Source organism: Miscanthus floridulus, chromosome 16 (assembly GCF_019320115.1).
Source record: "Miscanthus floridulus cultivar M001 chromosome 16, ASM1932011v1, whole genome shotgun sequence".
Taxonomy (NCBI): Eukaryota; Viridiplantae; Streptophyta; class Magnoliopsida; order Poales; family Poaceae; genus Miscanthus; species Miscanthus floridulus.
Genome location: NC_089595.1, coordinates 51759206 through 51820223, shown reverse-complemented (window position 1 = coordinate 51820223; position 61018 = coordinate 51759206). Strand labels below are relative to the sequence as shown.

General features: G+C 43.2%; 3 protein-coding genes across 5 annotated transcripts; all 3 read right to left on the bottom strand.

Moving 5' to 3' along the window:
• Window positions 1–23123: 23123 nt before the first annotated feature.
• Window positions 23124–31867, bottom strand: LOC136513236 (uncharacterized). 2 transcript variants are annotated; one of them, XM_066507232.1, is made up of 7 exons: window positions 31736–31867; window positions 27161–27248; window positions 26139–27048; window positions 25471–26050; window positions 24385–25387; window positions 24037–24126; window positions 23124–23408 (listed from the first exon to the last, which is right to left on the bottom strand). In XM_066507232.1, the coding sequence occupies exons 2-7, from the start codon at window positions 27172–27174 to the stop codon at window positions 23351–23353; spliced, it is 2655 nt and encodes an 884-aa protein (XP_066363329.1). In that variant the 5' UTR covers window positions 27175–27248; window positions 31736–31867; the 3' UTR covers window positions 23124–23350. The 2 variants fall into 2 exon arrangements, with proteins under 2 accessions (XP_066363329.1, XP_066363330.1); XM_066507233.1 differs by lacking the exons at window positions 23124–23408; window positions 24037–24126 and adding an exon at window positions 24134–24303.
• Window positions 31627–32236, bottom strand: LOC136510677 (uncharacterized). Its single transcript, XM_066505050.1, has 3 exons — window positions 32164–32236; window positions 31736–32071; window positions 31627–31652 (listed from the first exon to the last, which is right to left on the bottom strand). Exons 1-3 carry the CDS (start codon window positions 32234–32236, stop codon window positions 31627–31629), a joined length of 435 nt encoding a protein of 144 aa, XP_066361147.1.
• A 4393-nt stretch (window positions 32237–36629) lies between these two features.
• LOC136511743 (nicotinamide adenine dinucleotide transporter 1, chloroplastic-like) lies at window positions 36630–41013 on the bottom strand. 2 transcript variants are annotated; one of them, XM_066505782.1, is made up of 9 exons: window positions 40487–41013; window positions 40290–40385; window positions 38690–38796; window positions 38458–38506; window positions 38269–38378; window positions 37671–37765; window positions 37492–37580; window positions 37300–37394; window positions 36630–37174 (listed from the first exon to the last, which is right to left on the bottom strand). In XM_066505782.1, exons 1-9 carry the CDS (start codon window positions 40617–40619, stop codon window positions 36926–36928), a joined length of 1023 nt encoding a protein of 340 aa, XP_066361879.1. In that variant the 5' UTR covers window positions 40620–41013; the 3' UTR covers window positions 36630–36925. The 2 variants fall into 2 exon arrangements, with proteins under 2 accessions (XP_066361879.1, XP_066361878.1); XM_066505781.1 differs by having other exon boundaries at window positions 38269–38387; window positions 40487–41010.
• Between the last annotated feature and the right edge of the window lie 20005 nt (window positions 41014–61018).

The window sequence follows — 61018 nt, the reverse complement described above, 5'->3', positions numbered from 1 at the left end:
AAAGTGCTTTTTAGAAAAGTGATCATCGATGATGGGAGCGCTCTGAATCTCCCATTCACCAAAGCCCTAAAGGAGTTGGGCCTCGAGATAACAGATCTCACACCCTCACACTCCTCCTTCTAGGGTGTGGTACCTAGCAGGGCATCCAAACCGCTTGGAGAGATCACCCTACTAGTATAGATCGGCACGACAAGCAACTACCGCGTCAAGCACATCAACTTCTACGTCGTCGACTTCAACACCGCCTATCACGCCATACTTGGTTGGCTAGCTCTAGCCAAGTTCATGGCTGTACCGCACTATGCTTATCTGGTGCTAAAGATGCCTTCACCTATAGGAGTCCTGGTCATGCGGGTCAACCTCTCCATCGCCTATGCCTATGAGACAGAGAGCCTCGCCCTCGCCGAAGCCACCGACCTCTCCATCTAGATGGCCAGTGCGGTCACCAATGCCAAGATGGTGCTTGCCAACGACCTAGAGATCCCATTGCTAGAGCCTCCTCGCACCTCCGCCAAGTCTAAGGAAACCAAGGAGGTTGGCTCGGCCTCGATGACCCCTCCAAGACCATTAAGATTAGGGCTCACCTCGACCCCAAATAGGAAAGCACGCTTGACTCCTTCCTACATGCCAACACCGACATGTTTGCTTGGAAACCTGTAGACATGTTGGGGGTACCACGGGAGAAGATCGAGCACTCCTTGAATGTCTCGTTGACTGCCAAACCGATCAAGTAGAAACTCCATCGATTCATGCTAGACAAGAAGGAGGCTATTAGGGTAGAAATAAAACAACTCCTAGCTGCTAGATTCATAAAATAAGTGTATCATCTTGAGTGGTTAGCAAACCCTGTTCTCATTCAAAAAAAGAATAAAGAATGGAGAATGTGTGTTGATTACACTGATCTTAACAAACACTGCCCTAAAGATTGCCTTGGATAGATGAGGTTGTAGACTCCACCACTGGTTGTGAATTGCTCTCCTTCCTCGACTGTTCCTCCGACTATCACCAGATCTCCCTCAAGGAAGAAGAGCAGATCAAGATGTTGTTCATCACGCCCTTCGGTGCGTACTGCTACACTGCCATGTCCTTCGAACTCAAGAATGCTGGGGTGACCTATCAAAGGGCCATCTAGATGTACCTCGATTAACAAATCAGCCGCAACGTCAAAGCTTACATCGATGATGTGGTCGTCAAGTCTAAGACCGCCGACAATCTTATCGTGGACCTCGAGGAAATGTTCGTGAACCTAAAAAGATACCGATGGAAGCTAAACCTTTCAAAGTGCATCTTTGGAGTTCCATCCGATATACTCCTGAGCTACATCGTCGGTGCATGTGGCATCAAACCCAACCTCGATAAGGTCTCCGCCATCACCAAAATGAAATAGCCAACATTAGTCAAGGATATACAGAAGCTTATAGGCTGCATGGCTGCTCTCAGCCGCTATATATCACGCCTCGATGAAAAGGGACTACCGTTCTTCAAACTCCTCAAGGCCTCCGAGCGCTTTTCCTGGTTGGAGGAGGCAGACACAGCTTTCAAGCAGCTCAAGTTGTTCCAAACAAGGCCTTCGATCGTGATGGTGCCATGGCCAGACAAAACTCTCCTGATCTACATCGCTGCCACTTCTCGCATCGTTAGCACAACTATCATCATCGAACGCAAGGAGGCCAGGCACACCTATAAGGTGCAACATTTGGTCTACTTCATCAGTGAGGTCCTTAATGAGCCCAAAACTCATTATCCTCAGGTCCAAAAGCTGCTATAGGCCATTCTAATTATGTCACACAAGCTCCGCCACTACTTTGAGTATTACATGATCGCTGTGGTCACCGAGTTCCCTCTGGGGGACAATCTCCACAACAAAGAGGCCAACGGCCGCATCATCAAGTGGGTTGTCGAGCTCAACACTTACTTCATCGAATTCAGAAGTAGGCCTACCATCAAGTCTCTGGCGCTCACTGATTTCGTTGCTAAGTGGACCGAGATCCAAGAGTCCATCTCCACTACTTGCCTCGAGCACTGGGTGATGTACTTCGATAGCTCTCTCAACATCAACGGTGCTGGTGCAGGCATTCTGTTCTTCACACCGACCAAGGATAAACTTTGATATGTTCTCTGAATACATTTTCCAGCCTCCAATAACACCGTCGAATACGAACCATGTCTCTATGGACTCTGTATAGCCATTGAGCTCAGTGTCAAACGCCTCATGGTATATGGGGACTCCGCGCTGGTCATCAACTAGCTCAACAAAGACTGGTCCTGCTCTAGTGACAAGATGGATGCATATTGCGCCGAAATTAGGAATCTTGAAGGGAAATTCTACGATATCGAGTACCACTATAAGGAAAATGGACCCTAGGCCCATTTACTTTGGATTTTGGTGTTTGATGACCAACACAACCAAATTGGACTAATGAATTTGTAGTGATTGTTTTGTAGTTCAATAGGATGCAAGATGTGACTTGGACAAAGGCGATGTGATGATCCAATGATCAACACCTCAAGGAAGACCTTAGGAGCACAAGAGAAGACCCAAGATATCAAGCAAAGTCCAAGCACGAAGATAGGAACCAAGCCGCATGCAAGATCATGAAGAAACGAGCTCATAGAGGTAACCAGACGCTGGACCGGACGCTAGAGAAAAGCGACCGAACGCTCCGATCAGGAGGCTCGGCAACAGCAGCAGTGACCGGACGCTGGCAGCAAACTGACCGAATGTAGGACAGTAGCATCCAATCGAGTACAGAGAGGTTCCAGAGCGGTGGATTTGTGACCGAATGCGTCCAGTGGCAAGTGACTAGACGCTGGCAGCGTTCGATCAGTTGTTCATGGCTCCAATGGTCGGAACGACCGGACGCGTCCGATCAAGATGACTCCAGCGTCCGGTCAGTAGCAGAAAAGTGGGATTTTGTCCCCAATGGCTACTTTCTCAGTGGGGCTTATAAATACAACCCCCAACTGGCCAAATGACATGTGTGGACCTGAGGAAACATACCAAGGGTATTGATACACCATTTTAGTGATCTCCACTAGCATAGTGCTTAGTGTTTTATTAGGTGATTAGCGTAGGTGCTTTGCGAAGTGCTTAGGTTGACTAGACCACCGCTTATGCGCTTGCTCTAGGTTTAGGCCTAGTGTTTAGTGAGGTTTGCATACCTCTTATCACTCAGTGCTTGTGCGCACCATTGTTGTATATCAGAGGGGCTTGTAGTCTTGCGAGATCACACCAACCGTGTTTGTGGTGGGGCCGCCACCATGTACCAGAGGGAACAAGGCCCATAGCATTTTGGCCAGAAGCTTGATAGTGAAGACGGCGGAGAGCATCCAGGAGAGGCTTGCTAGAAGGCACGTCAGAGACCCACTTGCGCGTGGGGAAGGCCTGAGGCTATCCACGGAGTTACCCTACCAGGAGCTTGGCCCTTGCGAGGGGCTCCAATGAGGACTAGGGGGAAGCTTGTGCGCTTCTTGATACCTCGGTAAAAATACCAAAGTCATCGATGAGAGTTTGCATATATCTACCTTGTTCTTTAGCTTCCGCATTTACATTGATTGCATTACTCCTTTTGTGGTAGAGAAAGCAACACATTAGCAAAACCGTAGTTGCACATTTAGATATTTTGTCTTTTGCATAGGTTTTGCCAAGATTAAAAAAGAGGCCATAGTTTAGAGTTAGAATTTTAAGTTGCCTAATTCACCCCCCCCCCCCCTCTTAGGCATCACGGTCCCCCTTCAATTGGTATCAGAGCCGGTTGGCTCAATTTGGACATTTGGCTTAACCGTCGGTGAATCAACGCTATTTAGAGTGGTTGGGATGGATACCTCTAGGCCTCCGCACTTTGACGGCCCTAACTTCCCCTATTATAGAGCTAGAATGGCTTGCTACCTTGAGGCGGTAGATTTGGGAGTTTGGAGAGTCACTCGTGACGGAATGAAACCCATTAAGAATCTCAAAAAACCCACAAAGAGTGATGAAAAAGAAATACACTTCAATGCTAGAGCTAAAAATTGCTTGTTTGAATCTTTTAGTATGGATGTGTTTAACCAAGTGTTCACTTTAAATACGGCACATGAAATTTGGTTAAAACTTCAAGAGCTCCATGACGGCACATCTAATGTTCGTGAGCAAAAACATTGTCTAGCTAAACAAAATTATGATTCCTTTACAATGAATGATGATGAGCTTGTTCGTGATATGTATTCTCATTTGAATCTAATTATCAATGAGCTCCATTCAATAGGACTAACAAAGCTAGATGATGTGGACATTGTAAGGAAGATCATCTCCGTGCTACCACAAAAGAAATATGCAAGCATCATCACCATCCTTCACAATATGGAGAACTTGAGCACCATGACCCTGGCCATAGTCATTGGCAAGATAGTGGCATTTGAAATATCATGCAAGATGGGTCAAGAAGAAGCCTCTTCATCAAGCAAAGGCAAAGCTCTTGCATGTGGTGAGAAAAAGAAGATGAAGGGCAAGCAAGTTGAGACAAGCTCAAGCTCAAGCTCCTCAAGTGAAGATGATGAAGAAGATGTGATGATGATGATGATGATGACTCAAGTGATGATGATCAATCTTCCTCCTCCACCTCTGACCTTGATGAAGAATCAACCAAACTTATCAACAAGGTGGAGAAGATGATCCAAAGGCTCAATGTCAAGGGTGTGTCCATCCAAATTCAAGATATCATCTTCACCAATCAAAGAAATGAACAAAGAAAAAGATGATGTTGTGGATGCGGTGAGTTGGGGCATTTTGTGGAAGTTTGTCCAAACAAGCCCACACCCAAGACAAAGAAGAAGGCATGCAAGAAACAAGCCCTCACATCAATAAGGACATGGGATGATTCTTCAAGTGAAGAAAAAGACCATCACAAGAGGCAAGGGCGCAAGCACTCATCATCAAGCTCTTCTTGTGTGTGCCTTATGGCATGAGGTAACGAAAGCTCATCCTCTAGTGAGAGTGATAGTGATGATGAAATGCCTTCTTATGAAGAAATTATGCAACAAAACCTTAATTATGCTAAAGTTTGCACTAGTCAATAAAAGAAGCTCAGGAAAATAAAAGAAAAGCTAGATAGTTCATAAGAAGCATACAAAAATTTGCTTGAACAATATGAGAATTTTGCTAATCTTAATGTTCAACTATCTACTAAAATTGAGCAACTTGAGGCTAGTGCAACAACAAATGAATGCACAATCAATGTTGAGCAACTTGTAAAGAAAAATGAAAAATTAAAAGAAAAGTTAGCTAGCTCACAAGATACTTATAAAAGTTTGCTTGCTAAAATGAAAACCAAGTGCAAACATTGTGATGAGCTAACTAATAAAGTTGCTAATCTTGAAGCCGTTAGTACAACTCCCACCAAGGCATCTAAAAAGAAAAGCTCTATCTTTAACATGTCTAAAAAGGATGCCTTTACTTCTTGTAATAATTTATGTTTAGACTCATCTTTGTGCAAACAAGTTTGTGTTGAGAAAGTTGTTGTAGATGCATGCACACAAGAGGTTGCAAAGGAGAACAAGCAACTCAAGCAAGAAGTAGCTCACCTCACCAAGGACTTGACTCAAGTGAAAGGCAAGACAAAGCAAGTCCAACTTCATCAAGATAACACCATCAAGGGAGTGAAGAAGCTTGATGAAGGACAAACCATGGTTTGCTACATGTGCCATAAGGAAGGCCATAAGTCCTATGAGTGCAAGGTGAAGAATGGGGGAGGAGAAAAGAAGAAAGAGAAGAATCAAACAATCAAGCTCTCCAACACCTACACCAACAAGGTGGACAAGAAGGCCTCCACACCTTATCTCTTGAAGAAGAAGAAAAATGACAAGGTGGTGGCCATCAAGGTGAACAAGCAAGCCAACAATGGGGCCAAACGCTTTTGGGTGCCAAAGGAAATCATTTCCAACATGAAGAGCACCAAGAAGGTTTGGATCCCAAAAGAGAAGTGAGAAGTCCTATGGAATTAGGGAATTTGGAGACTTGGCAAAGTGTGGATGCATTTCATGGGGTGCATCATGATGGACAAAGACATTGCTAAGTGGGTTAGTGAATACTATGGACCCAAATTCCCCTTCCCATGTTAGGTAACTAGATTCAATTTATTTCAATTGGTATTAGATTTGAATTTTCCTATAATTGGTATCTTTTAGCATCTAGTTGCTCTTCATGCCTAGGTTTGCATTTGCATTCTTATATATTTTGTCATGCATACACTAGGTATTTCATATGGTAGGCTTGCTCGGTTTCATTCTTATTCCTTGGAGCAATCCTACATGGTTTAAAACTGTTTAGAAGCATGGCACATAGCTTGTCCTTCAATTGTTCATCTAATATGTGCCAAAGTCTAAATTGTAGATAATTTCTCCCGAATATCGCCATCGAAAATGACTCTCACATTCTTGTGATGTCATCCTTCAAGTGATATTTTTTATTCTAAAATCAATGTGCATGACTTCTACAAGTATCTCACACTTGTGTGCACAAATTTAGGGGGAGGTTACTCTACAAGTTGTATGCTTTGAGACTAACACCTTTTCAAGCTTATCATGTGTGCAGTAGTCTCATTGCAAGGAAAATAGAGTCCCTGGAGTTAAGCATCATACTTCAAATATCCACCACCTATTGCAAGTGGTAGAAATCAAATTGGTTTCCACATGTGGTATTTCTAAACCGATATCATCATGTTGATTTCATTTTTGATATTTATATGCTTTCTCTATGCTTTATATAGATTAAATTCCCTTGAGCAATATTTTGCCAATTATGCATACGTTTTGCCTTCTATCATATGTATACATATATTTAGGGGGAGCTTAGTCTATATAATGTGAGAGTCAAATTTTGTGATCTACCTCACCCTACACTCAAAGGATCACAAAGTTTGACCCTCCCTTGTGCTACTAATGTCTTCCTTTTTGGTGTTTTGATTCCAAAGGGGGAGAATTTAGAGGACCAAAAGCAAGCATTAATTTGTAGTAACGGTCCGAGAAAGGGAGGATAGTGGACTATGGATTAGCCTATGTAATGGGGAGAATTTGTAGTAAGCAAGGCTTAAATCCATAATACCACATGGGGACATTTGCAAGGGCAAGATAAGGTTTATGTAGTCTTACAAGTAGTATCTTTTGGCATCATATAATCTTGCCTCTATAATCTTGCCTCTTGCATTGCAGCCTAGCAAGTAGGTAGTTTTTAAAATTTCAAAATTCTATTATTTGCTTGCATTGGTCGTGTTGTCATCAATCACCAAAAAGGGGGAGATTGTAAGGAAAATGGACCCTAGCCCCATTTACTTTGGATTTTGGTGTTTGATGACCAACACAACCAAATTGGACTAATGAATTTGCAAGTGATTGTTTTGTAGTTCAATAGGATGCAAGACGTGACTTGGACAAAGGCGACATGATGATCCGATGATCAACACCTCAAGGAAGACCTTAGGAGCACAAGAGAAGACCCAAGATATCAAGCAAAGTCCAAGCACGAAGATAGGAACCAAGCCGCACGCAAGATCATGAAGAAATGAGCTCACAGAGGTGATCGGACGCTGGACCGGACACTAGAGAAAAGCGACCGGACACTCTGATCAAGAGGCTCGGCAACAATAGCAGCGACCGAACGTTGGTAGCAAACTGACCAGATGCAGGATAGTAGCGTCCGATCGAGTACAGAGAGGTTCCAGAGCGCCGGATTTGCAACTAGATGCGTTTGGTGGCAAGTGACCAGATGCTGGTAGCGTCCGATTAGTTGTTCGCGGCTCCAACGGTCAGAATGACCAGACGCGTCCGATCAAGACGACTCTAGCGTCCGGTCAGTAGCAGAAAAGTGGGATTTCATCCCCAACGGCTACTTTCTTAGTGGGGCTTATAAATACAACCCCCAACCGGCCAAATGACATGTGTGAAGCTGAGAAAACATACCAAGGGTGTTGATACACCATTTTAGTGATCTCCACTTGCATAGTGCTTAGTGTTTTATTAGGTGATTAGTGTAGGTGCTTTGCAAAGTGCTTAGGTTGATTAGACCACCGCTTATGTGCTTGCTCTAGGTTTAGGCCTAGTGTTTAGTGAGGTTTGCATACCTCTTACCACTCGGTGCTTGCGTGCACCATTGTTGTACATCGGAGGGGCTTGTAGTCTTGCGAGATCACACCAACTGTGTTTGTGGTGTGGCCGCCACCGTGTACCGGAGGGAACAAGGCCCGTGCCATTTCAGCCAGAAGCTTGATAGTGAAGACGACGGAGAGCATTCGGGAGAGCTTGCTGAAATGCACGTCGGAGACCCACTTGCACGTGGGGAAGGCCCGAGGCTATCCACGGAGTTACCCAACTAGGAGCTTGGCCCTTGTGAGGGATTCCTTGTGAGGGACTCCAACGAGGACTAGGGGGAAGCTTGCATGCTTCTCGATACCTCGGTAAAAATACCAGAGTCGTCGACGAGAGTTTGCATATCTCTACCTTGCTCTTTAACTTCCACATTTACATTGATTGCATTACTCCTTTTGCGGTAGAGATAGCAACACATTAGCAAAACCGTAGTTGCACATTTAGATATTTTGTCTTTTGCATAGGTTTTGCCAAGATTAAAAAAAGAGGCCATAGTTTAGAGTTAGAATTTTAAGTTGCCTAATTCACCCCCCCCCCTTAGGCGTCATGGTCCCCCTTTAACCACCATGTGGTACGAGATCAAAATCAACTCGCTGACCACCTATCCAAGTTAGGCTCCTCTCGCGCCACGATTCCACTAGGGGTCTTCATTCAAGATCTTTTGGCGCCATCCATTAAGGAAGAGAAGGAGGTTCAAGAAGTTCCCCCTACTGAGCAGCTGGTACTTACAGTACCTTCACCAGCCACCAATTGAAGGGAACAGTTCATCAAGTACCTCACCAGCACTAAAGTACCCACTGACAAGACTAAAACCGAACGCCTAATTCATCGAAGCAAGCATTACGTGCTAGTGGACGACAACTTGATGAGAAAAAGTGCCAAGGAAGGGATACTGCAGAAATGCATCACCCAAGAAGAGGGATTGAAACTACTTCTCAAAATCCACTCTAGTTCCTATGGCAATCACACGGCCTCAAGAAACCTGGTTGGCAAAGCTTTCCAAACTAGTTTTTACTAAACCATGGCCATCTCCGATGCAGAAGACCTCATCCGACGTTGTGAAGGATGCCAATTTTTTGCCAAGCAAAATACACATGCCGACACAAGAATAGCAGACCATCCTAGCTTCCTGGCACTTCGCATGCTTGGGACTAGACACGATTGGGCCTTTCAAGCCAGCGCCAGGTGGATTCCGGTACGTATACTTCGCCATCGACAAGTTCTCCAAGTGGATCGAGTATAAATCGCTCGTCTCGGCTACTTCAAAGAAAGAGTCGAGCTCTTCGAAGATATCGTCCACAGATTCAGTCTCCTAAACAGCATTATCATTGACCTCAGAACTATGTTTACTAGCCATCATTTTTTGGACTTTTGCGAAGACCAATGCATCTCTGTCAAATACGTCTTCGTTGCCCATCCTAGAGCCAATGACCAAGGCGAACAGCATGATCCTTGATGCCCTCAAAAAGAGGCTATATCAGAAAGAAGAAAAGCATCTGGGCAGATGGCTCAAAGAGCAACTAGCTATGGTCTAGGGACTGCATACTCAAGCTAGTCGCAGCACCGGTGTGTCTCCATATTTCTTAGTCTATGGCTCAGAAGCCATACTACCAGCGGATGTTGCCTTTCGAGCACCTAGGGTGGAAAATTTTGATGAAGAGAAAGCCGTAGCTATTCGGACAGAGGACATCGACAGGGCCGAGGAGGAACGCCTGATCACCTGCGTCTGCATAGCCAAATATCTAGAAGGCTTGTGGAGATACTACAACTGCAACATCAAAGGTCGTTCATTTGCTGTCGACGACCTTGTTCTCCACAGAAAACAAAAAAATGAAGGGATGCACAAGATCTCCTCCCCCTAGGAAGGGCCTTATGTCGTCAAAGAGGTTACTCAACCAGGGTCTTATCGCCTACGTGACATGGACAGAATCGATATCCCCAATTCATGGCACATCGAGCACCTTATACGTTTCTATCCTTGAAACGCTCTAGATATGTATTCTCCACTCCATGATGAATAAAGTTTTGGTCGCCATAATTTGTCTCCATTATTTCTCCATTACGATCTAATCTCCACTTACGGTCGCTGAGCTCTAAGCTACTCCTTAACGAACTCTAACATGTGATCGCCATAACTGCTCTACCATGTTTCTCCATATCTCCAACATGTGATCGCCATAACTACTCCACCATGTTTCTCCATATCTCCAACATGTGATCGCCATAACTGCTCCATCATGTTTCTCCATATCTCCAACATGAGATCGCCATAAACACTCCGTCGTGTTTCTCCATATCTCCTAAATGTTTCGTCGACCACCAAGCAGCACATGTTCTGTTTTGTGTTCTATGGAGAAGACCCAGTCTCTTATCTCTCCCTACACGTGCTATGGGCTCTACGCTCTGCATTATGGGTGGTCAGCTACGGTTCCTTGGTCATGCCTGTTCCTTCTACATGTGCATAGGCTCCATGCTCGACGTTATGGCCTATGGGCTAGCCAAGGCTAAGAGCTCAGTGAAGAACTAATTGCTCGGATGCCACTTATACTACGTTTATTTCTAAGTTATTTTGCCAACCGCCGAGCAGCACACATTCTGCCCTATTCTCTATGGAGAAGACCCAGTCTCCGATCTCTCCCTACACATGCTACGGGCTCCACGCTCTATGTTATGGGTGGTCGGCTATGGTTCCTTGGTCACACCTGTTCCTCCTACACTGCACAGGCTCCGCGCTCGATGTTATGGACTATGGGCTAGCTAAGGCCAAAGATTTTAGTAACAAACTAACTGCTCGGACGCTACTTATACTATGTATAATTGCATTAGGGTTAATACTACAACGATTTCTTCACCGCAGCACTACAAACTGCATAAACATGCACATGTCAATATTTATACATACATATAAATGTTTGTCAACGCCCTTGCACATTTTTAACTACTCTATTTAGTTATTATAGCATACTCTCCGAGCAGATCACTGAGCTTTGCCATTGATGTCTGTCTCGCTGAACATGTTGATGTCACCGGCTAGCTTCTTCACCGTGTCCTCCACCTCATCCTCTAGCTGTTGGTGCTCCGCCTCGCCCATCCCATCGATGAATCTGGTGCCTATCGCCTAAAGGTCAACGGCTAGATAATGGGACTGAACCACTATAAGGGCATGAATAACGGAGGTAACAATGGCATCACAATTGAAGCCCTTGAAGTTCTCACACGCCACCTTGCACCTCTAGATGATGGTGTCCGAACACGGCGGCCTGCCGTTGGGCTAAGGAGCCACCTCCAGGTCGACAAAGTCGAGCACCAGTTTAACCCCAGCGACTACGGCGTTGAACTTGTCCCTTTGTGTCCTAGCCTCCTACACCAGCACATCAAACTATGCCTTGACCCTCTGATGGTAGCCTACAAGCATTGCAAGGTTCCATCAAGCAAGGAAACTACTTCAACAGTAACTCTGACTAGGAAGTACTCACCTTTTAGCTCCTCACCCAGTTTGTCTGCTTGCCCTAACTCCTTCGCCTTCTCCTCTCAGAGTTACTTGATGGCTTGGCACAGCTGGCTGAGCTCCATATCTTGCTCTGCAAGCACAATGATCATCAGCCACAATATGGTTTTTTGATAATGCAAAACACATTCACCGATACGCCATACCTGGTTTCTGCTCGGAGACGCTTATGAGCTGCTCGGACTTCTGCTCCAGTTGCATGGAAGCACTTGCCAACTACTTGGACTTGCCCCGTAGCTGCTCAGACACAGCCACCAGCTACTTAGACGCAGCCACCAGCTGCTCGGATAGGATGCCCTTCTGGTACTCTAGGTCCCATGTGTTGGACTCAGCAAGGTCTCACTCATGCTGGGCCCTCTAGATGTTTCTCTCTATAAGGTTCATCGCCTCCTTGAGTTTTTCATTCTCCTCGGCGAGGGGCTCCATCCTCTCCAATGACAAAGATGAACATTACAGATGCAATACTAACTTTGATTTGTTTCATCACTCCGGCAAGGGTGGACTCTAGTCTCCTCAGCTCCATGGTGGTGTCCTCCTCCTCAACAACCACCACCTCGTTGCTGTGTCTTTAGAGGATTCGAACAGCTTGGGTCGAGATTCCTCACATTCGATCTCTATCACCTTGTCCTCCTCTACCATGGCTAGAGGCACCACCAAGGAGCTCCGTGGCTGAACAGCTGGTCCGACCACACCCTGTGACGCCATGGGGGCACTGTTTGCTCCTTGGGCACCACCGGCTTCGCCACCCTAGACTCAGGCATGGCACCGACATCTCCTGCATTCGTCGTGGAAGACCCAGCGGTTTCTACCGTTGCCTCGGGCATCGTTGCCGACCCATCCTCCATCGACGCCAACTGTTTGCCGCCACCAAGTTCGCCAGCAGTGGCGGTTGATTCCTCCGTAGGCCGCTGAGCACCTAGGGACTCCGGGATGGGGTCTACCAGCATCTCCTCCACCCCGGGACCTGCCTTCGGTTGCTCGTCAGTCTAGACAGGCGAGGTTGACTCCTCCATACGCCTCACTCTGCATCATATCAGCTCGTTAATCGCCAAAAAAAGGATAAGGATATGACAACCAAATAACACCAAGACAAGGGTACTTACGTAGCGGCTTTTTGGTCGATTTATCTGAACCAGCGCTACCTACCTGAGCCCCTAGCCATGGCCTTGGGATCAATTCCTACATCTTGGGGTGGAGGTCTCGTGGCCCCCGCCGTCGACCTCTCCTTCGCCCGTCGCTCTGGGTCTCCCCTCGCCTGCTTCTTGGGGACTCTCTCTGCCCGCTGCTCCGAAACTCCCCTTGCCTACTGCTTGAGGACTCCCTTTGCTTGCTGCTTAGGGACTCCCATTGCCTACTATTTGGGGACTCCCTCCTTTCCCTTTGATTGTTCCTCTACGCGCGTGCTGCACGGAGGTGCTTTCATGCTCGGTGGAGGAGCCACTGGAACTTCATCATCATCCGACCACTTGGACATCGTGATACTCCGTGTTCGAGTGGTCTGGTCACCGCCAAGTAAGATGTCGCCCAGCTTGAGGGGAGCAGCACCTACCATCTTTCTCTTCTTCTGGGCCGGCTTGTCTGCCGCTGCCCTCTTCCCTTGGATTTTCTCCGACACCGAGGATGGACTCTCCGACAAGATGCTGACGGCTCCCTCCTCAGGCTGCGTCGATGGCCGAGCATCTACTCCCTATGGCCAATCACCTCTCGGCATGCCTGAGAAGTATAATGCTCTTTCCTATGAATGGATCTTCGCATAAGTGAATCAGTCCACTGCTCGACAATAACAAAAGATAAAAAGCATCAGGAACACACAATTGAGATGTTTACCTGAGGAGGTAGATTCTGGTAGTGAAAGGGTCTCATTTGCCCTAGCAAGTTAAATGAGGCAAGTGGAGCAAATAGCTCTATGGCCCACTCCTGCACAACATCCCTCAACAGCATCTTCGTCCTCTCCCGGGTACCGTCGGTCTCACCCTTGAAGTCAAAGGCTACGTGAGCCCTCTCCTTGCAGGGCTAGACGCGGTGCACTATAAAGCTCGCCGCCACCAATCCACCGTTGGTCCTCACACCCTTTATTAAGCCAAGGAGCTCCCTCACTTGCTCCATATCAGCACTGCTTGGCATCTCCGACCAATTTTTCTGGCTCTTTGGGATGTCATCGGTGTTGTAGCGGACGGCAGGGTGGCTCTGCTTCATGAAGAACCACCTGGTGCTCCACCCCTTCAGCGATGTGTTTAGTGGCACAGTAAGGTACTCGCCCGTCATTCCATCGCGCAGCTGAAGATACACTCTGCCAACCACCTTGGAACCACCGCCGCCTCTCTTCTTCTGCCAGAATAGGTGACCGAAGAGGTTGAAGTGGGGAAGGATTCTGAGATATGCCTCATAGAAATGAATGAAGATAGATATGTGCAATATGGTGTTTGAGTGAAGGTTGCACAGACTAACTCTCTAGAATTCCAACAAATCCCTTAAGAATGGGTGAACAGGAAAACCTAATCCGCACCAAAAGTAGTCCTCAAATACTACAGCTTTGTCAGTATGAGGCATTGCGAAGGGCTCACCGAGGGCTGGCCATCATTCGGTGGTGATGTGGTAAGGGAGAACGTCCGCCTCCACCAATATGTTGAGCTCTGCCTCCCCCGTGCACGACGGTACCCACACTTCATCATGGGTGGCTCCGACGCTCGCCTTCTTTAGGCTCGCCTTCTTTGGGTTCACAACTCCCCTCTTTGGCGCCATTTCTCAGATCCGGATGGGGACTGGCAGCAAAAGCGTGCGTGGTAGTGAATCTGGAAATGCGAGGGCTAAGGAAGAAGATGAACTGGCAAAGTGGCAAAGGTGGGAGCGCGGGGTGCGGCGGCATAGTTATAAAGCACTCCCCCCACCTTTTCGCATATGAGGGTTTTTAGGAAACCGCTCCCATGATTTGCGCCTCTTCGAATTCTCTGCAATAGCATGGTGGGCCGTTACTTGGGCTTTCACGCAATCGTGGTCCGTATCGCCGATTTATCTCCATAATTTGTTATGGCTCGCCGACTTCTTCGTCAACTGCTACGACTCAGTAATTACTACTGTACAGCCATTACTCCAGTATTTTCTCCATGATTTGTTTTCTCCAAGATTTTCTCTTGTGGCTCGAGGACTGCATCAGCATTATGTCTTGGTTCCTCACCGCATTGGAGATTTTTCTTCAGTTGACTGTTGTTTCTGACCCAAGCACCACGTGACCACATCACCTACTGTCAGGCTTAGGGACTAAGTGGGCACACTTCACCTTGCGGTGAATGTGCTTTTTCTCACCACGGGGCTATGCCCAAGGAGTGGCTGCCTGCTCAGCTGGTCTTTTACTATTTTTCTACTTTGGACCCTGGCACCACATGACTACGTCATCTACTATCAGGCTCGAGGACTAAGTGGGCACACTTCACCTTGCGGTGAGTGTGTTTGCTTTAATCTAGAAGACTCCGTACCTCTTGAAGCTAAAGAAGACTAACTCCCTTTCTCATGGTCAGACTCTAAGCGGGCACACTTGGTCCACTACAAAGAAATTTTTTATTCTGAACTTGAGCTCCTTACACCCTTATGGCAAGTCGTACTTGGGTTACTCTACTCGGTGATGGCTCACGCTGCTCGGCGATGGCTCACGCTACTCGGTGATGGTTCACGCTGCTCGACAACTGCTCACAACGGCTTAGCAACTCATCACGGTGGTCGGACCATGAGTTTGACTGCTCGGCTTTGTTCGCACTTGCTCGGACAAGCTCAAGACAACATTGCACAACGAGTATAAGGCGCTCGGGGACTAGTTGTGGGGGTACGACCCCAGATACCCATGGCAGACCACATGGGCTACGCCAGCAAGGGTGATCTAGCCCACAAGATAAAGCCTTGCAGGGCACGACTCTGCTTGGCGCCTCCTACAACACACCAAGAAGATATCCTAAAGATACTACGAGATCTATTAGGATACTTATGATCCCAAGATTCCTGTAATCTGTTATTACTTTTTGGTTATCTCTCAGATCTAATCAACTTGTAACCCTACCCCTCGGACTATATAAGGCGGGTAGGGACTCCCTCCAAACTCATGCAATATCATATGATAGCCAATACAATCCAACAGACCACAGGAGTAGGGTATTACATCATACTGATGGCCTGAACTTGTCTAACTCGTCTGTCTCTATTGCCTTCTTGTTCTTGATTACACGCCTCTCTGCCAATCAATCTACCTTCGTGGGATACCCCTCGGATCACTGCCAACGATATTCTATCAACAATGTCTCATTTTCATAACTACCCAAAACTCTACCAAAAAGCCTTTAGATGTAGGATAAAAAAAAAGGCAAGACATCAAATGCCTTGGTGAGGTTTTATACACATCGAGCAATCGAGTGAATCATTTGAGGAACTTACTTTTATTTTACAAATCTCATAAAACCTCCCGATAAAGGTTAATCAAAGAATGAATGATTGGTAATTCTATTACAACCGTTATTTCTTGCAACCATCCAAGAACTTTGAAAAGATATAAGCCCCACAGGGATCAAGGTAAAGGGTAGATAAAAATGCCAACTTATTTAAATTGAGGAAGAATACTTTGTTATAGGCATGGCACTTATGAATTATAATCGGCATAGTAGCAACTCTTGATCAACAACCAATGACTTAGCTATTTGCTCGGGACAAGCAAAGGTTAAGCTTGGGGGATCTTATTGGCAGTCCTTAACAATCAAATTCGACCGCCAATTAAGACTCAAAACAGGAGGAATTGAGCAAACTTATACACATATTCCTTTACTATTGACATGGTTTCACTTGTATTGGAAGAATAATATTTTGCAGGACATATATTTGAATACAAGTAGAAAACAAGACAAAAGGCGTAATCAGGCAAAGCGTAAAGCAGACTTAGCCAAAGAAATAAGAGAAAGGTCCATTCAACTATCAAATCTGGGCCAACCAACGGCATGGAAGTGGCCTAGGCCTAGCTAGGAGCCCGCCAGCGCAAGGCAGTGGTGAGGAAGGCTGGCCTAGGTGCGGCCACACCAAGGGTGTGGGCACACCACCCCTAACGCCGCCTAGCCCCACCTTGCTCTAGCGGTGCATTAATGCCATGCAGAGGCAGTTTAGGATAATTTTCATATTTTTCTCCTCTCAAACCAACCTCAAGCATGTATAAGTAGAGGGGTAGAGCTCCACCAACACACACACCTCATTTGGGCCTCCACACCTCCACTTGTACTCTTTTATATTTTAGTAGCATTTGAGAGCAAGGCAAGAGTTACCTTGGAGGGCTTGACTCCTTGGAAGAAGAGATTCTTGGTATGAATAATATGAAGAGTTCTTCCAAAGTCTTGTTCTCATTTTATCAATATAGTTATGCTTATCAACTAGAGTATAGTTTTCATGTTATGATCTTGACATATGAACTAGCATATAGTTTCTATGTTATGAACTTAACATGTAGAACATTATGCTTAATCATTCATATAACTTATATGATTAGAATTAGAGCTAAGTTGAGGTGGTGGTTTGTCGTTCCTTTGGGTTTGCCCATGTCCTATGCTTGCCGATCCGTAGGGTCAGAGTCCTAGGGAGATATGGGTAGTTTCTTTGCACACGGGTGTGGTGCTCGGGTGCATGGGAACCTTAGGATGTTACGGTGTTCCACGGTTGAGGGGTAGGCGGTAGGTGGTGACAGCCCTGTCTGTCCCTTGTAATCCCCCACGTTCGGGTATTCGTATAGGAGTTCCTAAAGTCTCCCTAGCTTGCTAGTAGACTAGTGCCCAGAGATCTCCCCATCCATCTTACACTTAGGTCTTGCTCTAATCATATAATTTGTATGATCATCAGCTGTTCTTTGCATGGCTATATTAGAACAAGCCTGCTCCACTATCCTAAATTATACCATGTTTACCCCTATAATAAACTATGGTCCACAATACAAGCATGACATCTTGTTCATATCTATACTAGAATCTCTACACCATGCCTTCCTTTGGGAAAATATAAATAATGATACCCTCAATACTATCGGATGAAATGCTACAACGATAAATTCGTGCGCTTGAGGATATTCTTCTGTAATCGTTAAGAACTATTGTGTTGATGTTTCTTGGTGGCATCACTAAGGTTTATCAAATCTTAGTGATGGTGCTAGGAAATACCAACATGCATTTCTAGCGCCGTTGCTGGGAATGGATTCTATCTCCATATTTCGTGATTACGCTAAGAAATACCAACAATGCACCCAGACTCAGTGCAGTTAAGATGCATGATCTAGGGAGCACACATCAGGGAAGATGAGGAATACGATGGTTCCCGGCGTAATAAGTGGTGGGGACAGTGTTGGAAGTTGGGACATTCAACACTCATGCACTTAAATATGCCAACCTTGAAGATGCACCCACACTTAGTGCAGTTAAGATGCGTGATCTAGGGAGCATGCATCAAGGAAGACGAGGTATACAACGGTTACTGGCGTATTAAGTGGTGGGGACGGTATTTCAAGTTGGGACAACATTCAACACTCACACACGCTTCCTTGAGTTTTGGGCTTCCAGTGCATCTTCCCAAATTTTGGTGTGAACACATGCCCCACCAATTTTTGGAATAAAATATACTTTTATTCTAAAATTCTCATTCCAAGTCATCTTTTTCTATCCTTTCATGGTGCTCTCGACCGGTTGGCATTCCACATTGATCGCAATAATCTCACGCGTAACTCGATGAACCCACTATAGAGGTCCCCTAGGGCTATAAATTTGGAGGCGAGGCAGAGTAAAAGGAATATCGCTTGTGTCCATTTGTTGTGATGTGACACATATCTTTTCTTCTTCCTTTCCTTCTTCCAGTCTTCTTCTAAACAATGGCTCATGGCAAGCATCCAAGGGAGGAACCTCTAGAAGCCGCGGATCCACCTCCATGCCTTCATGTCCCTCTTCATTGCAAAGGGTGAGAGGGAATGATTTCTTATCCCTATGGGTGCCTTTCATTATTCCTTTGAATATGCAGGGCTATCTCTCATGCTGAGGTACATCGGCCAACTCCAGCGGAGGTTAAACAACAATCGATTGTGCGTGCTATGAAAGCACATCTCGCTGGGTCCATGGTATCTTCATCTTCATCTTCATCCTTCGAGTCATATGATAGTCAGGATTTCTAGAATCTTATGTGTGGAAGAGGGAGGTCGTAAACCTATATTCTGAAGTGATGCGTGAGGTAGGTCGGCTAGAGCTATGTCTCGATGTTGTTAAAATAGCCCTCTCAGTATTTGAAGAAGAGACCAATGTTGCTCGGATGAGGGCTGATGAAGCTCATGCTAGGGCAGTAGGTAAAATTTCTTTGAAGAGTCTTTGCTTTTATATTCATGACTTTATCTGATAACCCTTCATTTTCATTAGATATAGAGGAACAACTGGCTACTTCTCATCGCGAGATCGAGGAGGCTCATCGTTCGGAGATTGACCTGGAGAATCACCACGAGATTGTCCAACGGGCAGCACTTGGCGCAGTTGCAGCAGTCAACACCAAGGGTGCTTCTCTTGAAGATCGCTTGCAGGATATCTCGGTTCGTGCCAGAGAAGTGGCAACTCATGGGGTCCGCTATGGTGTCGGCACCGCTCTCAGCATCTTGATCCTCCGAGGTATAAAGATTATGGAATCTAAAGAACGACGCAGCACATCGCAAAACTTCACCCTCAGTGAGGTGCTCTACCTTCCATCTTGCAACCCTCACGGTCAAGGGATGCAATCTGCTTCTTGACTATGAGAGCTACAAGATGGAATATAAAGCACCCAATCTTAAAGAATGAGCACCTCACAAACTTGAAGCACCCCCAATCGAGTATGGAGCCCCTGAACAGGAGAGAACCAAATGATTGCAGATCTTGTGTTAACAAGATTTGCAAGAAGATCTGCAATCATCAAGGTCTACCTTCTGTTCAGCGGCAGCACCTCGCCAAGGTTGGGGAAGGAGCAACTGCATCTCAATGAGGTTCAATTTTTTATATTCCATAATCTTGTTACCTCTGAGGATCGAGGGATGCAGATCTACATCTCTATGCTCAAGGGCAGCAAGATTATGGAATCTAAAGCACTCAATCTTGAAGGCCTTCTCCAAACACTAGCATCCCTATGAGATGCTTTATCTTCATCTTGCACCTCAAGGCGATGAAGAAAGATGATTGGCTCACGAGTGTGTGGATTCAAGAGTGTATGGATTGAGTCTAAGAGGTGCATCCAGACCCTGGTGAAATAGGGCAACCTTGAAGATGGAGAAGTGCAAGTAATGATGATGCAACTGTATTGTGGGTACGTAGTTGGGAAATAACTCACGCTGACTTTCCACCGGTAGACCAAACAGTCGTGTAGGGCCAGCGGCCATAACACGTATCCCAGTCGGCTTGGCTTAGTTGTAATTGTAGTAATAGTAACTAGTTTAGTTGCTCTCTTTTAGTAGGTCTCTAGTGTAGCTCTTGTTAGTGTAGCTTGTTTGGTGTTGGAACTTAGACCAGTAACCAAGCTCCTAGACTTGTGTAGGGGCTTGATTTCCTATTGTACTAATCAACCGTTGCTCTAGTGTTGTGTCTTTATAGAGAAATTTTGTATGCTATTCACTCTCTCTAGCTATCTAGATCGTTTCCTGCGGGTGCTCTAAGAATGATCTCTTTGAAATTCTATCTTTTAGGTCACGGTAACTGGCCATCTCTGTAAATCTTTTATTTTCATAGACCTTTGCGACAAAGGCGAGTCAGTCCGCGTTTGCAAATCATTTATGCACGGCTCTGAAAGAACTGTATGTGGTATATCTGTTAGATGACAAAAAATGAGTAAACTGTGCAGATACAAGCATGACCTAAGAAGTAAAAATAATGTTGAAATTATTAAAATATAAGTCACGTAACAATAATACAACTCTCTAAACAATGATTGATGGTATACAAATTTATCTATAAATTGATAACATCATCATGTATCTAAATATCTGGTTAAGCTGAAGGAGGCGCCGTCGGTGAAGGCGCAGAAGCAGGAGCACCATGTGCCTCACCGGAGCTCTGGAGCTGTGCCAGGGCACGGCGAGGGTTCGCACGGTGTACCTCGCACAACTCTGAAAAAGCTACTCCTGCGATTGCAAACATGTATACTTAGTTCAGACATGTTCCCAATTACTATGCAGCAGAACTTATTAAATAATACTAGCTTCTAATTTGAATAGCCAACTAGATAGCTAATTTGGACACTGACACACTTCTAGTTGGCTATTGAAATGACGCCAGTATCAACCACACATACAAGGGTCGCTATAGATTTATAATGACCGACCGAAGGTCGCTGAAACGGCTTATAACGACCCACCGGGCGACACTAAATCTGAGCTGTGGTATAGTGTAGCTTTTACAACACATCTATAAAGAGCTAACCCTTTTAGCTTTATAGCTAGTTTAATTTGGATATTGCAACGTTTATAGTATATAGTACTATAGAAAAGTAACAGCTTGTATATTTTACTCAAAAACATATACTACTGTTTGCACATGCCTAGCCTCACTATTTATATATGGACAGGGGAATATTTCAATGTCCATTCATCTGAGTTTTAGCATTTAGCATACTCCGTTCTGAAATGCCTGAAATCTAAGGGATTCTAGTCTGTTCTAAGTCAAAGTATACTAGTTTGGCCATAGTTTGACTTATGGTAAATTTAGATTCCTTATTATGTTTCCGGGCACATGGAGTATTTTGTAGAGCGTGATGACTATCCTGTCAGCTCTCGTCGGAACAGAGCATGAGAACGACCCTGCTCCTATGAACAAAAATACATGAAAGCTCCTAGACAAACAGTAACTTCCAAACAATTGTGGAATCCTTTCAATATCCGTATATGTGCCAATCTTACAAAGACGGTCATCGCTGTGGACACATCACACACGTTCTGAAATCCGTCGTTTGCATCGGTGCGGAACTTTGCGCAAAGTCCCCCGCGCCGGTCAATCTTCGCTAAACTTAACGCGCATGCCGTGGACACAGCTAGAGTTGGTTCCAAGGCCGGCCGGCGCATCCGATACCCACAAGGAGCACAACGTAACCCGGAGAAAGCGAAAGAACCAAGGGCTTCTTTGCTTGCACCAAATGTCAGCTTGAAATCAAATATGTATGACGCAACGGCTTACATGTTTATTTAAGTGGCATCCGGTGTGAAATTGGTTAAGTTGCCTGGCCGATCGATTGGTGAGGCAAGGCCCCATCGATCATCTACCCTCACGGCCCCACCTGACCTATAAATACCAAGCTCAGGCCACCTGAAAAGGCAAAACCACGCGCGCGGTCTCTCTCTCACTCTCGCTCTTGTTTATTTACATAGATAGAATGAGTAGGAAGTCGCCCGGAGCTACAACTCGGTCAAAGTGGGCAATGGCTCCCCTTGCTGAAGTCTAGAAAGCCTATGTCTACATCACAACATCTGTATTTCCTGCTTTTGTTACTCGCTTCTCACTTCTTACCACCAGCACAAGCCTCTCAAAACTCTTATTTGACCTTTTGAATAATCTCACCATGCAGGATATCCCTCTAGCCTTCCCGATTGTTTCATTCTTTCTTTCTTTTTTTCTAGTTTTTAAACTCTTGATGGCTAATCAACAAGGCTAGATGGTAGAGGTTATACGAGATCTATCTATTTGAATGGTAACTTGTACTCAATCCAGACTAGTTGTTACTTTTTTATTGTTGATTTTTGAGATGCTAATAAGCCCTAGTTTCAGTCATATGATTTGCAATTTTTTAAGTAGTGCCCAATTGCTCAAGCATTTGGTTACATGTTAATCTTCATATGTGGCAACGTGAAAGGGTCCCCAAGATCGGCTAGGGCCTATACTTTTAATTTCTTACTACTTTGATTCCAATAATAAATACATAAATAAAAGTCCTCGTCACTGACTGCCTTGCTCGAATCAAACAAACCGATCGACGGTGATTTCAGTTGTATGTGACGAGCGGATTGTAATGGTTTCTTAGTTTTTAAGTTATTTCTGTCGCAAAGGATGGCTATATATGTACATGCCTCGATCATGCAGAGGTTGAAATATAAAACTACTTTGAAGATGTATGTACTAAAATAATGCCATTTATATTATGGGGCTCTTGCGTTTGTACCCTTGTTTTGTATCGAAATTGTGATTTTACCCCTATTTTTTTGACTTTGTGAATTTACCCCTACTGTTTCATTCACGAAGCACCAGTTTGCCCCTGCTCCGTCATCCACCCCTAACGGTGTTAAACTTTGTACAAAGGACATAAATGCCCATGCGATTTTACCCCTGTTTGTTATGCCTAATTGTGATTTTACCCTGATTTGGAATGAGACTTTTTTATTGTATGCCATATTGCAATTATTTGAACTCAGATTTAATATTGATAAATATTCAAAATTTTGGCAGCACCTTTGCTATATTTTGCTAGCATCATGACAACAATATAAAGCACATATAAAACACATAAGAAAAATCATGGAGAACCACAACATTTCAAAGTCTACCATACAACATGTCAACATGTCCACAAAAGTTGTGAAAAAAAAACATGTCCACAAAAGCTACAGGTCCACACCATGTCACATGTCCACAAAAGCAACTGCACCATGTCAACATATCCACAAAAGAAACAAGTCTGCACCATGTAAACATGTGCACAAAAGCTACATCCATCTCATTCAAGGACCACCTAGAGACCTAACAAACTAGCTAGCCTTCCTCCTGTTCGCCCTCCTCTTCCCCTCCCTCTGAAAAGCATTGAACAGGTTGGTTAGTAATGATTACATCAACAAATAAGTGCATGGATCATGATAGTGTGTAACTATATTACTGTAGAGAATAGCAAACTATGATAGGTTGACAGGCAGAACTAACAATTGCAAATACCAAAAGGTCTGTGTCATTTTCATTTGAACCTTAGATCCATTTATCCCATGGCCAATTGGCTATGAATGGCACAGGATGAGAACATGACATCCGAGGAGCGAGAGAAGATGGGCCAGGCATTCACAGTTCATTACTTCACTTATGAGAAAGGAATCCAGAAGTACTTAATCTGGGGTCTGACTGCCCGCATCTTGATCCATGCTGCTTCAGTTGTATACCAGCGACCACCAGACTTTATAGAGCGAAGGGCACATTTCAAATTGCCAAAGCTTACAAAGGACTGCTCTTCAATGCTAGCAGGACCTACTAAACACTAGTGCCTACACTGCTATCTCAACTATACGCTATTTGGAGTACAGATCTACAGGATATTGCACCAGCAGAGTTTATAGAATCAAAGAGGAGTCCAAATCACTTGATGTCATGTTAATTTAGATACTTTCTACAATCTTCTACTTACACAATAGTAGCAACTGCACCATGACTTACATTGGCTCATTGCTGCCCTCTCCTGATTCTCTTCCTCTTCCCCTTCCCCTTCCTCTTCCTCTTCCCCTTCCCCTCCCAGTAGCACTTGCACTAAAAAGAGAGGAAACATGATTTCAATATTATCAGATTATGCCACGAGTAGAAGTGAGCACCAATAGAACCATGACTTACATTGGCTCACTGCTGCCCTCTCCTGATTCTCTTCCTCTTCCCCTTCCCCTTCCCCTTCCTCTTCCTCTTCCCCTTCCCCTCCCAGTAGCACTTGCACTAAAAAGAGAGGAAACATGATTTCAATATTATCAGATTATGCCACGAGTAGAAGTGAGCACCAATAGAACCATGACTTACATTGGGTCATCGTTGTCCTCTTGTGATCCATGTTGTGAAGAATTGAGCCTTCTCTTTTGACTAGCAGTGAGACCTCCTTGGCAAGTCTTGGCTAAATGCCCTGGTTCATGGCACTCAGAACACAATCTTCTTTTCTTGCTACTGCTGACCTCATCATATGCCTTGAACCTAGACTTTTTAGGTCTCCCAGGTTTCCTTCTCAATTTAGGCTTATGGATTTTGTAGCCTAAGTCAACACGTGGCCAAAGATCTTTGGATGTCATTGGACTGAAAGTACCTGCATATGCCTTTCTCAACCTTTCAATAGAGAAGTATTCATGGACAAAGTCATCCATTTGAACCTCTCTACTAAGCTTTGCAATGAAAGCTAGAGCATGGCTGCAAGGCTTTCCAGTCACTTGCCAAGCCCTACAGGTACATGTCTTTAATTCCAAGTTAACTGCATGCCTAAATCTGTTGACTGTCACTTCCGCTTTTCCAGGCCCACAAATTAAGACATCATGGTCCTTAATGGCCTTCGATTTAGCATTCAGATCTTTGATGATATCTGGGATTATTTTTCCAGACATCTTTCTAGCATTCTTTGATCTCAAGACAAATTTCTCAATGACCATTTGTCTTATCTTGTCATGCATTTCCACAATATGATGTTCCTTTGTTTTTGACACCCAACTATTGAAACTCTCAGAAAGATTATTGTTGATGTAATCTACCTTGCAATCTTCTAAGAATTTGCTTCTACTCCATATGTATGGATGGTTCTCATCCAACCATTCAAGTGCCTTAGGATCCTTCTCTTCTATATTCCTCATGAAGAAGTTGAACTTGGCAGTTGTGAAGCTCTTGGCAGCTGCCCACATATTCTTCCCATAAAGAGTGCCACTGTAACTTTTCTTCATGTTCTTCCACAAATGCCTCATACACTCTCTATGCTCAATTCCTGGATAGACATCTTCAACAGCAACTTCAATTCCCTTGCCTGCATCTGTACTGATGACCAAACCTGTGTGACATAATTGACATATGTTAGGTAACAACAATTTAAACTTGAAGGAAAACAGACAAATAGCAGTCATAGGTACACACCTGGAGGAGTACCAATTGCTTTTTTCAAGTTTTGGACGAACCAAGTCCAACTTTCCTTAGACTCGGTCTCAATCACCCCATATGCCACTGGGAATAACCGATTGTGACCATCTACTGCAACAGCTGCTGCTAACTGACCTCTTGACCTGCCTGTCAAGTGAGTTGCATCCATGGCAATGTATGGTCTGCATCCTTGTAAAAACCCATCAATGCATGGCTTTAGAGCAACAAAGAATCTCATGAAACATACATGGCCATTGTGCTCCTCAGTCTCCATTTCAACCACACTGCCAGGCACTGACCTCAGAAGCTCAGCTTGATAAGTAGGTATCAAGTCATAAGAATCTTCCCACTTCCCATATATGATATCAAGTGCTCTCATCTTTCCTCTATAGACTCTATCATATGGAACATCCACTGAGTACTTCTTCTTTAACTCATCTTGCAATCCCTTTGCACCCATTTCAGGGTCATCCCGCAGTAAGTCCACAACTCTATCACAAACCCATCTATTTGAGGCCATGGACTGACCACACTTGTTGAAAGAACCACAAGTGTGCTTTGGTCCACTTGTCTTCACCTACAACATAATAATGACAATCCAACATTTTGTTAGCAAATTACATCTCAAGTCAATACACTACATTATGGAAAGAGGACCAAATTACCTTGCATCCAACGTACTTCTTGCTTGTAGACGCGAAAAAAGACCACTTACAACCCTCATCAGCTCTCTTGCATATGGCTCTGAATCTTTCTTGATCTTTTTTGACAACCTTAAAAGCATGGTCATGCAAGATAGCATGATGTGTAACTGCAGACTTGCACTGATCAACATCTGGAAACACCACATCTACATCAATGCATGGATCATCAGGATCATACGAAAACATGGGAGCATCATACTCATCTACATCATCAAGTATTTCACCATCAGGATCAAACTCTGGATCAGAGCAATCATCATCAGAGTCGGAAGATGCTCCTAAATCAGTGTCATAGCTGCTGTCAGAGAATATGCCCTTATCATCAGCTCCAACCTCCTCCTCATCTCCTACCCCCTTATCATCATCTCCAACCTCCTCCTCATCTCCTACCCCCTCATCATCATCGCCTACCCCCTCATCATCATCATCATCATCATTTGTTGCTCCCTCATTTGTGGTGGCTCCCTCATTTGTGCTCCCCTCAATTAGGTGTATTCTACTCCTCACATTAGGATGACACCTACGTTTGGTTGGTGAAAACTGCAGTGGCCCTTCAAAATCATTTATCTGGGCATTGATGCAAGCTACCCCCTTGTCTACATTGAGTACAAACCACTCTAAAAGATGTTCATCAGTTTTCATCTCAAATGAATCATTTTCCAAATCACGCCATAAGGTTATGTATTGCTTAGACCCCCACATGCAATGCTCAGCTACGAAATCAACCAACTGCAGCAACCCAAAGCTATGTATGTCATCAACAACTTTAGTTGGCAAAGTTTTACCCTGCTGCCATGACTTTGGACCATTGTCTGGCAAGCTGAAAAAAGATCGAATTCTAACTACAACTCGTATACCCCTGTGATTTGGCCTACAAACCACAGAAGTAGTATGCGGTTAGTTTATCCAACTCAAACCATCAACAATGCACTCTGGCAAAAAAAACCCAACAGTAGATAATGGTTAGGGTTTGTTGAAACCACCTTTGCTCTTCCATGTTGGTCGATTTGACAGATCTCGTGCGTTAAGCTGTCGTCGGCGCCATCCACGTAGCAGAAATGAGCCACACGCCTATCTCGCACCAAAATGAACATAGTCAATATCTAAGACTATTTTACAGGATTTCACAACGCAAGGTGATAATGAAGACATTTACATTGAGCTCCAATTAAGTGAGGGAAATATGAATATAGCTAAGGAAGGACTAGTGAAGAAGTTTAAGCTGACAACAACAATTGGAACATACAAAGGTAGCTGGTTCCACGTATACCATCACCAGAATAATTGAAGTTGTTGACAACACTACACTGAGGATCACAGAACTGCCAATCCGCCGTTGGACTCACTTGTCCAGGCAACCAGAGGTAAAACTACGAAATCATTTTACACAATGCCAGAGTATGAAGAATGGAGAACGAATTTAGGAGCAAGTGCAAGTTCATGGACTATAAAATACTACAAGGTTTGTTTATGCTGGATCAACACTAAATCTGCAAACTGATTTTTAGCCTGGAACGTATATTGACCAACAAGAGAAAAAAGTCAAGTATAGTGATTTCATCAACAAAGAGCTGATACTCTTCTCCATGGCGGACCTGCAGCGATCAATACCTTCAATGGTTGATGGCCTTAAACCAGGTCAGAGGAAGATTCTGTTTTGCTCATTCAAGAGGAATTTTGTTAAGGAAGCTAAGGTGCGTCTGTTGTTTACCTTTCCTTGCATTACAGATTATCTAGGGTTTATTTATTGGAATGGCTCAGAATTTTGTTGGCAGCAATAACATCAATCTTATGTACCCTGGTGGTCAGTTTGGCACCAGAGCTCAGGTGGGATAACAGGGCAAAAGTTAGTACTTGTGAGGATACGAATCGAGATTCCGTCGGAAGCAAGGGGAGCACGAATAAGGAAGGATTCAATTCAAGGCGGGCGCGGTCGCTCACCCGTCGGGAGCCGGAGATGGGCGCCGCGGAGATCCGTGGCCAGGCGTCGTCGGGAGCTGCGTCCAGGAACCGGATCCACCCGCTCCGCCCGCCCTGATGCCGCTCCGCCCGCCCCTGCGCCCCGGCCCGCTCCGCGCCCACGTCGCCCCGATGCCGCACCTGCTCTGCCCGCCCTGATGCCGACGCTGCTTCGTGCCGCCGCACCCACGCCGCACGCTCCGTCGCCTGGAACCGCGCCGCCCGCTCCCTCCCTCTCCGATGCGGTCCGATGGAGTCGAGAAACAGCCAGAAAGGATAAGGGGCAGTCTTGGCATTTGGACTTTCCTTTTTAGGTTTGGAATTTTTTTAATTCATCTATTCGATGGCCATCTGACGGACGTCCAAAGCAGGGGCAGACGGACACTTCAGTTCAAAATAACAAGGGCAAAAACACAAAGTTAAAAAAATAGGGGCAAAATCACAATTGGAGTACTGAACAAGGGCAAGAACACAATTCTCCCTTATATTATTTACTGTTATATACAGTCTTTTTTTTTTACTTTGAAGATGCAGCTCGATCTACAACCTTTACAATACTAGTACTAGTATAAGATAACAGAGTCCAAGTAATAAGGAAAAAAACCAACATGTTTCTTTTTTTCAGTACACTTTTTACCAAACTGAACCTGATGAGTAGCATCCTCCATTTGAATTCTGAAATATTGCTTTTTATATGTGAAAAACTACATCTTTTATAAACTACATCTTTTATACTGAACCTGATGAGGTTGAAATAATATAAAACTACATCTAAAATAATGCTTTTTATATTGTTATTTACTGTTATACATAGTCATCTTTTGACTCTGAAGATGCCACTATGTAAGAAAAGCACACAACAGACGGGTTAACGCACATCATAAACGTGGTTTTATGCACATCACAGCTCTATTTTTATATGTATTTAAATGTTCATTCATCTGAGTTTTAGCATTTAGCATACTCCCTCGTTCTGCACTAACTGAAAGGCAAAGGGGTTACTAGTTTGTTCTAAGTTAGTTATATATTAAAGTTTTGCCAATATTTTAAAGAAGACATCATCAAAGTTTTAAAATATGTAAATATATTTCATAGTGTATGAATGATGCGAGTAGAATGTTATGAATATTATTCTTTTCTCTATGAAGTTGATAAAAACTTAGCATAGTTTCACTTATGATGAATTTGGATTCCTTATATTTTAAGAAGACATGGAGTATTTTTTGTAGAACGTGACTATCCTGTGTGCTCACGTGTGAACAGAGCATCAGAACGACCCTACATGAAAGCTTCTAGACAAACAATACTTTCAAAGATTTTAGTATCGCACTCCGAAATAACTGTGAACTCAACGATTTGATTATTTTCTACTAGATCTATTAGACAAAATATCTTCCAATTAGATCTATGATTAGGCAAAATATCTTGCAAGTAATACTAACATATTAATTAACGTGACACCTTAAGGTGTTGCATATTAACGTGATTGATGCTGTACATGACAAACTTGAGAAAAAAAAAATCCACGCGATTGGAACACGCTTAATTAATCTCCTGACTCCTCACTGCAGCCTGCCTTTTGTTTATATGTTCCGCGCCGATGCAAACTGCTACAACTTGACACGCATGCATGCCGTGGACACAGAGTTGGTCGTGGTCCAAGGCCGGCGCATTCGACACCCACAATGCAAGGAGCTACTAGCAGAAGAAGGTCATGGTCTTGATCAAAAAAATATAAGAAGAAGAAGAAGAAGGCCATGGTCATTACCCGGAGAAAGCTAGCGAGAGAGCGACACCAAATGCGCAAATGCCAGCTTGAAATGAACCCAAATAAATGACGCAAATGAAACCAAATAAATCGGTTCGTGCAAGGCCCCATCGATCATCTACCTGACCTATAAATACCAAGCTCCGGCCACCTGAAAAAGACAAACCATCCCTCTCTCTCTGTTGGATGTTGGACCGCCGCGCTAGCTAGTCGAATCGGCGGCGGCCATGAGCGATGACAGCAAGAAGTCGTGGCCGGAGGTGGAGGGCCTGCCGTCCGAGGCGGCGAAGCAGAAGATTCTGGCCGACCGCCCGGACGTGCAGGTGGTCGTTCTGCCCGACGGCTCCTACGTGACCACTGATTTCAACGACAAGCGTCGCCAAGGCCGGCAACGTCGCCAAGGTCCCCAAGATCGGCTAGAGGGCCAATAATTTTAATTTCTTCCTTTGTTTCCAACAACAAATGAATACATCAAAATCCTCATCCCAGACTTCCTTTGCCTTGCTCGAATCAAACAAACCGACATCGATTTCAGTTGTATGTGACGAGGAGCTAGCGGCCCGGATTGTAATGTTTTGTTAGTTTTTGTGTTACATGTGTCGTAATGGATGGCTATATGTACATGCCTCGATCATGCAGGGGTTGAAACTACATTTAAAATAATGCTTTTTTATATTTTTTTATTACTGTTATATTGACTTTGAAGATGCAGCTCTACAACCGTGACAATACTAATAAGATAACAGAGTCCAAGTAATAATACGGATAAAATAAAATAAAATTGGTCAGGACACTTTCTCCCAAACTGAACCCGCGATGAGCAGCATAAAATCCTACTGAATGAGTATACTCGGTGTATGTTGTAAGATCAGTCCAATGAAAATTATACGAGCACACTATTGCTTAGATCACCTCCAGTGGAGTAACATGTTCACGTAAGTAATAAGTCCTAGACTTGCTCATGCTTTTTTTATCCTTCAGCTAAAGTTTAGCCCCAAATCGGATGTTTGGATGTCAATTAGGAGACTAAACCTGAGCTAATTATAAAACTAATTGCATAAGACTTTACTAATTCGTGAGATAAATCTATTAAACCTAATTAGTTCATTATTAGCATATGTTGGGTAAAACATGACTAATTAGTCTTAATACATTCGTCTCGTGAATTAGTCTTCATTTATGTAATTAATTTTATAATTAGTCTAAATTTAATACTGCTAATTAGTAAACATCCGATGTGACAGGGACTAAATTTGAGCCCTGAGGATCCAAACGCCCCCGTTCTACTATCAAATATGACACCACTTGTTGAGTTATAAGAGAGTGTGGCAGTCGATAGCAATTTTCCTGAAGTGATTTTGTCACTCTCAATCATTCTATTCAATTTCTCAGATGGGCTTGTATATGGTTAAGTGTGCGCATGTGTTTAGCCCTTTATACTCATGTTTTCAAGAAAAATAAAAAAAACATTATATTAAAAAATTACCATATTTATTATTACATTACAAAATAAAAATTGAAGCTTTTATTTTTGGACGTTAGGATATTTTTACCTTTACAAATATCTTTATAAAATTTCATGAATAAAACTGACTTGTTTGATGAGAAATGAAAAGGAAAAATACTATGAAATTTATAAAATTGAAAAGCCTTTTTTACTTTAAATTTCATAGCCAGTCAGCCAGATTTACATAAAGTTTTTTGGTTTGCAAAAAATTAGTTTCACAGGATACACGGCTCTACTCTACCTATTAAGTTTCATCCAAAAGCAAACACATACAAGAAACAAAATTAAGTGATTTGTGCTGTGACGATGATTGAGTGTGGTTACCCTCTCCGGCGGCGAGGTTGGAGTAGAGGTCGACGATATTGGGGCATCCTCGGAGGCAGGCCGGTGAGCAAACCGTGCCGGCGACGCGCGGGTCGAGGAGGGAATCGGAGGAGATGCCGACGGTAGCGCGGTCGACGCCGCACGCGCGCACGCAGCCGTCGGTCTCCACCAGCCCCGACAGCCGGCCGTCCTCGACCACCACCTCTGACGTCCGGCACTGGTACTCCGTCGGCCGCCCCGCGCAGTGCGTGTTCTCCAGCACGCACCGCCGCGACGTGGACGACACGGCGAACGCGCACAGCTCCGCCGTCAGCTGCTCGCACACCACCCTCGCCCCTGTCAGGAAATCGTGCAAACAGCCATCGTCAGAACACACAGGCCGTGCTTTGTATATGCTACAATACGTTATACCACCATGGTTACCGTACCAAGTGCAGAGGAGAGAAGAAGGGACAGGGAGAAGACGAAAGCTGGAAGCTGTCCGTGGAGGACGGAAGCCATGGATAGATGCTGAATTGCTGATGCCGCTGGACTTAAGCTTAAGACCGATGTCTTGTGCTGGAGTTAACGATGGAAAGCTTAGACGCTTAGACAAGTATTATAAGCAGACTAGAAGGGGTTTTTAAACTGTGCCGTGTTTAAGACTGCCTAACATGACCGGTTTGAGTCAAACTGGTTGTCGTGTGTCGTTTCTTTTCTTCATTCTTTGATTTTTCCTTTTTCTATAGATGTAATAACGATATTTCCGGTTGAAACTGACAGTGCAATGATATATTTAATCTGGCCTTTTTTTCACTTTCTGATGTTTAGAATCAGTTAAGGTCATATATACTTTGTCCGTTCTAAATTATCAATCGTACTGACTTTTATTAATACATAGCTTTTACCAAATATCTAAACATAATGTATATATCTAATATATAGTAAAAGTTATTAGTATGTACCCCTTTGTCCCTAAATAAATAGATTTCTAGAGTTATTTTAAATCAATTTTTTTAAACTTTGAATGAATTTTTAGGAAAAAAACACTAACATTTATGATATCAAACTAGTATCATTAGATGCATCATAGAATATATTTTTTATAATACGATCATTTTATGGCATATATGTTGTTACTTTTTTCTATAGAGTTAGTTAAACTTAAAAAAATTTGACTGACACGGATTCTAGGGATAAATTATTTTGGGACAGAGGGAATATCTAAGAGTGACTTAGACTTTGGAATAGAGGGAGTAGTTATTAAACATAGAGGGAACCAAGATACCATGTCTATGAGCAGATTCAAATAGTGTCCTTGATGAAAGCTACTCCTCTATTCTAAATTATAATATATATCTAGACATAGTGTATATATAAATATACAATAAAGAACCTAGTAAAACCAAAACGATTTGAAGTTTTGAAGGGAGGAACGTCCTGTTCGTTTGGACTTGTTTGACTTATAAGCCGTACTTTTTCAGTCAACGAACAGTATTTTTCTCTCACACCAAATCAGCCAACAATACTTTCAGCTATGGCTTATTAGCAAAACAAGCTCAAACGAACAGGGCGGAAGTAGATTAGGAGAAGTGTCATTTAGCTTTATAGCATCATAATGAGCTGACACGGTCAATAGATATATCAAAGTACAGTTGAACGTTCAATTCATTGAGAATAGGAAGCTCTCTCCCAAATGAGATGGCGCCTAATTAAGTTGATCAACGGCGTGTTCCATGATTAGATGTACAGGGCGCAGTTGACGTCAACAATGGCAGACAAACAAGCATTCAAGACTAGGCGCAAGCCGCGCAACGAGTGGCGTAGAGAAGGCCGTAAAGAACGGGGCAGGTTTTTGGTCAGGGCAGGAAATTAGCTGGCAACTTGGCACCAATGCATTTTGCTTTCATGTTACTATCTCGCTCACTTCCGTTCCGACTAGCCTCCCGATGTGAAAATATGGCCAACGGTTTTACCCTTTTCTTCTCCTTCAAACAAGGAGAATCCCTAATTCAGATTGACCGGTAAACTGGTCCACTCTTGCATGTTTTCCACAAAACACAAAAGTTTGGTGGAAAGTGGATGTTGTCCACGCGCCTTTGCTTTCGACCTTTTTAATACATATGTTTTAATTTGAAATTTAGACAATAGGGGAGTCAAAAGCTTTTAGGAGCCTAGACGATCTTTCATTATGCAAAATTTTTAGCTAGTAAATTATAGAGCTCTTTGATATAAATAAAATTTTCTTTTGAACTTTGGCGATGAGCCCGGCCTACCACCCAGCGTGGCTGGGCAGTGGTGGCTCGGCCACTGAGTTTACATACGAATATGAATATTATTGAATGTGAATACAAAACCGATATCTCGAATTCACGTTTGGATAGCTACTTGATTTTGAAGATAACAAGAAGTTGCTTAGTTTTGTTTTTTACACTAGGGCTTCCAATTCTTGCTCAACCAAAATCATGGTAAGCCAAAACTTAGCTTTACCAAAGTTAGGGCAAAAAATATAGGTGTACAATTGGTTGAGTGCCATAACATGGTAGAAATCAATTTTTTCTCTTATGCAATTTAAGAAGTTTTTAGAAACTTGTCAAAACTTTAGCTATAATCATTGGAGTGCCAATTCTTCGGCAATGAATGATGACTAAAACTTTTAGCTTGTCATGATTTTGGTTAGGCAAAACTTGGAAGCCAACCAAGCAGGCTCTAGATGTTTGAAAGTAGTGTCTTGACTTGTAATCTATTACTTGAAACTTAACAATCAGTTCTTATTATATAGCGAGGTGAAGTACATATAGAAGGACAACTCTTTATTTTTTTTAAAGATGGCAACTCTTTCTGATGAAGTACATTCACAATTTTCTTACTACTTCTTGAATAAGTCTAAGTGAGTTGGTTGATCCTTGCTAGTCTGGCATGGAGGTGAAAAAGGCTAATTGAACTGGGTTGTCCTGGTCTCTCAATATATTGTGATACTGTGATACATTACCTTGCTTGCTACGAAGCAAGCAGACATTCTCCCTGTAAGCATAATTGAAGTAGATATGATGCATAATTCCTGAAGTCTGAAGCTAGGTAAATATAACTTAACCACTAAACACAGTTCATGCTGGCAAAGGATTTGAAGCATCGAAAAGTGGGGTCAAGATTAAAGAAAAAAACTAGGAGATGAACTTAACTTATTTTGACTAAATCTAAGATGTGAAAATACATACGTGATATTTAACAGCCACCAAGTGTAAATAAACTGAAACTTTGGGATGCAAATTAGAGAAGGACTACAGTAATCAAATTGTCAATGGAACATTAAGGTTCCTATGGTCGCTAATTGCTCAAGTAAACAGGTTTAGAAAAAAAAAACTTGTTCAGTGCAAATCAATGCTAAAGGGTGGTTATGTTAATTGTATCAGCAATAATATGCATCAGAGTCTACTGAATTAACCTATCAGAATTCATTAACACATCCTAGCCCTCACCTTCTACCTGCAATAACGATTTAACTGTATCCAATGAATATATATTCAATTCCAGCTAGTATAATTTTTCCATTTAATGTGTCGCCGACAAATTGCAATTTGTACATATAAACTTAACATGCCTCCTGCAGGGTATTCTTTAATCTTTACTCCCTTCGTTCTTAATTATATGACATTTTGACATTTCTAAATATATAATTCTTACTATATATATCTAGACATAACTTGTATTTAAATTCGCAACAAAAGTTATGAATTTAAAAAAGCCAAAACGGTCCAGCAAGGTAACTTATATCTTGATTGTATACCTCGTATGCTAGGACGGTCCAGCCTCTAGCTATAATTATCTCATCAAAAAAACGTCGTTTATATGGTCAAACTCTCCTACCTTAACTATAATAATACCTAAATATTTTGCATATTCAAGAAAAAAAATATATCTTATAATTTAAAACGAAGAGAGTATTCTACGAGAGCACGGATGTGTTTGGGTTAATCTGATCATGATTTTCTTACAAGATGCGGTCTAAAAAATCATCAGCGCGAAGAATCAAATATGTTTGGCAATTTTGATTATTATAGCAATCGTGAGTGTAAAATGATATTTATGCCCTTCTTCAAATCACTCGCCATTTCCTCTTCATTGCCTATCTTATCGCCGCTGCTGTGCAGATGCTAGGGAGGCGCCTCCATCCTCGGACCGAACGGAGGCGGGGAGCGGATGGGGAGCTACGCCTCCCTCGAGCCCACCTCCGACCAAGCGAACTGGGCGAGTCGAGGAAGCGGACGGGAGTGCTGATCTTCTCACCGCTGTGCAGATGCAAGGGAGCGCCTCCATCCTCCGACCGAGCGGAGGCAGGGAGCGACCGTGAGCGAGTCGACGCCATGAGCTCCTACGCCTCCCTCGACGACGCGTCTGACCGAGCGAACTGGGCGCCTCCACAGCGCAGGGTAGCGGACGGGTGGGTGCGGAGGACTGAAGGGGCAAGTCAGGGGAGCGAAGCCAAGGGCAACAAACGAAAAAATCCTCTCAGTGGACAAAATGCAAGTGGGAGGCCCTAGTAAAGAAAACGTCGAAACTTCCGATTGTTTTGATCGCTTGATTCCCAAATAATCAAAAAATAATCGAGGCCATTTGGGTAGGATTCTCAATTATTTTCATCCCAAATCCGATTATAAGCAGTCCTAAACACGCCGCACGATCAAAAGGTTAGATTTAATAATATTTTCGAAAGCGAGTTATTTTTAAAATATTATTAAAAATAGGTTAAAAATTATCTTCCAACCAATAAGAAGCCTAAGAATTGGACTGCCTGCTACGGCCCAGAAAATCAGTATTATCACCAGCCAGAAGTCAAGCCAATCTATCACAAACTCCGGCAAAATTGCCACGAGACATTGTAGGCCTGTGAAAAAAAAAATATTGCAATCATTCCTTCATGTCGGAACATTCTTTTCTTTTCATCATCATCATCAAGGAAACGTACCCAACATCGCCACATATACCTCCCCCCAAATGCATGCTAACAAATCTATTACATACACAGATGCTAATGCTCTGCCTACACTATTGTTTCACTTTTGAATGGCAGCTACCTGTTGCATATCCGGAAAAAAAAAAAAAACATCTCTCTTTTACAAGAGCCATCTGGCACAGTAAACAACATTGCTGGATGGTTACTGGGGTCCTATTCTCCAATGGCAGCATGGATAGGGTACAGGTGTTGTATGGTCAATGCTTTAGAGGTTGGATGTGTGGTTCAGGTTCAGCAGGGAATAGATCAAGAAGGATCCTGTGGATCATCTCGAAGCTTGTGAAAGTTATCACTGCAGCAGGGGTCGTCCGCAACAGATTTGTGGCACATCCACGGTAGAAGCCAGCCACGCCCTCTTTATGATAAACCTTTCTGATGCAGTCTATTACACCTTTGTATCTAGCATCAGAGTGTGCTCGCTGGTCTTGCAGCCTTGATCGAACAACCTGTAATAATTATCAGAGCAATGAAGTCCGAGATGATATAATAGCAGCCAAACAATGTACATAGGATATTGTTCTTCCTTGGACAGATATTACTAGAGGAACACAAATGTAAAAGGACTAAGTACCTCATGAGGATATGTCAATGTTGATGCAGCTACTTTAGCCAGAGACGAAGCAACAGCGACATCACCAAAACTCAATGCTTCTACAGTAGTATTATCTGTCAAGGCACAGGCAGTCATTGGTTCAAACCAAGTCACTCAAGCTGGTCATCATAAAGCATTTACCTTGAAAAATAAGAAAACCAACAGTAATACCTCGCTCAGCCAGATAAGCTTTTATCTTCTCGTATGCAGGGAACTGAATAGCAACATGGCTGATACCAGCCAAGGCAGGGACCAGACCACTTTTGAAAAGAAAATAGCAGCAAGCATATCAGAACATATAATCATCAAGAAATAAAGCTTTTAAAAAAAAGCATTCCATGTGATGCTACCTGTATAGTCCTCGGATGCCTTCTTCATGTGCTATTCTTGTCAAGGCAGCAAGTGTACCTTTATACGGGATTGACCCAGCTCTTATTCCTTGGGTCTATAAAAAGGAACATATTGCTGTGTTAACAGGGTTTCTGTATGTCATCAACTTGTACATATACTACGCGTCGTAACAAAGTAGGGCAAGAAAGACAGATTTTTTTTAAAAAAAATATTGGCTCCTGATGGAACATCCACATATGCCACTCTACATTTAAAACTATATAGGCATTGGATAGGAGTCTGTTTCAATATTAATCCTCAGATCTTAAATACCCAAGACACTTCCATTGTTTCCGTTTAGCAAAATATATGGAGGTTTAGCAAAATATATGGAGGTTTGCAAAAGCGTATGTATGTTTTCATGAACCTAGCAGGCCATAAGCCATATCTTGGGTCAAGGGGGTTCCATTTCAGATTGGACTTATTCGTCAAGTGTACAACCTACAGTAAACATCATATAGGGAATAGAATCCCAAGAGAGTTTCGAATAATTACCTATTAATTAACACTTACACAGAAAACTTTCTACATTAGATTATGCTCTCAGAGCTAGCATACCTGAAATCTTGTCTTCACAACCCAAAGTGGATTTGTTACAATAGTTGTTGCAGCTCCAGCACATGATGCAGCAACAACATTTGCCCCTAAAGAAAGTTGATGACTTCCATCTACAAAATCTATGTGTGATACCACTTAGAATTTATGCTGGAAAGAACTAATAAGTAATATGTAGGGTAAAGAACTAACCATTGGAAGAAAGTAAGCTTTTAAGTTGCTCATAGACAGTAAAGTAGACCTGCATACCACAAGAGAACAATAAGCTAATAGAAGAACATAGGCATCTGACTGATTTTCTAGTTGGCACAGATGGAGTGCAGAAAAATCTTTACAAAGGTCTAATTGTTATTTGTACTCTTTTGTGCAGAAACCTTTGCATGCATCTATGGTAAGTAAAGCAGACAATATAGGGAATACTCACCGCCCAGTTAGGCAAGAGCGCAAGAACAGTTGGGGAGAGGCCACGATACATTCCCCGAAAACCTTCCCGTTGAGCAATCTGCTGTAAGCTCCCAATAATTACACTACCTAGTATTGATTGACACAACACATAATAAATCTCAATGTTCCAAGACAATTAATGTAATACCTCGAAAGATTTCCTGATACAGCTATAAAACAATTCTAGTGCAGAACACAGATGTAGCGTAAATAATGAGCTAAGCATCACAAGTTCGGTAGTAACAAGCAACACAAAGCACATATGTATGCGATAATCTGCCAGCGTGAGAACAATTGTACTCATAGCACCCATGGTTACATTCTAGCAGTTTAAACTTTTTTGCACTCACAATATGCTCATTGGGTATTAGTAACACATAATATAATATCAGCAGAATTCTATGTAATCTCAAAAACACCAGGCTTGGAATATCAGTTAATACTATATTTTACATGTATAACCAAAGAACTAACTCCATATATGGCAATCAAGAAATTCATAACGGAAAATGACAATAGACATATCGTTCCCAGAGACAAACTTACAGTTTTGTGCGCATTGTCTGAAACTTCATCAAATTTGGTAGTAACAACTAACAAGCAACAACAAAGCGAATATGTATGCGATAATCTGCCAGCATGAGAACATTCTGGAAGTTTTAAACTTTTTGCATTCATGATATGCCTGTTGGGTATTGGTTGTACATAACATAATACAAGCAAAACTCAATATAAATCTCAAAAATACCAGACTAGGAAATATTAGGTATAGTCTATTTTATTGTACATGTATAACCAAAGAACGAACTCCATATAAGGCAAACAAGACATTCATAATGGAAAATGACAATAGACATATCGTGCCCACAGACACTTAGTCTTGTGTGCATTCTTTGAAACTTCAAATATTTGTCTGATCTCTGACTTTCCACGTGCATAAGCATAAACGAACAAGTGCAACCCCTGTTAGTGAGAGTTTGCATGCTTTTTCCACTCTCGGACATGCATGGCATTGTAAATTCACAACTACAGCACAACAAGCGTGATGCCTCCCCTTGTCGCATTCCCATGGAAGCACTGATACTTCAAGTCATGCAGGGAGCTAAGAAATGACCGTTAGACAACTACACAACCAACCAATAGTAAGCCTTAAGGATAAGACATCCGTCCAAAAAAAATGATTCGAACTGTTACAAAACCTAAATGTGGATCCTCAGTTACCAAAAGATTCTCTTACAATTCCCTGAATCTTGGATGGTCCAGATCACCAAGAGACACCACAAGCGTAAACTTAAGCAGTCTCCCCATACTAAAGCAGATTTTCTCTATCCTCTCTGAATCTCAAGTTGTCCACATAACATCACATGACCAAACCAAGCACAACATTCACACAGGTTGACTACAATGTGCCCCTCTTCCCATGCAAATATTCCATTCTTCCAAGCCTATGCACCTCTCCTCAGCACAATTCAACAACACCAGGGAAAGCTCGCTACTCCAGACAGGTTTGCATGTGTCTCTAACTCAAGAGCAACAAACTGAATCAAAATTCGCAAGGAATCGTTGGAGCAAGTCCTCACCTCCAATCGTGCCTGTGGCAAGCTTGGGCCAGCCGTGTACCTGGAACCTGGTCTTGATGACATCGAGCGGGCACACGAAGGTCGCCGCCACCACACCTGCGCCCAAACCCCAAATCACCTCCAAAGCCCCCGAAACATTGAAACCACAGGCCGAAATGCATATAGGGTAGTTCCAGCGCAAAAGCTACCACACTTACCAGCGGAGGCGCCGGCGACGGCGTGGCAGAGGAGGCCGCGGGCGGTGGTGGGGCCGTGATGGTGGTGGTTCTGCGACGACGAGGACACGGACGGCGGCGCCGGCGCCGGCGAGGTCGCGACGTCCCCCGGCATCTCGCTCCAGCCGCCCTCCCCTCCCCGATCCGCGCCTCGGCCGCGCGTCGCCGCTGCGGCCACCGGCCAGGGGATTTTGGGCAGGGAGCGCCCCCTTTCCAACGCTTCCTTGCGCGACGAGAGAATCACGGACGCGGCACACAGGGCGTCAGCGGCCGTCGGCGCCCGATCGGGCGCGTCACCGGCGGCGGGCCCGCGGACGGTCGACTAGGGTTAGGGTTTGGGATCTGATGAGGCGGAAGCGGTGGGCATTGGGACGAGGCCGGGTCTATGTAAGAAGGCTCTCTCGGCTTCTTCGTTTCCGTCGTCACGGCATCCTTCTGCCACGCTTCGCCTGAGCTTCTTCTCGTGCGCTCGCTCGGACTCGAAGCCTCGGAGGCGAGGGAACCGTGTACGTGGGCCCGTGCAGGGAGGTAACGTCACACTGGGTTGCGGGTCAGCAATTTTGGTGAGCCCATTGTCAGTGGCCTGTGTGGTGGCAACCGCAGAGCCCGCGCTACCTTCGCCGGCGTGCACGCGCTGCAGGAACGCCGGTGCCCTGGAGATCAGGGACCGGTGACCCACTGTCATTGAGATGTCTATCTACTGGTTTCGTGCGCCGTGTGCAGCTGTGTTGTGTAAACGGAGCCAAGAAGCTGGAGTAGTAGCTCGCAGCTAAGGACGGCAACGGATCGGGTTTGGGGTGGATATGCGCGGGTTTCGGATTCTGTGGGTTCGGGTTTGAAGATGGTTTTTCACCCACGGTTTTCGGGTTCGGGCCCCAAAACCAATCGGGTTCGATTTCGGGTTTGGTTTTCCACCCGTGGATATCCAATGGATATCCGAAATAAATTATTTGGAATTAAAACTCATGTTTTATAATATACTAATAATAATTTATTTACTTATATTATTAAATTTATTTAAAGTTGACTCATGAAAATATTTATTATTTGTTGCCTCTTGTTTATACATGTGAATATGTGTATATATATCCGCGGGTTTCGGGTATCCATTCGGGTTTCGGGTATCCGTTCGGGTTTCGGGTATCCGCGGGTTTGGTTTTGGTGATGGATTTCCACCGAATCGGTTTTCGGGGCGGATTTGGGTTTTGATTTCGGGTTTCGGTTTTGGGTGCACGGAGACTCCACCCGATCCGAACCCGACCCGTTGCCATCCTTACTCGCAGCCGTGTCACTCTGCCATGCGGTCCCACCCAGCCCATGAGATGAGGTGGCCCAGCAGCGGGAGTAGTAGGCCACGTGGTCCATGGCGATGTCTGGTCGCCGCTTACCGGTGACGTGGTGAACCATGGGCCGTTCAGGACGGAGCTACGGAATTAAGGCTGCGTTTAGTTCGTGAAATGAAAATTTTTTGACGTCACATCAATGTTTTGGGATGTTGGAAGGGGTTTTGGATACTAATAAAAAAACTAATTACATAGCTCATCTGGAAACTACGAGATAAATTTATTAAGACTAATTAATCTGTCATTAGCGTATGTTAGTTATTATAGCACTTATGGCTAATCATGGACTAATTAGTCTTAAAACATTTGTCTCGCGATTTCTAACTAAACTGTGCAATTATTTTTTTTGTTTATATTTAATACTCTATGCATATACCACAAGATTCGATGTGATAGTTTGAGGTGAATATTTTTGGTAACTTAAACCTGGGCCATGTTTAGTTCATCCAAAATCCAAACTTTAGCACTATGCAAAAAGAAGATTCCCCGTCACATCAAACTTGCGGTACATGCATGGAGTACTAAATGTTGACGAAATCAAAAACTAATTGCACAGTTTGGTTGTACTTTGTGAGACGAATGTTTTGAGCCTAATTAGTTAACGATTGAACAATTATTATCAAATAAAAATAAAACACTACAGTGTAGCTATAATACTACTGAATTCCGCCGGCGCCGAATCCGACCGGAACTAAACGCGGCCCCGGACTAAATTGGCGGCCGAGATTGGGTCCGGGGAGGGAGGCGGGGGCTACGGCGCCGCGGGATGGAACGCTCGGTTGTCTTGGTCGCTGCTGATCCAGAACCGGAACGATAGACTTCTCCACCCACCCGAGCGATGGGAAAGGATAAGAAGCAATTTCGGCCTTTCGGGCCCCACGTTTTCACACACAAACTCTACTAGACACTGGTACGGTCCTGGATGCAAAGTACTTTTAAGTATCGTAGAAATATTATGATATTATAAAATACTTTAGTTTTTAAAAGTTATTAGATGTTTGGATACAACAAATTTTGTAGTCTTTAGAATCATGGTTTTATCAAAACTGTAGTTTTTTTTAGTTTTAGAAACTTCACTCATAACCTCTTTTTTCGAACCTTGTTTTGTGTCTTTTTTTTTTGTTTATAAAGCCATAGTTTAATAATACTACAGTTTTTAAAAACCACATCATGCAAACAGGCCCTACGTCTGTGCCATCTAATTTGACTGGACAACTATATGTAAGTGAAGCAAGTGCAATTCCTTTTCCCAAAAAAAAAGAAAGCAAGTGCAATTCCGTGCTGTGTAGCCTAGTTTTTGAAAATTAGGCATGAATGCTGTTTCTTCAAATTTAATACTTCGACAGTTATTAGTGATTAAAGATGTACTCCAATTGTGTGGAATTACTATGTGCTTTAGAATATATCATTCTCAAATACTTAAATTTCATTTAGATGTAGTGGACTCTATTGTCTTGTTCGCTTGGCTGATAAGCCATGACTGAAAGTACTATTGGCTGATTTATTATGAGAGAAAAATATTGTTTGTTGACTAAAAAGTATGACTTATAAGCCAAACGAACAGAGCATATATTCACCGTCATTCCATGGCAAAACAGAGTTGACTCCTATATTGGCTGCCCCCATCAATCACTCCATACTTGCAACCAGGAGTGAGTCTGATATTCACAAGCAAGAAGCAAGATTGCAATATATAACAACAAATTTGATGCTTAGAGCAACTCCAATAGAGTTGGTAAAAATAGATGGTTAAACTCATGATTTAGCCAACCTTTAAAATAGAAACCCCAGCCAAAAACAGAAAACTCCAACGGTCTTTCCAATAGGGTAAGGCGAATAGCTAGCGGCACAAACAAGCTATATCTAGCACGCGAGAATTTTGGGATACATAACTTGCTATTTATAGATACAATAGCTGTTAGACTCTCGTTTTTTTTCTAAAATAGTCAAATATAGATTACACAATATATATAGCTCTTCCGTTGGAGTTGCTATTAGATGCAAAGACAGAGAAATAATTAAAAATAATGATGAAAGGAAGGTGCAACATGCAACCCCTCTTTTCTAAAGATTCCGTGCCGCTCCACTTTTCCGCATCTTTTATATTGCTGGTCTTGGTAATGCCACGATGGATGGAAGGCGACGGTGCGTATAACTCAATTATTATTACCTGTTGAAAGCATCTAGGCCTCTAGTTGGGTTTCGGTGATTAATAACAATACGTGATTACTGTGACTAACGTGTGTTTTGCAGAGGCAAATAAGTTAGGTCATGGTAATGGAGATCGATTGGGCTATCATGGTGGCCATGCCCCTACGATGGAAATCGTTTCGGTTTTCAAAGGATGGATGACAAGGTTAAGGATGGACTAGTTCTAAGTGTCGATTGGAGTTAAAGAGACACTTAGATTAGTTTAGGACTTTGTTTTTTCTTTGGCCGTACTATTAAGGGGGGTATGGACGGGTAGCTTTACCTAGGTGAGTCTAGTGAGTTAGGTGTGGTGCACACTTATTAAATCTAGCACTAGGTAGCTCTAACATAGCCCTTAGATCCATTGGAGCAAACTTCATTCACGTATGATCGAGAGTTGGAAGTGAATGGAGGGTCAAATACTGACCGGACGTTGGCTTCGGTGTGACCGAACGCTGGCGCAGAGTCCGATCGATTCATTTGATCAAGGTGAAGTTGTCTGGAAATGACCGGACGCTGAGAGGTGAAGCGACCGGACGCTGAAGGTCAGAGAGGAAAAATCATGGCCGGACGCGTCCGGTCACCATTTGATCACTAGAATTCGGGGTGAACTGACCGGAGCGTTCGGTCACCCTACAAAGGCATATAACGGTTCATTTTTTAGCCATGCTTATAAATACTTCCTCCATTCGTGTGTGGGAGTACTTTTGCTCATTCCAATAGTTGAGAAACATCTTTGTGAGTGCCAAGAAGAGCAAGGTCCTAGTGAGGTGATTGAGATTTGAGAATCCCAAAGAGAGTCCTCATTAGTGAGTTCAACAGTAGTAAAATGTGCATCCACCCTTATCATTAGGCTTGTCATGGTCAAGTGAGAGTTCGTGCTTGTTACTCTTGGTGACCGCCATCATCTAGACGACTTGATGGTGATTGGGAGCTTGGTGATCATCCGGCGGAGCTTGTGGATGACCCAACTCAATTTATAAGCGGTTGTGGGTGATTCACTGCGACAAAGTGTCGAAGAATTAACCCGTAGATAGCACTTAATCCTTGCACAGATCATGGGAGAGCTACACCCTTGCGCGGGTGCTCCAACGAGGACTAGTGTGGAGTGGCGACTCTCCAATACCTCAGCAAAATATCTTCGCGTTCTTCCTTCTCTCTTTACTTTAAGCATTTACTTTGAGTATTTACATTGAGCAATTCAATACTTGTCTTTACATTCATAGAATTGCCATGCTAGAGTAGGATTGGAACTTAGGTTGCAAGACTTTTTGTGTGGTAGAATATTAGAAACACTTTCTAGGCACAAGGGGTTAATTGGGCTAACCGTAGGATTTAATTATTGCAAAGAAATTTAGAATTAGCTCAATTCACCCCCCCCTTTTGGGTATCTTAATCCTTTCAATTGGTATCGGAGCCTCGTGCTTACGTATTTAGGCTTAACCGCCTAGAGAAAGATGTCTCATGGGATGGACCTCCTCCTATCTTTGAGAGGGATGATTTTCTATATTGGAAAATTCGCATGGAGGCGTACTTAGAAGCTCTAGATGTTGGAATACTTAGAGCCGCCTCACAAGGCTTCCCAAAATCTCGGGATGCTATAAAACTACAAGACGATGAGGTGAATTACGAGAAATGGAATGCAAAGGCTCGAAACACCATCTTTAGAGGCCTTTGCAAAGATGTGTTTAACCGGATGAAAAACCACAAAGACGCCCATGCGGTCGGACGTTTGTGCGCTCTATGAGGGAACAAAGAGTGAGCATGAGGAACGCTATCATCTTGTCAAGAAAAAGCTTAACTCTTTTGAGATGCTTCCTAAAGAATGTGCAAATGAGATGTACTTATGTTTGAATGTTCTTGTAGAGGAAGTCAATGGGCTTGGACTCACTCAAATGCTACCATCCGATGTTATAAGAAAGATTTTGAGTGTCCTCCCCATTGACAAATATGGGCATATTGTGACTGTGCTTCATCAAGGTGATCTTTCCACTGCTACACCGATACAAATCTTGGGAAAGATCAATACTCATGAGATGTATATGCACATCACGCCACAAGATGGCTCATCCTCTACCAAGAAGAAAGACAAGGACTTAGTATTCAAAGCTAGCCAAGAGAAGGGCAAAGCAAGACTTGAGTATGAGAGCTCAAGTGATGATGAAGTTGATGATGCAAGTCTTGCTCTCATGGTGAGAAAAACCACCAAGATGCTAAAGAAGCTCAACAAGAGTGACATCAAGTTCGATGGCAAGAAGAAGAAGTTCTTCACTAGCTCTAGAAGGAAGCCAATCTCCGAGATAGATTGCTACAATTATGGAGAACTTGGTCATCTAGCACACCAATGCACCAAGCCCAAGAAAGACAAGTTCAAGAACAAGTACAAGGGTAAGAAAGATGACTCAAGCAATGAAGAAGATGATGAGAAGAAGAAAAACAAGCCATACAAGAAGAGAGATGGCAAGAAGAGAGATGGCAAGAAGGACTTCCATAAGAAGAAGAAGAGTGAAAATGCATACATCATCGGTGATTGGTTCACGGACATTGATTCATCTAGTAGGTCATACGATGATGATAGTGACAACAAGAAAGTGGCCGCCATTGTTATTGCCTCTTCATCATCTTCACCGCCACCACCGCCATCATCCTCTACACAACTATGCCTTATGGCTAAGGGTGAATGCAAGGTATCAAATAATGATGATAGTAGTGGTGATGAACATGCTAGTAATGATGATAGCGATAGTGATGATGATAAATATGAATCACCTTCTTATGATGATCTTGCTAGATTGCTAAAATAATACACTAAGATCATTATAAAGACTAGAGCTAAGAATAAAAAGATAGAAGCTAAGAATGATTCACTTTTAGCAAAATGTGATATGGCAGAAAAGGCTAGTATTGAGCTTAGAGAAGCAAATGATGCTATATCATCCAAACTCAAGGAGCTTAAATCTTCTAAGAAAGAGCTTAAAGATAAACATGATAAACTTGAGAGGATACACAATGAGCTCATCACTAGCCATAACAAGCTAAAAGAAAAATATACAACTCTAAAGATCAATCATGATAATCTTGTTATTGCTCAAGAATTCTTATCCAATGAGCCACATGATGCTACTAACGATGTTGTTAAGATTGAAATAGCTACATCATGTGATGATTTGATCATTAAGAGCATTGAGCAAAGTTCTAGTAGTAAGGGCAAGCAAGTGGTTGAGGCCGATGATTATGATGAGTTTGTTAAGCTCAAGAATGACAATGAAAAGCTCAAGAAAGATCTTGAAGAGATCAAAAGCCACAACACTATTGTGCAAGAAACTCTTGATCATGATAGTGATTTGATCCTTGAGAATGAGAAGCTCAAAGAAGAGAACAAGAAGCTCAAGGAAGAGAAAAACAATGATGCTCTCAAGGAAGAAAACAAGAAGCTCAAATTGGAGAAAGAGCATCTCAAGATTGGATTGAGCAAGTTCACAAGAGGCAAGCATCTACAAAGTGAGCTACTTATGAACACCGTCATGAAGATGGATAGAAGTGGCATTGGGTATTTGGCAAACCAAGAGAAGAAGCCTCAAGCTCAATAACAACACAAGTCAAAGCCAAAGGCAAAGAGATATTTTGAGTGTGGACAAGAAGATCACTTTGCCCATGAGTGCCAAACTCCACTACCACAACCCTTGCCCAAGCATGCTAGACCTTTTGTCTTCAATGCTCACTACATGCTTAGAAAGGATTCTAGTGGGAAAATAAAAGTCATGTTCTTAGGACCTCTCAACAAGAATAGGCCTAAGAAAATTTGGGTTGCAAAGTCACTTGTTGAGAAGGTGAAGGGCCCTCAACAAGTTTGGGTTCCTAAAGCTTGATCTCTTGTGTGTAGGTGAACTACAAGACCGGTGGAAGTCATTGAGTTATTGATAGTGGTTGCACACAATATATGATCGGTGATCCTCGTATGTTCACCTCACTAGATGAAGAATTAGATGGACAAGAAAGAATCATATTTGGAGATAATTCAAAGGGCAAGGTTAAAGGATTGGGCAAAGTGGCAATATCAAATGATCATTCTATCTCAAATGTGCTATATGTTGCTTCATTGAGTTTCAACTTGCAATCCGTTGGACAATTGTATGATCTTGGCTTCTAATGCTTGTTCACAGAGAAAGAAGTTGTTGTATCTAAGAAGGATGATGATAAAGTGATATTCAAAGGATTTAGATACAACAACCTATATTTAGTGGATTTCACCTTCGAAGATGCTAACTTGAAGACATGTCTATTCACCAAAACAACACTTGGGTGGCTATGGCATAGAAGACTTGCTCATGTTGGGATGAGCTCACTCAAGAAGCTAATGAAGAATGATTTGGTGAGAGGGTTAAAGGATGTGAAGTTTGAGAAGGACAAGCTTTGTAGTGCATGTCAAGCCAGCAAGCAAGTTGTAAATACTCATCCAACCAAAACTTTCATATCAACCACAAGAGTGCTAGAACTCCTTCGCATGGATTTATTTGGACCAACAACATACAAGAGTTTGGGAGGAAATCTTTATTATCTTGTGATTGTTGATGACTATTCAATATACACATGGGTATTCTTCCTTCATGACAAATCTGAAGTTGCATCTTGCTTCAAGAAGTTTGCCAAGAGAGCACAAAATGAATTTAAAGTGAAGCTCAAGAAGATTAGAAGTGACAATGGGAAAGAACTTGACAACATAAACATAGAAGCCTATTGTGATGAAGTTGGGATCAAGCATGAGGTCTCCGCAATAAATACTCCTCAACAAAATGGTGTAGTTGAGAGAAAGAATCGGACATTGATCACTCTTGTAAGAACAATGCTAGATAAGTACAACACCCCCGAAGCTCTATGGCCGGAAGCTATCAACACCGCATGTTATGCATCCAACCGCCTATTCCTTCAAAAGTTCCTTAGCAAGACACCTTATGAGTTGCTCAATAGGAAGAAGCTAGACGTCTCCTTCTTTAGGGTGTTTGTTGCAAATGCTACATCTACAAGAAGCAGCAGCACCTAGGGAAGTTTCAAAGACGTTGTGATATTGGTTTTCTTATTGGTTACTCATCAAAGTCCAAAGCATATAGAGTATTTTATCATGCCACCGGCTTGGTTGAAGAAACATATAATGTGGAATTTGATGAATCTAATAGCTCCCAAGGAGCACATGAGAATCTTGATGATGTAGGTGATGAATCATTGAGGGAGGCTATGAAGAACATTCCGGTTGGAGACATCAAGCCTAAAAATGATGAAGATAATGTACAAGTGATTGATCCACCTTCTTCATCAAGTGTGCCACAAGATGGTGATAAAGATGGGAGAGTAGAAAATAAAGATACTCATGTCTCCCATGATCAAATGATGGTACAAGCACAAGATGTTGATGCTCCACAACCTCCTCCTCAAGTGGTCAATAGAAGAAATACACCTCTACTACAAGATCATCCACAAGATCTCATCATAGGGAGTCCATCAAAGGGTGTAACGACTCGCTCACAAAAACTTGCTTTATTTATTGCTCATCACTCTTTTATCTCTTGCTATGAGCCTACTAAGATAGAAGAAGTCCTTCAAGATCCGGGTTGGATAAATGCCATACATGAAGAGTTGAACAACTTCACCCGCAATGAAGTGTGGACTCTTGAAGACCGACCAAAAGGCGCAAGAGTTATTGGAACAAAGTGAGTGTTCTGCAACAAGCAAGATGATCAAGACGTAGTTGTCAGGAACAAGGCAAGACTAGTTGCAAAGGGGTTCTCTCAAGTTGAAGGTTTGGATTTTAGAGAGACCTTGCACCGATTGCAAGACTAGAAGCCATCCGTATCCTCCTTGTATATGCATCACATCATGAAATGAAATTATATCAAATGGATATGAAAAGTGCATTTTTAAATGGCTTTATTAATGAACTAGTCTATGTTGATCAACCTCCCGGGTTTGAAGACCCTAGATATCCTAATCATGTTTATAGTTTGTCCAAGGCATTATATGGGCTTAAGCAAGCCCCAAGAGTTTAGTATGAGTGCCTTCAGGACTTCCTCATTGAGAAGGGCTTCACTATTGGGAAGGTCGATACCATACTATTCACCAAGAAGCTTGATGGGCACATCTTCATTTGTCAAGTGTATGTTGATGATATCATCTTTGGATCATCAAATGAAGATTCTTGCAAAGAGTTTGGTGAATTGATGTCAAAGGAGTTCAAGATGTCAATGATTGGAGAGCTTACATTCTTTCTTGGTTTTCAAGTCAAGCAAATGAGAGAAGGGATTTTCATCTCTCAAGAGAAATATACAAATGATCTTCTCAAGAGATTCAAGATGAATGAATGTAAGCCAATCAAGACACCAATGCCAACTAATGGACATCTCGACCTAGATGAGGGAGGTAATACGATTGGTCAAACTCTCTACCGCTCTATAATTGGTAGCTTGTTATATTTAACCGTATCTAGGCCCAACATCATGTTTAGTGTATGTATGTATGCTAGATTTCAAGCTAATCCTAAGGAAACTCATTTAATTGCCGTTAAAAGAATCCTTAGGTATCTTAAGCACACACCAAGCATTGGCCTTTGGTATCCCAAAGGAGCTATATTTGAATTAGTTGGCTATTCTGATTTGGATTATGCTAGTTACAAAGTTGATAGAAAAAGCACATCCGGAGGGTACCATTTGTTTGGTAGATCACTTGTGTCTTGGTCCTCCAAGAAACAAAATAGTGTGGCCTTGTCCACCGCCGAAGCGGAATACATTACCGTGGGTGCTTGTTGTGTACAAATTCTTTACATGAAACAAACTTTGCTAGACTATGGTGTAGTTCTAGAAAAAGTACCTCTTTTGTGCGACAATGAAAGTGCAGTAAAACTTGTAAATAATCCAGTTCAGCACTCTCGCACCAAGCACATAGATATCCGTCATCACTTTCTTAGAGATCATGTTGCAAAGAATGATATTTCATTAGAAGGTGTAAGGACTGAGGATCAATTGGTGGATATCTTCACTAAACCGCTAGATGAGGCAACTTTTTGTCATTTGCGGAATGAGCTCAATGTTCTTGATTTTAGTAACTTCACTAAAAAATGAGCTTGTGTTGTCCCTTGCATTGCATTGTAATATACAACATGTTTACTCTTTATGGTAATGCATATAGGGCTTGTCTAATATGGTTAAGATAACCGCCAAAAAACATGTGAAGAAGCTTAACCTTGGATCAAACTTGACAAGCAACTAGATTTACTTTCAAGTATTGCATTGCATATGCATGAATGTTGCTTTGTCGTTTATCTTCAATTGCCCTCTTATTGCCTATTTTCTTAAAAAGAATTATAGCCTAAAGCAAAATATTTTGAAAATTTTGAGGGTTGAGAGGGGTCACTCACATCAGTCCCAATTGATGTTTATTTGGATCTTATTGGAGTTGGGACTTGATTGGAAACAGACAGCATAAGGGACTTTGAAGATTTGCTAGAAAAAGAGTGACTGGACACTACACCGAACTTTGAAGTCCAGCGTTCGGTTAGTTCACAGGAGGTGAACTGCTGCTGAGAAGGAGTGACCGAACGCTAAAACAGTATTTTCCCAGCGTCCGGTCTGATGGTGATCCAGCGTCTGGTCGATCGAAGACAATGAAGGCAGCTTGCACTAGATTCTGACTGCGTCCGGTCGATGTTCACCGAACGTGTCCGGCCGCGATTCTAGGGATTTTGGACCTCTCTATAATCGACCGAACACTGGGTGGCAGCATCTAGTCGCTGCCACCGGAGCGTCTGGTCAGTAGAAAATGTGCGGGATTCCAACTCTTTTCTCCGTTTCCTTTTCTACCTCGTGGGGGCCACTATAAATCGCCACACGCATGTTTGACCTATCCCTATTCCACATCCTACCACTGCCGAGCTCTGCCTCCACCGCCCTACCCACGTCGTCCGTTCTCGAGCCTCCACGCCGTGCCAAAGCTCGCCCATGCCCTAACCCTAGCGCCACTGAGCTCGCCTCCGTCGCCGCACAGCCATGTCTCATTGCTGGCCGGAATGCCACGCCCGCGCCATCCGTGCCGCGCCTTCGCAGCTCGCCCGCACCACTCCTGTGTGCCACCACGCCATGCCCTGCCTACACCGCCGTACCTGTGCCACCTGAGCTGAGCTGTCGCGCTGCCATGCTCGCCCTGCTCCCACGCCAGCGTCGCCTCCCTACGTCAGCACCACCGTGCGCCATAGTTTCGCTTGTTGCTAGCACATCAGCACTGTCGTGGCCCTGCTCTGTTACAACGCCACAAACCCTAGCCGTCGATTCACTGCGCTTCATCGGAACCCTAACCCTAAAATTCTTGGTGGTTCCCCATGTGTCGTTTCCCTGCTTTTCGGATCACCGGTTCGTCAGGTAGCAAGCCCTCGATTCTAATTTTGCACCTAATTGCTTGCTTTCTTAGGATTTCACATCTTTAGATATATTGTAATTATTTATAAATCTGATCTATTCTAACGTGTAGCGAGTCGGTGCCATTGAGGTCCTATTTATAGTTGTCAGTCAACTCGAGGCGAAGCTCGCGAGTATGGATCGAGGCCAAGCCTCAGAAGTGACAGTTGGCAGTTGATTCTTGTCAGGGCAGTTGTTCCTTTTAGCTTCATCAGATGACTCGTGTCAAGAATGTCGAAGGAGGTCCCAGTGATGAGGATCTAAGACCTCCGCCTCGCTTGCCTGTAGATCCAAAAGGCAAGGCAACGAAGAAGCTTGCAACAAAGAAGCGGAAGTATCCAGATGTAGATATAGCTAGAGTAGTCGCTGTTGCAGCAGTAGCAGAGCATGTAGAGGCAGGAGATGCTAGGAGTGGAGTCCAGATCATAGATTAGCTCTCTCCATCTACGAGGGCTGCACTAGAGCAGGTTGAGCACCGTCATGGTGGTCTAGCTAGGACTATCATGGTTGTGGGACGGTGAGTTGTCTTGGATGAGAGTCAGCCTCAGGGGGAGTCACAGCAGGAGCTACAACCAGTAGAGCAGACTCAGGAAGGAGAGCAGGCCAAGGAGACAGAGTAGGCACCTCAGCCATAGCTTCGCCACTCTAGTCATACCCATGCTCTAGTCACTCCAAGGTCAGAGACACAGTAGAGGGGTTCATGTCCATAGCCTAGACCACAGGGTCCGCCTCCAGTGACCCACTTGGATTTGAGGGCCACCACGGCCAATGTGGTAGAACCTCCTAAATTATAGGGCCCACATGCACCTATCATTGTCTAATGACCTCTGGTGACTATGCATATGTTCCCGGTAACTTAAGAAGCCTGTCGGGTGTCCTCGGGAAACCTGAATCATCCATGATTTTTTCGAGCAGGATCCATTACAGAGTCATTGTAGTATTACAATAGTTTATTCAATAATTTACATCAGAGTAAAATAGCGGAAGTCTTACAATAACTTAGTTACAAAACAACTGTTTCAAATCTTACAAACCAAGTATGATTATTATTACAAACTATAGTAGTGGAGTAGCATTAGTAACATAAAACAAAACACACAATTAAAGTGCCCTGCCCAAGGGCCACACATTTACTTGTCATCTTTGATTTGAAAAAACATCATGCAGCACGGTCCAAAGCAGACCTGCTCATGAGGTTCACCTGCAACAAGGGTTAAAGAACCCTGAGTACAAAAGTACACAACAAGACTTAACCGACATAAAAACGGAGAAGAGTCAGGAATGCAGGCTCGAGGATTCAAGGTAAGGCTTTAGCAAGAATCAAAGTTCTTTTGCATAAAAGCTCTCTAACAAGATTCTTTCTTTCAACATTTAAATCTTCATAAAGATCATATATAAAGCTGACATGATCCATATTGAGATCATAAACTTCATATCAAACTCTTTCTCAAATCTAACTCAAGTTCCATTTGTTAACTACGATGATGAATAGTGAGTTAAGTCTCCATAATCGAGGAGCAACGACGATTTGAACCGATTATAACTCAGCTAGGGATTCTCAACCACACGACATATGTTGGTCCCTGACCTACATATATCAACCTACCCTTAGATCCTCTAAAACAAGAATGGGTCCACGCCACCCGAGAGCACAATACTCCACCAATCTAGCCCATTGCCACATGGGTACATGCTACGCTCATCATCTCTCCACTCCCTATGCACGAGTAGCCATTCTCGTAATAGAATAGCCGAGTTAAGGCTTACCGAAGTATGTGGCCAGTACTACAAAGTCTCATCTCATGCAATTCAATAACAGATGGTTCTTAATCGACACAGGTGGAAAGAACCCGCTCACAAGACATCCATGTCTTGTGGCTCTCATACACCGAGTCCGCCTGATCTAGATTTATTGCTCCACATGATTATATCTCATGATAACATAAATAACCAATCGTATCCAAAAATCCATTTATATCTCGCAGGTGACAGGTAATCACCCGACTTTTATTGGTCTAAGCATGGCTAAGCATAATTAGGCATTCTTGAATTGAAGCTGGTAACAAGGTTGATATGGAAAAAACAAGGTTGATAATGCACCAATTAGGTTTCCACTCAATTCCTAATCACTTAATGCAACATTTAATAATAAAAGTGATATAAATTTGTAAAACACAAGGTATGTTTAAATGCATCTGGGGCTTGCCTTGAATGTCAGAATAGTCAGGTTCTGGTGATGTTCCACAGATGTCAAACCCAACCTCAACAGGTGGGTTGACTTCCTCAACAACTTGGTTGACTACCAAGTTCTCACTTTCGTTCACTACACGTAGTAACAATGCCATGTTTAATATGATGCGAGATATAAAACATAATGCTTGATGATGGATGCAAAAGTTAATAACTTGAGTACAACTTTCCTTCATGGTATAGTTACAAACTAACAATTAACTAAACCTTCTCTAGGGTTTACTTAGATTAACACTAATGATCTTAGTGGGGTTATACTAATTAACATTTTTTAACCACAACTTGATCATAAACTCAAACACTTACTTAAAGTACCAAGGATCATTTTATGCTAATTACCCAAGGTCATCACTCAATCCCAAATTCAAACAAAACCTAAGTCATTAAGGTTTACTATTTGTTTTAATTAATTAATTAATTAATTAATTAATTAATTCAAAATTATGAAATAAATCAACTTTTTCCAAATGAGCTCCAAATTTTTGTGAAGGCTCATCACATGATAACTGAGTGGAAAAATAATTTTCATAATTTTTGGATAATTATGTAAGCCTAGAAAAATCATGGAATCCCATTTATTAATTAATTTGAGCAATTTTTATCACATTCAAAATTTACTAAAAAGTAACATTTAATATTTTTTCTTAATAGTTCACATCTCAGAGAGGTCACACAAAAATTTTCATAGTTTTTGGAGCTCTATTTATTTCTACACAAAATAAACAAATCACAATACTATTTAACCATTTTAGCAAAATAGAAAAAATCATTTTCACTTAAACAGCTACTTATAGGGTGACCCTACCGGTCAGCCCGCACTGACCATAGCGGCGAGGCCATCAAACCGGTGATTACTCACCGGCGGTGAGGTCTCCGGTGGTATGGATTGAACCAACATGACCTCCCCAGCGATGCCCTTCGACTAATAGCACTGGTTGAACATCTAGACTACTGCAGAGACCTCGCCGGCGACGATGGTGGCACAACGGTGTCCTACCAAGATAGCAATGGTGATCTATGACTTCGCTGGCAATACTAAGGTCTTTGGCGTACTCAGCACCTCCTAACAGACTTAACTGAGCACTTAATTGAACCAACAACACTCCACAACACTAGCAGCGACGCGCGCAGCGACACGGCGGAGCAAAACTCACTGGCATCCCGTGGTCCCATGGGTACGGCATGGTAGAGGTAAAATAGATCACACAGGCATGATCAGTGGCTCACCCCAAAGCTAATGCGCGTGAGAACGATGGTTAAGGTGAGGCGGAGCTAAGTCGTCGGCGTTGGAGACGATAGTGGCGGCGTGAACTCACGATGAAGCTCCGTTCTAAGGAAAGCAATTGACCAAATGATCAACGATCAAGCTCATGAACATCACGAGAGAATAAAGATCAAGAAATAGCAAAAGATGAAGCAAGAAGCCCACCCGAACTACCTGTCCAAGGTGGAATGGATCTCGACGGATCCTCACCGGAGTTGGAGAAGATGAGGTTACACCGGGCAAACCAGAGGGATAGATGCTGCGCAAGTGGGTGATATGGAGGCGCTAGGTGATGGCGATCATGGTGACGTGCTCGGCTGAGGCTAGGAGGGCTCTATGACTCTAGCGCGAGCTCGTCAGAGCTAGGCGGCACTGACGGGAAACAGAGGGAATGAGAGAGCGACAGGAGGGCACTCCCAGACATATCAAGCGAGCGGAGAGCGGCGGGAGAGGTGCGCTTGACACGTAATGGCAACATGGACACGTTGAAGCAGGAGGTGTCACTCGTGGGTGCGCTGGAAGCCAGTGGAAGCAAGCCGGCGGTGAGAGCCTGCCTGCTTGCACTGTTCAAGATATTTATCGAATTGTCACTCGCTTCATTTTTCAAATTACTTTCAAATTTGTATGGTAACTCAAAAATCTCCAAAAATAAAAGTTGCTCCAAATTCAAAGTTCAACAACTTTGCTTTAATAACCATACTCAAATTCTGTCTACATTTAACAATGCAAGTTTAAAATCAAAAGGGGACACTTTAAGAATTTATCCCCTTTCAAATTACTTCAAATTTTATATAACAACTTTGAAAACTCTAAAAAACAACTTTGTACACATTGACAAGCTCTACATTTTTTCTTTTAGGCTCAACCCCAAATTGTGCTTAGATTTAGAATTAGGTTTTCCAAGGTAGTTTTAAATGCTGGAAATTAGGGTTTTGGAATTCCAATTTAATACTAAGGTTTTGAACTTGATTCATCTCATACAAGTCAACACATATAATCATAAAAGTAAACTTGTTTTAGTGAATGCATATCAAAGTTTTCACTAACACAAGAATGATGTGCAATGCATATGATGACATGGCATATTTTAGAGTTTAAAACACTAGAGGTGTTATAGCCAAGCAGGTTCAACAACTCAGATTTGTGGACTTTGAGCAGTGGTTTCCACCGAGGCAAGATGAGCGTGCTTCAATGGATTTCTACACACCTCTGTAGGAAGATTTTTATAATGCATATCTTAACAGTAGGGCAGTATTCAGATCTCAGAGGATGTGCAACATTGAGACCATTGTAGAAGAGCTTACATACCAAGGCTGATAGATTTACTTGGACGGATAGGCTTATATGTTCTATCTTGGGTCCGTTAGTTCTATACTACCCTCTGAATTGACCTGCAACATAGATTTATACACTTTGCATTCAGTGGTAGAGATTATAGGCTAACAAGCACTAGGGTCAGAGAGATACTCAAGCTTTTGGAGCAGCCCGTCTAGCTACATGAGGTTTGCTATGGACAGACAGCGCCCCCAGACGCCCTCATGGCGGTATGGTGCCCCCTACCAATCTAGTCCACCATTGCTTCATAGAGCCATTCGACGAGGGGTCTAGCATGACACCCAGTGATCTCACTCCCACTGCTAGAGTGCTTGATGCCATTATTAGGAGGACACTGCTTCCAAGGATGGGGTATCGTGAGGGCTTGACTCGCATACAATTATGGTTACTAAACTCTCTGATGTAGCAGATAGTGTTTGATATTTGGGATCTCCTTCTATCAGAGATGGAGGATACTATTGCAGAGGGGTTCAGAGGTCACAGGCAGCTACCATATGGTCACTGGATTACATTCTTGATCCACATGGCAGTTACTGTGAGGCCACTAGAGATGCTGGTAGAGTATAGTGGTGCTACTATAGAGTTCACTACATACAACATGACTCAGATAATCTGACATAGTGCAGTGAGGACACCTAGCCAGCCGAGCCAATGTTCAAAGGTGCCAGAGACTGCAACTTAGCAGGATGAGACTATTAGGGGCATAGCAGCTATAGAGGAGGAGCAGCTTGATGCTTAGCAGGAGGGGATGGTCAAGAGCGACCCTAGTGATAGCTCAAATGAGGACTACTGGGACATTCCTTAGATGCCTCCTCGATGACATGACCATGAGGTCGATAGCTCTAGTTTAGCTCTACCTACACCGCAGACAGACTCCACTCTACTTGCCATACTTGAGCGGATGAGGTAGGATCAGGCTCGCTAGGCTCAAGAGACTGCCGCTACTTTTGCATAGTTTCAGACTCAGTAGGATGAGTTTTAGCGGCAGGAGCAGGCCATACAGCAGCAGTAGGTGGCCATGCATCAGCAGCAGCTCCTCATGCAGTAGCAGCTACTTCGGTTTATGCAGCATGTTGTGATAGCTATTGGGGTTCCACCACCACAGCCTTCACCCCAGCTTGGTCAGCCTGCCACCACTTCTATGACTCTAGCTTTATAGCCTAGTGGGCTTCAGAGTCAGGGACAACCACCAGCATAGTTTGCTTCACCTATAGAGCTGGTGTCCTAGTGGTTTGTCTTGTTAGTGTTAGCCTTGCAGTTCACACCTCTTCAGACAGGCTTCACACCGGCTTAGACTTTCTCGCTGCTAGTGCCAGATACCTCAGTCTCTAGGAGTCTTGGAGCGACTTTCAGTGAGTTGATAGGGAAGCCTACTCCGCCATATTTGCATGTCCCAGGTCCTTCTATAGTTGCACCTATTACTAGGACTATAGAGACGCTCCCTTCCTCAGTGGCATCATTAGAGCCAGCTGCTCCAGTCATACTTGGATAGTCTATAGCAGCTCTAGTTGTTGATCCGACCCAGACCGCTTCAGCGTCGCTTCTAGCTATAGAGGGTCAGACTGCTCAGAGCTTTATTTTAGATGATGATGGCACTCAGTTCTAGCTTGTTCCTCATACCTCAGTGCCCGACTCATCTGCTGCAACCCCGTCGACCGACCCTTAGGTTTTGGTGTTTGACGCCAAAGGGGGAGAGGGATTGAGTATGTTAGTCTTAGGGGGAGCGACATATCTAGGGGGACCTTAGTTTATCCATTAGATTATCTATTACATTTGGAGTTTTATGTGTGATACACTATTATGCATTTGTGTGTTTACTTTTATGCATCAAACTATATCTATATGATAGTGATATCTACGTGATCATGATATATGACATGTGTGCTCTCTACTTTGAATTATTTATATGTCATATCACTTATGCTATGCTTATTTACTTTGCTTCCGTGTTTTATTCCAATGCAAATGAGCTTTATTACTTGTACTCATGCTTATTTCATATCTTTTGAGTACATTATGTTGGCTTGGGTCATATAAGCTTGCCTAACTCTTCTGTTCTTATTGTCAAAAGCTTATATGAACCAAGCATGTTAAAAACCTCAACTCTTTCACATACTCGAGGTGGTATTGTCATCAATCACCAAAAAGGGGGAGATTGAAAGCATCTAGGCCCCTAGTTGGGTTTTGGTGATTAATGACAATACGTAATTACTATGACTAACGTATGTTTTGCAGAGGCAAATAAGTTAGGTCATGGTATTGGAGATTGATTGGGCTATCATGGTGGTCATGCCCCTATGATGGAAATTGTTTTGGTTTTCAAAGGATGGATGACAAGGTTAAGAATGGACTAGTTCTAAGTGTCGATTGGGGTTGAAGAGACACTTAGAGTAGTTTAGGACTTTGTTTTTCCTGTGGCCATACTATTAAGGGGGGTACGGACAGGTAGCTTGACCTAGGTGAGTCTAGTGAGTTAGGTGTGGTGCACACTTGCTAAATCTAGCACTAGGTAGCTCCAAAATAGCCTTTAAATCCATTGGACCAAACTTCATTCACATATAATAGAGAGTTGGAAGTGAATGGAGGGTCAAATACTGACCGGACGTTAGCTTCAGTGTGACTGGACGCTGGCGCAGAGTCCGGTCAGTTCATTTGATCAAGGTGAAGTCATCTGGAAGTGACCGGACACTGAGAGGTGAAGCGACCGGATGCTGAGGGCCAGTGTCCAGTCGACTCCAGTAAGGTTCCAAAGAGGGAAAATTATGACCGGACGCGTCCGATCACCATTTGATCACTAGAATTCAGGATGAACTGACCGGAGCGTCCGATCACCCGGTAGAGGCTGTTTTTTAGCCATGCTTATAAATACTTCCTCCATTCGTGTGTGGGGGTACTTTTGCTCATTCCAACAACTAAGAAACATCTTTGTGAGTGTCAAGAAGAGCAAGGTCCTAGTGAGGTGATTGAGATTTGAGAATCCCAAAGAGAGTCCTCATTAGTGAGATTAAGAGTAGCAAAGTGTGCATCCACCCTTCTCATTAGGCTTGTTGTGGTCAAGTGAGAGTTCATGCTTGTTACTCTTGGTGATCGCCATCACCTAGACGGCTTAGTGGTGATTGGGAGCTTGATGATCATCTGGCAGAGCTTGTGGATGACCCAACTCAAGCTGTGAGTGGTTGTGGGTGATTCACCGCGATGGAGTGTCGAAGAATCAACCTGTATAGAACACTTGATCCTTGCGCGGATCAAGGGGGAGCTACACCCTTGCGCAGGTGCTCCAACGAAGACTAGTGGGGAGTGACAACTCTCCGATACCTCGGCAAAACATCGCCGCGTTCCTCCTTCTCTCTTTACTTTGAGCATTTACTTTGAACATTTACTTTGAGAATATACATTGAGTAATTCAATACTTATCTTTACATTCATAGAATTGCCATGCTAGAGTAGGATTGGAACTTAGGTTGAAAGACTTTTTGTGCGGTAGAATATTAGAAATACTTTCTAGGCACAAGGGGTTAATTAGGCTAACCGTAGGATTTAATTATTGCAAAGAAATTTAGAATTAGCCCAATTCATCCTCCTCTTGGGCATCTTGATCCTTTCACCTGTCTCTATCTCAAATTAACAAATCGACATTGTCTTTATAAGCTGAGATCACTCAGCCTTTTATAGAAAAACTCTAGTTTCTAAGGGC

Bases quoted from the DNA above. Each gene is read 5' to 3' on its own strand.
- LOC136510677 (XM_066505050.1), bottom strand. From the start codon at position 32,236: ATGGCTTCCGTCCTCCACGGACAGCTTCCAGCTTTCGTCTTCTCCCTG. The intron at 32,072-32,163 runs GTACGGTAACCA...ATTTCCTGACAG, and splicing joins TCTTCTCTCCTCTGCACTTG to GGGCGAGGGTGGTGTGCGAG. The intron at 31,653-31,735 runs GTAACCACACTC...GAAACTTAATAG, and splicing joins CAACCTCGCCGCCGGAGAGG to GTAGAGTAGAGCCGTGTATC.
- LOC136511743 (XM_066505781.1), bottom strand. From the start codon at position 40,619: ATGCCGGGGGACGTCGCGACCTCGCCGGCGCCGGCGCCGCCGTCCGTG. The intron at 38,388-38,457 runs GTTAGTTCTTTA...TATCACACATAG, and splicing joins AAGCTTACTTTCTTCCAATG to ATTTTGTAGATGGAAGTCAT. The intron at 37,395-37,491 runs GTATTACTGTTG...GTGCCTTGACAG, and splicing joins AGCTTATCTGGCTGAGCGAG to ATAATACTACTGTAGAAGCA.
- LOC136513236 (XM_066507232.1), bottom strand. The intron at 24,127-24,384 runs GTAAGTCATGGT...CTCTCTTTTTAG, and splicing joins GAGGACAACGATGACCCAAT to TGCAAGTGCTACTGGGAGGG. The intron at 23,409-24,036 runs GTAAGTCATGGT...AATGCTTTTCAG, and splicing joins GAGGGCAGCAATGAGCCAAT to AGGGAGGGGAAGAGGAGGGC.